The sequence below is a fragment of the Eulemur rufifrons genome, chromosome 8, assembly GCF_041146395.1.
Source record: "Eulemur rufifrons isolate Redbay chromosome 8, OSU_ERuf_1, whole genome shotgun sequence".
Classification (NCBI taxonomy): Eukaryota; Metazoa; Chordata; class Mammalia; order Primates; family Lemuridae; genus Eulemur; species Eulemur rufifrons.
The window spans coordinates 31807236-31871437 of record NC_090990.1 but is presented as its reverse complement, the minus strand read 5'-3'; the positions used below and the strand labels follow the sequence as shown (position 1 = coordinate 31871437).

Sequence of the window (64202 nt, the reverse complement as noted above, 5' to 3'; positions counted from 1 at the left end):
AACATTATTTCTTGCTGTATATTTTTAAATCAAAACTGGCATATCTAAACATCAATATTTTCAAGGAGGTGGCTATAGCCTAGTGTTTGGGAACGCATGTCTTTAAGTCAGGCTGCCTCAGATTAAATTCTAGGTTTGCTATTTGCTAGTTGCGTGGACTTGGGCAAGTTACTTAACCTCTGCACATCAGTTTCCTTAGCTGTTAAAATGAGGAAAGTAATAGTATCTACTTCATAGAGTTCTTGTGAAGATTAGATGAGTTAATATAGAAAGTGCTTAGAACTGACTTGGTCCTAGTAAGCACCCAATAAATGTTGCCTATTATTATTAGCATTATCCATTATCATCTTTTGCCAAACCTTGTGGAAAATTCCTCATACACAGGCTGACACCTGTTTTATTTTCCTTATATGCCAAGGTAACCTCATCCTAAATAGAATATTAAGAAATATTCTACATGCACCAAGACTGGGTGACAATGCATTATCTGAGGAGTGTCTGGATGGCACAAATCTGTGCCACTTTAGCTAGTGATGACAGTGCTTAGAGAGCATGGGGTTGGAAGTGACAGGGGGAGACACACAGTCTAGAAGAAAATGGGCTCAGGGTTACTCTGGGGTTAAATAGTTTGGCATAACACTGGGTTGTGTGTGAAAGTGAGTTGAGAAAGAATTTGAGTGAAATAGGGTTGTGGGTAAGACAAGGTCTGGATAAAACCAAGTTTTTTGTGACAATGATGTTGGGCTGTGATGTGCTGGTAACTGTTTATTGTCTCTTTGAGAAAAAAATTAAAAAAGAAACTCTGATTCGTAGTATTTGCAAATCCTGTGATGTAAATACTCCCATCGTGGTGATTTTGAGCTACCACCATGGTATGTCACGATGAGCCACTTGGGAAGGTTCGGAGGAAAAGAAGAGAGTTTGGGGTTGAGCTTTGAGCACCCCAGCATTTCCAGGCTTGGTAGAAGAGGAGAAGTCAGTGAAGGAGGCAGAAGTTGCTGCCAGAGGAGAAGGAGGAAAATTGGGAGACTGTGTTGCCAAAAAACTAGAGAAGAGAGTGTCATGAGGAGAAGGGAGTGGTCCAGAGAGATGAATATTTCTGGGAGGTTGACAGATTAGCTCACAGAGCCTCCTGCAACACGGTGTCACCTGTAACCCTTACGGATCAGATGCTGTGCCAACCCAGGGCCACCCACAACCCCTGCGTAGGGACATCCATCATCCTTGCCGCGCAGCTGCCTTTGTCCTTCTGGCAACAGCGCCCCCCCCCCCCCCCCAGCCAGGTGGCTCTGATCTCTATCCTGAACCTTGAGAAGCTCTGGATGATCACATGACCCCAGCCCAGCCAAGCCTGTCCTCTGGGATTTATAAACACGGTACTGTACCAAAGCAGAGAAGAAGCTTCTCTCCTTTCCTCTGATATCACTAAACCGATATGATATAAGACTGGAGCTGCCTTTGGCAATGGAAAAAGCCTGTCTGAAGTAGAAGGCGGAAGGAGAAGAGGAGAGAATGTTTGAGCCCCCGCATCCACGTCCACTCTTGTTCTTTCCAGGTACGAGTCAATGAACAGCACTGATTCTACACCAGGCACTACTGTAAACACCTTGCAAGTATTGGCTCAGTAATCCCAGTCTCCTCAGACGGGTACTACGTGGGCAGCTCCGGTGAGAGATGCACAAATGCGCCCGCGGCTACAGATGCAGGAGTTGGCGTCAGGTCTACATTCAGGCCCGACAGTTCTTTGTGGTGGGGGCTGTCCTGTGTACTGTAGGATGTTGAGCGGCACTCCTGGCCTCCACCCACTAAATGCTAGTAGCAGCCCCTCCCTTCAGGCGTTACAACCAGAAATGTCTCCAGACAAAGCCAAATGTCCCAGCATGGGGCGGGGGCCCGAATTGCCCCAGTGGAGAACAACCTTTGCCACTGTGCTGCCTCCCAGTTCCTTCCGAATTGCTGTCATTTGAGTCGCCCAGATGCTCCTATATTAGCCACAACTTAGGGTCACCTAATCTGTGTGTCAAATACAAATAACCCAATGTCCCTCGAACCCTAGGGGTCACCCACAACTCATTGCCACCTAGACCCTGTTTTGTCTAAAACTCCACATCACCTACAAGTCTGTGTCCCCAAGACTTTCTGTCAACCACAATCTTCTCCTTGAGACTCGTGTGACCCATCACCCAATGGTGTCCATGCCTTCTGTCACCAACAACAGCTTCCCAGAGTCAAGGTCACAGAGCTGTCCGCAGGGACAGAAGGCATGGAGTGCACAGGGAGACAGAAGGAAACACAGATGCACATACTCGAGGAGAGGCAGAGAAACCCACAAGGGCGAGACACGGAGACAAAGAAACTGAAAGGCTCAACTCCCCCAGGGCCACAGCTGGTTCTGCTAAATGGCTTGCTGGGACCCACCGAGGCCCCTAAGCCCTGCCTGGTGCCTTCAGGCCTCTCCCCCCACCTCTGGATTAGACCTGGGGGTAGGGAAGCTAGATTCTGAGGGTAAGGAGCTTAGACCCAGCGTGACAGCTAATCACCCACACAAGGCCTCCCTCTAGGTCACAAAGCCCCGAGCAGCCTCCACTCCCTGCCCCCAGTCACTCCTCCCATCAGGCACTCAGTTGATAGGATCCTGTCACCAAGCCCACAGCCTGGGTGGGCAGAGGAAAGACTCCCCTCGAGCTCTTCTACCTGAGCCAGGAGGAGGCCAGAGACACCCACCCGCGTCTAGGGTGTCGGTAGCAGCTGGGGGTCCCACCAGTTTGACACAGGATATGGCTGAGACCAGAGAAACATTTTTCCCTGTGTTGAGAGACATAGTAGGGACATGGCAGGGAGCGTGTCCTTCTCTTCTGGACACTCCACTCTACAGGGCCCCTGAAGGTTACCAAGGTGGGTGAATCAGCCTATGTGTGGGGGTAATAAAAGATTTTAAAGGTGCCCCACCCCGCTCCCAAGCTGGCATGGCATGGTTGCCATGGGGATGCCCCAGTTGCTCCGGAGGCGGCTGCTGGTCCTTGAAGTGGGGGTGGCGGAGGCAGTTGATCCTTACGCTGAGGCGGGTTGGGGTGAGAGGTCAGTGCTGTCTGGGAACATTCCTGACCATGGCTGGGGGCCGGGAGCCTCCTGTTCTTCCCCACTCCTGCTTCTGTCTCGCAGCTCACACCCCGACTCCAGCACTCCCTCTCCCTCCAGCCCCTGCTCCCTCTGCTGCTCCCTCGGGAGGGGTAGTCTCAGAGCCTGAGCCCCCCTCCCACCCCCCCCAGGCCAGCAGCTGAAGTGCGGGGTCCTGGTGTGAGGGCTGATAGTCGGGTTCAGGTATGCAGGCTCAGGTGAGGAGCTTCACATGCTGCCTCAAGTAAGAGCTCAGGGAGGTTCCAGTGAGGAGGATGGGTGTGAAGGCTCGGTAGGAAGGTCCTGGAAAAAAATCAGGCAGAACATCGGCATAAGCATTCAGGTTTGAGGCAGACATGCCCTAAACATGACACGGGGCTTCAGGGGTACTCCGGAGTAAGGACCCAAGTGTGAGGGCTCAGTTATAAAGGCTCTGGTGGGGCTCGGGTGAGGATTTGGGGTCTGTACTGGTGTCTCCCTTTAGTGGTAACTTGTTACTAAGAGCAGTTGTTAAAGAACTAAACTTCAGATGAATGTGTTCTTTAATGTACAGATTTAGAGGGATTTAAGGTTACCTTTAATATTTATTTATAAATTAGAGAGGATTTAAGCTTAGTTACATTCCTACAAGTTTCCCCTAATCTCTCTAAGGTTTAGTTTTCTTATCTTTAAAATGGGAATAATAACAGTATCCAGCTCATGAAGTTATTATGAGGATTAAATGAGAAAATGAACATAAAGCTCTTAACACAGGAAGTGCTCAACAGCTTTTTTAAAAGTGTGCTTAGAAACCGAAGAGAGGGAATTAAGCTAGATCACCAGGATTCGAGCAGGGCCTATGGCCAGCCAGCTGCTGCTATCTGTCCTGGAGGGAGTAGCCATGGAGGGATCGATTTTGCTTCCTCATTAAGGGAGAAAGTGAAAACGTGCACCTTCCCTGCAGGGGAGAGAATGCTGTCAACCACACTGGGGACACGCTAAAAGTCTATACCTCCTGTGCACTGTAATGCAAGCACTAAAATTAATTTATTCTTTAATAGTACATTAATATTAACAAAAGTCTAGGGCCAAAGAAATCAAGACTTTTTCTTTAAGTAAAACTCTAATTTAGTCGTTCTCAGACTTTTTGGACTCAGAACTCCCTCACAATTTTAAAAATAATTGAGGGCCCAGAGAGTTTTAAGTGAGTGTTATCTCTTGATACTGAAAGTATTCAAAATTAAAACTGAAAGTTAAAATATGTATTAATTCAAAATAACAATACTAATATCATGATATGTTAACCAAAAAATATATGTATCTATGAAAATAGCTATATATTTTCCAAAACAAAAATTTTAATGAGAATAGTGGCATTATTTACACCTTTGCAAATCTCTTTAATGTCTGGCTTGATAGAAGACAGCTGAATTCTCATAGCTGCTTCTGCATTCAATCTGTTGCAATATGTTGTTTTGGTTAAAATATGTGATGGAAACTCAGCTTCATAATGTATGCCATTGGGAAAGGGACAAGTATTTTAATATCCTTTTCAGTTAATTGTGGCTATTGTTTATGCTACACCAAAACTCGAGGTGGTAGTTTCTTAAAGGTTAGTTACAGTGTTGACTTTGCATACCCTGTTACATTAAAATCCACTGGTCTGCCTTGCACTTTGAATAGATCTTTTACTCATGCATGATTTTGCAACATCGGGTATTGGTCATTTGGAAAATACTGTTTCACCGAGTTATGCAGATCTTCTAAATGTTGACACATTACATTACACAATATCAAAAAGCCACCACACACGCACTCTCATTAATGTCACCACCGATCTCATTACAATTGGAAGCCTTCAAAATCACAGGAGTAGATATAAGTTTTCCAAATTCGAATTTTCTCTTGAAAGCTCTAATTTTGTTATTGGCAACAAATGCTAATAGTTTTTTTCCTTGAGCTGACAGGCTCACTTGATTGACTTTCGAGAAAATGTATGCCAAATACCCAAGTCTGAACAACTATGCTTTGTCATTTATTCTTTTATGTAAAATTGGTGTTTGGTGAATTCAGCTCATGATTCATTTGTGTAAGTGCTTTTCCTTGAGATGAAACATACTTCCCATTTTGTCACAAAAAAATATAAAAAAGGCATGTATTTAAGGATTAACAATTAATAAAGTTAATAATTTTACTGCTTCTTCTAAACAATATAAGAATAGCAATCACTACAGTGTGGTATTGGCATAAAGACAAACATAAAGATGAATGGAACAATGTAGAAAGTCCAAAATAGATTGCTATATATATATATGGTCCATTGATTTTTGACAAAGATCCCAAGGTAATTCAATGGAGAAAGGACAGTTATATTTTCAACAAATAATGCTGGAACCAATTGGAAATTTGTAATCAAAACAAAAAAAGTCCAGGTGTGGTGGGTCACAGCTACAATCCTAGCACTTTGGGAGCCCAGGGCAGGAGGATGGCTTGAGCCCAGGAGTTTGAGGTTGCTGTGACGTAGGCTGACGCCATGACACTCTAGCCTGGGCAACAGAGTGAGACTCTGCCTCAAAAAAAAAAAAAAAAAAAAAAAAAGATTTGAATGAACACTTCACTAGAGAAGATACACAAACGGCAAAAAGCCCATGAAAAGATGCTCAATATTATTAATCATCAGGGAATTGCATATTAAAACACAGTAAGATACCACCGCACACCTATTACTAAAATGGCTAAAATTTAAAAGGTAAACAATGCCAAATGCTGGTGAGGATTCAGAGCACCTGTAACTCTCATAATTGCTGATAAGAATGCCAAATAATATTGCCACTTTGGGAAACTGAAAATCTTTTATAAAGTGAAACAGTTATGTACGATATGATCCAGCAATCCCATTCCAAAGTATTTACTCAAGAGAAATGACAATATACACAAAGATATGTATGTGAATGTGCATAGCAACTTTATTTATAATAATAAAAGTGGAAAACAGCCCAAATGTCCATCGACATGTAAATGTTTACACAAATTGCATAATATCTGTACAATGAAATACGGCTCCATAATGAAAACAAAGTAACTACTGATACATAAGACCTCAAAAAAATAATAATTTTACTGCTTCATCAAGGACTTTTTAAGTGAAACTGATTTTTTCCTCTTGTTTTACTGTTCATGCACCGTAGTGGAGAAGAATGCTGCCAGCACAGTTGGGTGCCGAGCCTGGATGGCTGCTTAGGCGCCAGTAGTTTTAGCCACTGCTGCTCTTGCATCATGTGCAAATATCAATGACGTGAACATGGCAAATAACAACTCAGTATTGTTAGGAAAACAGCTTTTGCCCTGTGGATCCCCTGTAAGGATCTTAGAGATTCCCAGGGATCTGCGATCAACACCTTAAGAACTAATGTTTAAAGAATTAGAATAGCCACATTGACTTTTCTTTTTAAAATGACAGTTGTTTTTAGATATCACGCAAAGGCATGGAAAATGCTTTTACAAATATCCCACGGAAAAAAGGAAGACTAACTTCATCTGTGGTACTGTTTGCTTTACTTCCTCAAAAACTAAAAGGAGGAAATGAAATCCCGGGCAGGCCCATGGGAGTGTATCAGGCATGTGAAATCATCCATCATGTGTGTCATGGTGAGCAGACGCAGGCCTGGGACCGAAAAGGCAAGTGGCGCTGGGAACTCAGGGCCCTCCGTCACCTTTCCCCACACAATCCCACTAGCCACACACCCCTCTGCAACACAGCCTTACCATCTCTGACTCTCTCTGTGACACACACACACACACACACACACACACAGAGTCAGACTAGCCTCACACGGCCATGGCTGATCTCACACAAGCAACAAGCCTAACCATGGTTACACTCACACAATACAATCATACGCCCACACCAAAGCCACACAAAAAGTCCCAACAGCCAACACCCAACCTTATTGTGCTCAAAACCAATTGACACTATTTTATGGTCACAGCTAGAGACTCTCAATGACCATATACCCAATCCTAGTTGCACTCAAACTACCAGCATGGCTCATGTTTAAAACATCTACTGGATCGCGTGACCCTGTGTGCACACCCTCCTAGGTAGCCTGTACATACTGTGCAGGGGGTCAGACCATAGGTTTTGCAGACAGGCCAACCCGAATTCAAGTTCAAGTTCAGCCACTTACTAGTTCTGTAACCTTTAGCAAATTATTTAATCTGCCTGAGCCCTAGTTCTAGAAAATGGAGATAATTCCTACCTTGTCAACTTGATATGAGGATGACACAAAATAAGCAAACAAGGGACAGCATCTTCCCTGGCCCAGTGTGTCCTGGGGATCCAGCTGCCATGTATGGCCTTTGTCACCAGAGGGCACAAGGGCTACAAGGTGTCTGGGGGGATTGCCAGGAAGGCCAAGATTCCTGAGGAGTGTCGGGTGAGGACAGGCTAAGCAGGTGTTGGGGCTGTGCCTGAAGCCAGGCAGCTGGGCCCCAGGTGTACTGCTGGAGGTGGTGGGCCCCTCCTGGGGAAGGTCCTGGTCTAGGAAGATGAGTACTTGCTGTATACCAAGCCCTCTTCTGTGCCTCTTTCACACATACTAAATGCTTTAATCCTCATGACGATGCTGTGATTGGTAGTCACTACTAATAGAATTCCTGGCAAGGAGTATTGAGGAGACTGAGTTCCAAGTTTACATAGCTATTAAGTAGAAGACTTGGGCCACGAATGCAGACACCCTGGCTTCAGAATCCATGGCCGAAACTGCTGCTCTACACTTCCCTCACTGTGACCACTCACCTTGCCCTCCTGGGCTTCTGCTGGGACTCCCTGACCCCTGCGGTCTTCTCTGGAGCTTAACCAGCCCCAGCTGGCCCTTCCCCTCTTCCAGCCGCTTCCTACCTGGCGCCTGGGCCAGCCCATGGTAAGAGGCTTATCAGACATGTGTGGCGGCAGATAAGGCAGGGTCCCCAGCAGGGCTTATCCAGCCATGCCATCCCCAGCTACTGGGACTTGTGGGGAGCTGCCAGCAGATGGAGCCCCACCCACCCAGGCAGCAGGCCACCCACCCCCACTCCCTGTCTGGTGTCGCTCCTTGTGACGTCATAGCTTCCTATGATGTCATAATCTGTAGTGATGTTATTGCTCTCTTTCCCCTTCAAGTCCAAGGGGAGGCAGAGTCACACAGGAACCCCACCCAGGCTCCAGGTCAACGGGGCTGGGTTGGGTTGGACTGGAAGAGGGGGTGGCATCACAGGATCCTCCCCAAGGCAGATGGCTATTTTTGGCATCAGCTGCTCCACTTATAGCTACCCCTCTTCCTGTCATTCCAATCCAAAGAGGCTCTGGGTCCAGTCCAGGCGGGAGCAGTGGGAGAAATCTCCAGCCCCACTGCAGGGTGGCTCTGGGGTTGGCCGTCTCCTCCCCACAGGAGAGATCCTCAGTACCTGGGGATCTAAGGGGAAGGAGGACTTTACATCCTATCCTTGGAATAGCAGTGAGGCAGGGAGGGATTATTAGGATGGTCAGAGAGATGGACATAGCCAGACCTGCTCTGATAGTCACACACACCAACTTGTCGCCACAGTCTGCACTCAGCCTCAGCCAGCACCATCACACCAACAGCCATTCTCACAGCTGTGCCTGCAGGCTCAACTGGGCCACTGATGGCAACAGGCTGAACCACACCAACACACCAGGACAGACACGTTGTCACCCGTCCTCTCTGGGAGAGCAGAAACCCCTTCTCTCTCATGGCTGTACTCCTAGAGGGTAGCTCAATTCCCAGCACATAGCAGATGTGCCCTAATATCTGGTGAGTGAGCAAATGGACATTCAATTTCACAGGTCCTGTGACCAGGGTGGGGTGGGGTGGGAAGAAATACCACCCCTCCTGCAGCCCCTCTTGGCCGCTCCAGACCCAGGGTGGTAACATCAAGGAAGCAACTGCCGCTTCTGCCAGCACCACCCTAGCCCCAACTTCATAATGTTCGCTCCCCAGAGTGAAGGCAGAGGGAGGGACCTTGGTCATAGAGGGCCACCGCTCCTTCCTTTCAGGTTCTTTTCCAGTGACTAGGGCACTGGCGCACTGGCACTCTGAAGGTTGGATGTTATGAACATTGGGTGTTCTAGCTGTTGGGCACCACTGGCATTAGGCCCCCTGGGGGTTCGGCACTGGGAATTCTGGGGTTTGGGTCCTCTGCAGTGTTGGGCACTCTGGCACTCCTGGCCTTGGGAATTCCAAGTTATTTAGGAATCTGGGCATTGAATGCTCTGGATACTGGGCTGTCCCTTGGGCAGGGCCAAAGGCAACACTTCCTGTTGGTATGCCTGATCTTACCTGGTGCCTGTGGTCCAGCGGGGCACCTTGCTCAGCCCCAGGATTGGCTTATGCTCACCTGGTGCGGGGTGCAGAGAAAGCACAAAAGCATGGTCTGAGGGGCACATGGAGCCCCAGAGACAGCTTTTGAATCTGTCTAACCTGCCCCCCTGCATTGAGACAGGGCAGGGAAGGTGCCAGGCACTGACCACGGGGCTCCAAGTTCAAGAGAGGAAGAATCTTGAGAGCAGAGCCCAGGCAGGCCCCTCCCAATAATGCTTCCCCACTGCTGAGGCTCCACCGCCAGGCAATATCCACCCTCCCCAACTTCTCAGCAGGACGTTGAGCACCCCTCCATCAAGGGGCTAGTGTTGCCAGCTCCTACAGCAACTTCCAGGAGGGGCCCAAGTCTGGCATTATCTCTCTTCCCCCACCCAGACACACACCTAAGCTGACTGCATCCCAACACAGAGGCCTTGATCCTGCTGGTTGATGACGCCAAATGAGGAACCCAGCCAGCACCGGGGAATCTGAGCTGGGTGCAGCCATCCCAGGAACTAGCAGTGTAACTGGAGGCTCCTGAGACACACCTTGGTGGGTGGGGCCCGGTGCTGCCAGCCTCTTGCTGCCCTGCCCCAGGAAGAAGCAGGCCAGTCAGGATGTCTCACCCCATCGGTCCTCCTGTTGGTCCTCAGGCCTGATTCCTCTCTCTCCCTCAGTGGCCCAGGCTGGCTATGCCCTTCCCACCCTGTGGGCCAGCTGCCGCCCAGAGCCAGGGGCTCACAGCCAGGGAGGAAGGCCATCCAGCTCTGACCCGGGCTAGGCCCAAACTTGCCTTCTTTGGGGCCTCACTCTGATCTGAAAAAAACGGCCACTTTGGTCCCTGTCTCATGGAGACAGCTTTTCATACCAGAATCTGTCTCCTAAGGCAGCAGTCCCTGACCTTTTTGGCACCAGCGACCATTTTTTGTTGTTATTGTTGTTTTTGTTTTGTTTTGTTTAGTGAGACAGAGTCTCGTTCTGTTGCCCACTCTGGTCCCTGTTTCGTGGAGATGGCTTTTCATACCAGAATCTTTCTTACAAGTGTCTCCTAAGGCAGCGGTCCCCAACGTTTTTGGCACCAGGGACTTTTTTTTTTTTTTTTTCCTGAGACAGAGTCTCGCTCTGTTGCCCGGGCTAGAGTGCCATGGCATCAGCCTAGCTCATAGCAATGTCAAACTCCTGGGCTCAAGTGATTCTCCTGCCTCTGCCTCCCGAGTAGCTGGGACTACAGATGTGTGCCACTACACCTGGCTAATTTTTTCTATATTTTTAGTAGAGAAGGGGTCTCACCCTTGCTCAGGCTGGTCTCGAACTCCTGAGCTCAAGTGATCTTCCCGCCTTGGCCTCCCAGAGTGCTAGGTTTGCAGGTGTGAGCCACCACACCCAGCCACTAGGGATCGTTTTCATGGAAGACAATTTTTCCACTGATGGGGGTGGGGCATGGTTTCAGGATGATTCAAGCACATTAACATTTATTGTGTACTTTATTATATTTATTACTATTACACTGTAATATATAATGAAATAATTATACACCTCACCATAGGTTGGGGACCCCTGTCCTAAGGACTCAACTTACTACGTGGCTCCCCGAAGCTCTCTCTGGATCCAGATGGGTAAAATACGCACATCCATAGGCTTTGTGTTATGTCAGTGTTAGTCTAGCGAAACCCTCGAAGTCAACATCTCCAATTTCTCCAAACACCCTAAGGAAAATCTCTTTCCCCTACTCCCTGGGCTAAAGTGCTAGGCTGCCTCCCTGTCCACAGGTCAATCCCCAGCTCTTTTTCTTCCCCACAGAGCCTCAGAGGACTGAACCCTGAGCACCCTGACCCCTCTCTTCTTCCAACCCCTAGCCCCCAGCCCCTGGGCCAAGGGCATCTGGGCTTCAGCATCCCGCAGCTGCCTCCCTTCATATAGATTCCCTGATGTAGATGGGAACCCCCACTTTCCCTGGGCCATGGGAACTCTCAGAACTTTAGTTGAGTGTTGTCAGAAAGCTCTCAGGGCCCTCTCCCAGGCCTACCCCCACCCCAGCCTGCTGCTTCAAGGGGGAGGGAGGAGGGAGGCCTTTTCCCCCTCACACTCTTCCTGTCCCTCCTCTACTGCTTGGGGGCCTCTTCAACAGCCTCCATTCAGCCTTTCCTGGGTGGCAGCCCTTTTGACAAGCCCCAGAGAGGAGGCAGGGAAGAGGATCCTAGAAACAATTTACAAGGGAGTTGGGTCCTGGCAGGAGAGACAAGGAGTGCACGAATCCAATCTACCCAGGCCCAGGAGCTGGGCACGCACACAACTACACAGACCTGCTGCAGTGCACAGTCTGCACACATCTCTTTCACAGATGTACCTGCACAAACACACAGCATCGGGCACAGTCACAACAGGCTGCTCAGGTAGAGGTGCATGCACACACACACACACACACACACAAGAAAACACCTGTGATTGGTTCATAGGAGAAAATCCCAAACATGCTATATCTGCTAGGTTTGGGGACAAAGTAAATAATCTCGCTAAGGTGTCTTCCCGGATCTGACTGAGTCTCCAGTGTGAATAGTTTGTAAGTTCTGAGACGGTGGAGAGCTGTTTTTGTATGTACTTGGCCCTGGGGAAGGTTTGTGTGATGGACTGTGTGTGGCCTGAGAGAGCTCACATTGCAGGAAGAGTCTGCTTGGTACCTGTTATCTTGTTCAGTGCCTCCGATTACAAAATAATAAAGTGGAATCTCGCTCATCAATCGGTCTTATGCGAGTTTGACACGTGTGCATCAGCTTCTTGGAGGCTGACTGTCTCCAGGAAAAAAATAAAACCGGTTTCCCAGCCAGAAAATGGTGAAGAGTCGGGGTGCAGAGTGGAGACTGTCTCCAGGCTGGACCTTTTCCCTGAGCAGATGCCCCACTCAGGGTGGGGGCAAAAAATGGTTCCTCTGACGGTTAGTACTAATTGTCCCCTTTCCCTGGAAGCTGGTGGCTCTTGCAAGGTAAGCAAATGTGGGAGTCCCCTTCCAAATGCCAGGCACCGCTGCCAGAGGCGGCCTGGAGCAATGTGTTTTATATACACATATGTGCATTTCCGTAGCCCTTACTCTCCAATTCACAGGGGAGGAAACTGAGCCTCAGCAAAGCTCCTTTTGGCAAAGAGTCCCTTTAGCTAGGATTTGAACCCAGGTCTGTCTCCCCACAGAGGGAAGAGGGAGCCCAGGTTGGTGTCTGCAGCCTCTGTTATTCGACCACGAGAGTACGGCTGACCAAGCCAGTGGTCCAGGGAGGGTTTATGGAGAAAGAACTCCCCCCAGCCGGCCGGTTCCAAGGAGCAGGACCCAGGCCTTACCCAGCTGTGCCCACAGCCTCTAGCGGCTCAGCTCCAAAGGGAATGGAATTTGCTCTGACTTCTCTCTAGGGGTAACGCAGGCGCAGAAGGACAGGGGCCTGGCGGGCTAACTCCAGCCCCAGCCCCCCGAAGTGCTCCAGGCCTTATGGCTTCATTCCAACCTAGCCCGAAGGGGACGACATCTGCTTCCTCCAAGGGCCCCAGCTGCAGGGCAGCGAGGCAGGGGCGCAGAAGGGGGCTCCTTTGTGGAGCCCACTCCCTGGGGTTCGTGGGGATCAATCATCTGAAAGCTGGAGCGACTTGTAATTTTATTCCCTGGGAGGAGGAGCCTGAGAAGTCGGCACCGGGAGGGAGGGGATAAGATGGGGGGAGGACGGCCAGGGGAGCTGCTCAGGGAGGGGAGGGACTTGGCTAGGTCTCCCAAGCCTTCTCCACTCTTCAAACTTTCACCAAACTCTTAGCCCCCGCCTCGCCGAAACCAAAACACAACAAGCTCTGGAAGAGCTGCGAGCGGCGCGGCGGGGCGGGCGGACTCGCGGCGGCACAGTGCCTCGGGAGGCTGATGCAACTTTCCCTTTAAGAAAGCCACCTGGGCGCACCGCGGCGGACCCAGCATGCCCGGGCCGGGGGCTGCAGCATGGTAAGGGGGCTGGGGGAAGGGGGTACTGCGGCCCGCGCCCCGTCTGTCCTGCCGTCGGTATGTTTGGAGGCTCGGCGGGGCTGAGCCCCGGGACCAGAGTGTGCGCGCGCGCGCGCGCGCGTGTGTGTGAGAGAGTGAGTGATCGCGCATGCATGCGGGCATCTGTGGGTAAGAGTGTGGGTGCACGCACCGGGATGTCTGTCTCGCCGCAAAGGTCGGGGTAGGTGCGCGCGTCTTGGTGTCATCGCTGTCACCAAGGAGCTGAAGCGGGCGGGCACGGGGGGGGGGCGCTCCCCGAGCGGGGTGCTGCGTGCCGATGCCGGCTTGGTCGGGGGCGGCGGCGGCGGCGCGGGCTGTGCGGGCAGTGGCGGAACCAGAGCGTGTCACGGTCCGTCTGGGGCGCCAGCGGTTCTGCGCGCCAGGGGCCTGCAGGAGCCGAGACTCGACCGGCGGCGTCTGCGCCCGCGTGCGGGCTCCCGCTCCATCTTCTCCCACCGCTGGCCAGCCCGGCTGCCTATCTGGCAGCCCCAGCCGGCCTGCCTCCCTATCTGCCCGCCCACCCGCCCGCCGGGCGCCGGTGCCCGCGTGCCCGCGTGTCCCGGGAAGCCGCGCGGGAGACTCCTGGCGCTCCCGGGTTCCCTTTGTCCACAGCTCCCGGGGCTGGGGCTTTGGGAAGGGACTGCGAGCGGGGAGCTCTTTGGGGGCTGCCACCCGGGAAGAATCCGCGCCTTCCCTACCGCGCCCCGCAGGACGGGCGCGCCTAGGGCAGGCCGGGCAGCCGCAGGTGAGGGCAGGGGCCTAGCAGCCCCGGGGCGCCCACCTCCCGCCAGCGCCCGGCACTCAGCAGCCACCGCCCGGCGGGAGACGGCGGCGGCCCGGGCGGGACTGGAGGGGGCTTGCCCGCAGGGCCGGGAGGGGCCAAGCCGCCCGGGGGCGGGGCAAGGGGGCGGGGCCCTCGGCGCCCCGGTACTTTTCCACGGCAGGGCCGGGGGCGGGGCCGCCGCCTCCACGCCAGCTGAGCGGCCCACACGTGGTGGCTGATGTAACGCCCACCCCCACCCTAGCACCCCGATTAAAGCGCTCACGCCCCTCTTCGAGGAACCCGGGCGCTGCCGCAGCTCCGAGAGCGACCGCGCCCCTGCCCGCCGGCCCGGGGCCTCCTCGGCGGGGGCTGGCCGCTACTTAAAAGAGCCGCACCCCCTTTTGGGCCTGCTCGCCACAGGCCACGCCCCTCGCTGATCGCTCTTAAAGGAGCCGCGTCCCCGGCCCGCTGACAGCTCCCGCACAAAGCTGGGTCTATTTCTTTGCTGAAACCAGCCTGAGGCTGCGGCCCCTGGGAGATAAAGGCTGGGGACAAGGAGTAGAGGAGGAGAGAAGAACCTGAGAGATTAAAGATCCCAAAGTGAGGGGGCTTCAGGAGGTTGGAGAGTAGTGGATGAGGGGACTGGTTCTAGGGACTAATGGGCAACATTGAGCATGCCCATGTGTTTCCAAGGACCATAGAGAAAACGCCCCCTTATTCGGCCTATGCAGCGACTGTGGTGGTGCCCGCTCAGTTCCTGGGTTTGGGGGCATGGAAGAATCACACCTCTGCCCTGGAAGAGCTCTCCAGCTAGTGGGGGAGCCAGACTTGGACACAAGTGAGCGTGCTGCAATGCTCCGTGTGACGAGCGTGCTAATCAGACGCACACGGCGTGCTTTGGGGGTACAGTAGGAACGTTGACGGCAACCTGGAGGACTGAGGAAGGCTCCATGAAGATAAGGGCACTGGGATAGGTTTTGAGGATGGAGAGGATATATACAGGTGGAAATGGGGACAACGGTGCTCGAAGAAGAGGGAGCTCCTCCCTGAGCAAAGGCATGGAGGCAGAAGCCCTCTAGGAATGCTGGGTAGTGCCGCATGGGGGCAGATGGCCGCAGGTAGCTGACCTGGGCTCCCAGGTAGACCTAAGGATCCTCCCCTTCTCCCACAGCCCCTTCACTCCCTCTGTCACAGCAAGAGGAAATTGTGCTTCCTCCTCTATCTTCCTACTAAGGGAAAGAGCCTGTCACCTTTCCATCCCCAGTGAGGACTCCAGGGCTTGGTCCTTAACATCTGTTGACCTGACGATCCTGTTTGGGGGAGAGGAAAGACACCAAGTCCTGTGACTGCCCTCTCAGCATCTGCCCTTGGTCTCAGCTCACAAGCAGCTCAGACTGGCTTGTCCCACCTCACTCATCAACTCCCCCTGCAAAGCTGCAGCATCACCAGCCTTCTTGTCTCTGAGACTGGCACCCGCAGAAACCAGAGACCCCTCCTTACCCTTCAGTAGCCACTGCTCCCCGTCCATTTCATCCCTGAGTCCCACTGTGCTACCTTCTGTATTTCTCTCAAATCTGTGCGCTTCTCATCCCCTCATCACCTGCTCAATCCAAGCCCCCTCCTCATTTCTGCTGGGCCCATCCCTAGTAGATTTCCACTCTTCCACTCTCACCTGCCTCCCGTCCTTTCTCCACACTACATCTAGAATGATGTTTTCAAAATGCACATTCCACTAGCTGCTCCTCCAAGTTGATCCTCTGCTTAAAAGCTATTAGCAGCCACCAGTGCCCTCGGGAGGATGACCAAAGCCCAGACCCAAAGGCTTCTCTGCCCTTCTTCATCTCCGGCCACTTTCTCCCTGGCTGGCTAAGTTCCAGCCTCAGAGCTTTTCCATGTGTTGTTTCATTTGCCGGACTCTCTCTTCCCTTTTCCTCACGATTGCCACTTTGCCTAATTAATCCCTTTAAACCCTTAAACATCACTTCCTCAGGGACACCCTCTCTGACTCAGACTGGGCCAGGCCCCCCTGCTGTAGAGTCTCATAACAGGATCTTTTCCTTTCATATCCCTTATCTCAATCTGTAATTATTTAAATTTGAGTCATCAGTTTCACTCTTGCTCACTAACCTGTAAGATGCAGGAGGGCAGAGACCTTTCAGATCTTGGTGCCTAGCACAGGTCTGGCCCAGAGCAGATCTACAGTCAACATTCGTGGAATAAATGGGTCTAATTGTGGACAGCCTTACTTCAGGGCCTGCTGAGCAATTTAGGCCATGCCCTGTTGGCTGTGCGGAATGATTGGCAGGAATCAGGGCTTTAGGGCTTTGGGAAGATTAACGGACTGGAGGGAAGGAAAATGTGGAGGACTTGAGGTAGAGACAAAAATGAGGAAGAAACTTTAGAACTTACAAGGGAATTATTATTGGCCCCATGTTCCAGATTGAGAAAACTGAGACTCAGAGAGGTTAAGTGACTTGCTCAAAGTTACATTCCTAGTGAATGGCAGAGCCAGAAATGCTGCCCAGGCCTACCAGCCCCGAGCACCCGAGCTCTCCACCACATGCTAAACTGACTGACCCGCTGCCGCGTGACAGTGGTAGCCCGTAGAATGCGTTAGGTAGGGGCAGGTCTGGGGCCTGGGTGTTGTGGATCTCCAGCACCGAGGAGAGGGCTGGCGCACCGTGGGTGTTGAATTGGGATTTTCTGAGTGGATGGATGGGGCTGTTTGACAGAAATGGCAGGGGCAGGGGGAGCAGCAAAGCTTTATGCCCACCTCATTCTCCCAGGAGCAGCCACTCAGCAGTCTTTCCCCACTGACCTGTACGCTACCTGAGGGTGCTCAGGACCTGGCCTGGAACAGGCTTTAGTGACCACCTGGGTGTGGATGGGTTCGAGTCCACACTCGGGCACTTACACAGGCATCTGGCCTCTCCCAGTCCAGAGGTGCACACTGCACACTGCAAGAGCAACCCTGGGATGACCTGGCCAAGAACACTCTGCAGCCTGGGTTCCAGGACAGTGTCCTCAGTTCACTCACCAGACCAGAGGTACAATAAATAATGTCCAGCCCATGAGGTGGCTCTCAAAAATGCCATCTGTTGTTATTACTATCACCACGGTCATTATCATTCCCTGGTTGAAGACAGACAGCTTTAAGGAAGTCAAATCTAGAGTTTACTTGTGGGGGGAGGTGAGAAAGGGGGACAGGGCGTGACCTCCTTCTGAGGGAACACCCCCTTATCCCCCTACTTGCCCCCAGAAGACCAAAGCCATGAGTCAGGACCTCTTTAGAAGGACATGGTGAGAGGCAGGCAGGCCTGGGTTACAGGGTTACAGTCACCTCCCTCCCCACCCGTGCCCTGAGGAGAAGGCTGTGCAGGAGCCCAAGCCCCAGGCAAAGGGCCTAAAGAAGCCAGGGGTCCATTTGCATAGGCAAAGAGCTTCCTCCTGTCTCCTGTGGCCTTCCTGACTTCCTGGGCTTGTGGGTGAGAGGTGGCCCTTGACAGGTGGCTGTGGGTGGGGCACCATGGCCCAGAACAACCTTTGGAGTAGAGCCTCTTTCCCGGAAAAGGTAGGGAAGGTTCCAGAGGCAAAGCCAAATCCTTCCTGGGCCCGGGCCCTATGGAGGTTGAATGCCCTCCTCCATCTGACACGGAGTTTTCCTCCCGTCTCCCATCGAGAGAGCTCTTTAAGGCTCTCTGAAGACTGATTCCTCTTTCGAGGACTGTCAAAAGCTACCCACTCTTCCGTGCTGTCTGCATTGAACCAGTCTCCACCTTCCATTGTCTGGCGCTCCCTCCGGGCACCAGCCCCACCTTGCCTCTCAGGTGCTGCCTGCTGGGTCCCAGTTGACCTTGAGCCCTCGTTCCTGGCCTCTGCCTCACTCATGCCCCTTCAGTTCAATTCAATCAACGCTCTTGCCAGCCGAGCAGGGTTAGGCGCTGGGCACAGAGGTTAAAGGAAGCACAGTCCCAAGCCCTCGGGGAACTCACTGACTCATGGTTGACAAACTTATAAGCAAATAAGTATAATATGAGATAAGGATGCTAGAATTCTGTGTAAAACAGAAAGGAGGAAGCAATTTGTTGATTCTGGTGGGTGACAGTGTCAGGAAAGGCCACAGAGAAGAGGTGACATTGAAGCCTGGTCCTAAAGGATTTGTAGACTTTCACCTGGTGAGCGGGAGGGAAGGGTTGTAGGAGAGGGGACAGCCTGTGCACAGGCAAAGAGGTGTGACGAACTACACAGGGGCGTTTGGCCTGCCCAGAGCTTACGGTCCAAACGAGTGACATAGCAACAAGCCAGCTGCCCTAGAGCCTATGCTGAGTGGCACCAGGATAGGGCAGGACCGTCCTGGCTGCCTGGCCGGGGTGAGGTTGGGGAGCGGAGCATGTGCTCATCCAAGCTGACTCCCCTCCTGGGGACAGGCTGAAGCCATTCACACAGACGATGAGGGATTGGACTCCATCCCAGCTTTGTGTTCGTTTTTCATCTTTTATAGGACTGGGCATCTGGAGACTCAAAAATAGGCCTTTGCCCATGGGGACAGGAAGCCTGGAGATCGAGAGATCCAGGGGAAAGGTTGGGAGAACTGGGAAGCAGTTGGATCCGAGGGCCGTCCAGAAAGGAGCAGGATGCGGAAGAGGCCTGGCAGAGGGGCTGGGCTGGGTGGGGGACAGTAGGGGCTGCGAGCTGGCGGTGGTGCACAGCTCTGCGCCACCTGTCTGGCCTGCCCTGCCTTCCCGGGCCAGGTCCTCACCTTCCCCTATGCTCTCTCCACAGCTCTTGAGGTCCGTGTCCTGACAGGTGCTGGAAGCAGAACCAGTCTGGGTCTGCAGAGCCCCCTACCCCCACCCATGGCCACCCTGGTAGGAAAAGGTGCCAAAGGGATGCTGGTGAGTACAGGGGCCAGACTACAGGGAGGAGGGGAATCACAACACTGCCCCCCCAGGACCTCCCTCCAGCAGCTTGCCACGACAGAAGGGCCTGGGGGCTCCGTGCATGGGCCCAGGTTTGGCATTGCCGGGGCTCCTGAGTGCCAAGCTGTCGCAGGCCCAGGCAGGCAGCCCCTTGCCCAGCAGGTTAGACAGCACCAAGCTCCGGGCTCATAGCTAGGCAGATTCTGCCACAGACCCTCACGTGAAGGCCCACCGGAAGGCAGGAGGCGCTCTCCCCATCTTTGTCACAAGAGGTGCTGGGGAGGAAAGGACACAGTTCATCTGCTGAGAGAACAGTAGGACACCCGTCACAAGTTCAGTCTGTGCTGACCAAGGGGTGCTCAGGCCCTGCCTGGGTTTTCTCTTCTTCTTTGGTTCTTCTCATTCTGAAATGTAACATTTCATTTTGAATCCTCTCCCGAGGGCTCTCAGAAAATTTCCCTCTTCCCCTTCCCCAAGTCATGGCCCTTCCTTTGCCCTCAGCCTTGGAGCACAGCAGAGGTGGTGGGGAGGCCCCGTGGGAAACCTGGGGCTGGGGCAGCTCCCTGAAGGAGCAAGACTAGTTGGTGGACGGAGCGGCGGCACCCGAGGCAGGAACCGGGAAAAGATGCCAGATCCTATCCCGAGGGCAGTGGTTGTGTCTCTGGATCTTGCTTTAGGGACAGGCTAGACTGGTCAGCCGTCAGGCGACAAAGCCAGTGACTGAGCAAAGCCCCTCCTTCAGCAGCTCCCTTCCCATCATTTCCTTCCATGGCTTTTCTCATTCAGTGAAAGATTGGCCTGGGGTCCTGCTGAGCCCTCCCCCAAAGAATCCTATCTCTCTCCAAAGATTTCTGGATTCAAAGCACCTGGCCCAGGCCGGGCGCGGTGGCTCACGCCTGTAATCCTAGCTCTCTGGGAGGCCGAGGTGGGCGGATCGTTTGAGCTCAGGAGTTCGAGACCAGCCTGAGCAAGAGCGAGACCCCATCTCTACTAAAAATAGAAAGAAATTATATGGACAGCTAAAAATATATATAGAAAAAAAATTAGCCGGGCATGGTGGTGCATGCCTGTAGTCCCAGCTACTCGGGAGGCTGAGACAGGAGGATCACTTGAGCTCAGGAGTTTGAGGTTGCTGTGAGCTAGGCTGACGCCACGGCACTCACTCTAGCCTGGGCAACAGAGTGAGACTCTGTCTCAAAAAAAAAAAAAAAAAAAGCACCTGGCCCAAAGGAGTGGTTTGGGGGAGGAAGCGGGTGGTTCTGCTCAGAGATTCAGGATCTTCCAGCTCACACTGTTCTGAGCCTCAGCGCCCCTCCCCTCCCCCAGTTCCTCAGGCCTGCTCTGGTCTGGCCCCTCCCAGTGGGAACAAGTCTGAACGCACCATGGGTGCTCAGAAATGGGCACAGATGGAGATCTTAGGACCTGAACACTTGGTAGGGGTGGATCCTGGGTTGGAACCCAAACATGGCCCCACCTTTCCCAGAGAAGTCTTGGAATTTCCATAGGCCCCTTGTTAGGAAGTGGGGGTGTGGCTGTGTCCCTTCCCACTGTGGAGAATCTGAGTCCCAGGAAATCTAAGAAACCCTCTGAGTCCTCCCTGGCTGCTCTTCTTTCTCTGGAATGACCTGGAAGGACTGGGGCAGGCAGGCAGGAGCGATGTGAGACCCATTGTCCCAGAGTCCCTGCCTGAGCTGGGCTTCCCAGACCCTGCGGCCAGCCCGGCCAGCCAGTCTGTGGAGGGGAATGCTGCCTTGGGACTCCCGTTCCCAGCACCAGGATGTGCCTAAAGATAGCTGGGGCTCGCTTCCCTCCCTGCTCTCTGCCCTTTGGCTTCTGCCCGCTGTTGCTGCCTTTGAGACTCACAGCGTCTGTCCCATGGGCACCCCCAGTGGTTGCTCGGAGATTCTATTCCTGCCTCTTTCAGTTCTGCTGATGACCTTGGGCTACGCTATTCTTGGGTCCCAGTTTGGAACTGAAGTTACCTCCATTCAGTGCTTGTCTCTAGGATACAGCCTCAGAGGTGCCCTGGCAGGGGGCCCCTGCGAGCCCTATCTCTCCTAGCACAGGCAGCTAAGTCAGCTCTTGGCCAGGTGTTGTGTCTTCCTAAGGGCAAGTGGCCAAGGAAGTTCCTTTCCAACGCCGCTTCTTTGGATGCCGTGGTAGGTCAGAAGAGAGGATGCTGAGGGGTGTGCATATAAGCCGATGGCACCTGGACCTTCCCAAGTTGCCCTGTTTGTGCCCTAGCATGTAGGGGCTGGGAAGCTGGCCCCTGCCATGGAGTCCTCACTTCCATCCCTTCTTACCCCAGGTTTGGTGTGAGGACATTGACCCTCCAGCCCTCTTCAGTGTCCACAGATGCCCTGTGTCATCCTTGGAGCCTGTGCAGGGCTCTGGAGCAGGTGCCCCACGGAGGAGCGAGCTACTTCCCGGCACGTGCCCAGGCCCACATGCCTGCTGCACGTGTCCCTCCCCCCACTCCCAGCCCAGATGGTCTCTGCCAGGCCAGCTCAGCTGCCTCCCTCACGCCTCAGCAGCTCCTAGGACAGGGTCGTGCAAGAACCCAGCTGGCCAGGGTGCCTCCGAGCCTGGGAGCAGCTGGGATGCTTGGGGGCACTAGGGGGTGGGTGGGATGGTCTTTCCATGGAGACCTAGGGCCTCTACACGTGCAGGGCAGGGCTCCAAGGACAAGGGGCTGGAGGAGAAGAGCCCAGGACAGGAGGCAGGAGAGCCCCCACTGGCTCAGCTTTAACCCCACCATGTCACAACAGTTCCCGGGCTGGCCACCTCTGTCCCCTCCCCTGTGCTGCTCCCCACTCGTGCAGAGTCTTGGGAAGTTGAGGCCTTGGTGAGCCTTGTTGACCTCTTCCCATGTCTTTGAGCATGCTGCTTGCTTCTGCCGCCAGGAAGCCTGGTGATGAATAAGAGCAGAGTCACTCAGACTAGAGCTTTGGGCACCAGAGCATCTACATCCCAGAAGGCTTTGCAAGCACCACCAGCCGCCTGGGGCTGCCCCGCCCTGACCTATTCTCTTATGCTTTGACATGAGGGTTTGGACACCTCTTGTCTGCAGCATCCATCACAGGGCCTGGCACACAGTGGGTGCTTACCCAGCCCGAGTCTTGACATGTAGCAAGTGCTCAACTAGTACAGGCTTGGCACATACTGGGAAGTGCCCAGACACAGGGCTTGGCACACGTTGGGCACTCCCTTCGTAGAGGGCCTGTCATTCCCTGGGGCACTCACCTTGCCTAAGCCTCGGCATGTGCCAAATTGCTCAACTAGTACAGACTTGGCACACATTGGACACTCCCTTAGTAGAGAGCCTGCCACCAGTGCCGGGCACACAGTGGGTGCTCACCCAGCTCAGGGCTGGGCACACACTGGGTCCTCACCTGGCACAGAATTTGGCATGCCCAGGGTTCTCACCTAGTGCAATACCTAGCACACCACAGGGACGATGAGTGCTCCCTCAGCATTGGACTTGGCACACAGTGTGAGTTCTTCCAGCATTAGACTTGGCACACAGTGGGCACTCTGCTCATGCAGGTCCTGGCACACAGTAGCTGCTTTCCTAGCATAAGGTTTGACACACAGTAGGTGCTCTCCTAGCTCAGGGACTGGCACACAGTGGGCACCTCCTTATGTAAGGCCCAGCACAGCAGAGGTGCTCTACCAGCCAGGACAGCCTGAGCAATGACCTTGCGCTGGTCCTAGATGTGCAACTACCCCTCCTCAGGGAAATGGATAGTACCTAGATCCAGAGGCAAAGGCCCAGCCTTCCTCAGGCTTCCTCTCTGTCCCAGGGCCCTGGCCCCCACCCTCTTCCCCTCCCCACCTTCCCTCTAGCCCACCTCCTCAGCCCTGGCCCGGCCCCACTCACACAGCTTCTCTACAGCCCTCCCCCTCCCCCAGCATAGCTCAGTTCTAGCTCAGCAGGACTGTCCCTCCAGAGTCACAGGGGGCAGCAAAGCCCCTAGATGCCTTGCCCCTCTGGAGGCGTGCCCACTCTTATTAAGAAAAGTCAGAGGCGGGGGCCGGGAGTCGGCCTCCCTAAGTGGGGCTGGAGCAGCTGGATCCCGCTAATGAGGCCTCATTACGGCCAGGGCCCAGCGGGGCTGCCGCCGCCTCCTGTCCCCATGGCCAGAGCCAGGGAAAGCCATCCAGTCAGGGCTGCCTGTTCCGGGCACCCGGCCCAGGCCAGGGCAGCCAGAGCCCAGAGCCCACCCTGGGTGGAAGTGAGCATTTGGGCATCATGGGTGACTGGGCCTTCCTGGAGCCAGTGGCCCCGCCAGCGCCTTGGCCCTCAGTCTGTGCCTGCAGGAAGTCAGCGGAGTGTGTCTGGGGACCCGGCTGCATGAGGCTGGCTCAGCAAGCAGCTGAGTCAGTGGGGTCTGAGGCCATCCTTAGGAGACTTGCTGGAGCCAAGGCCCGTCCCCATCTTCCCCCCAAAATGGAGATAAATAATGTCGCTCTCTCATGGGATGGTTGGGAGGACTAAATGAGATAACATATGCAAAGTGTTTAGGACAGCGCCTGGCTCATAGAAAGCACTTAATACGTCTGATCTATTACTACTATTACTAACGCTCACTAGGTTCAGTGATTAGTGGATATTATCCCCATTTTACAGATGAAGAAACTGAGGCCAGATACGCTAAGTCACTTGCCTAAGGTTATATGTGGTGAGACAGTGACAGAGCTGGGGTTTGAGCCAGGTCTGTATGAATCTAAAGCCTGTGCCTTTGTTTTTTTTAATGTCATCCTGCCCTAGACAATATTCCTCTATTCCCTTTGGGGTCACCACTTAGCAAACTCGCAGGAAAGCAGTCCTTACACCAGAACTCACGCATGCCTCCCTTGGTCTACCGTCTGTCAGGCCTTCTGCCGCCATAGAAATTTCCAGAGGGACTTTCACCTTCCCAGCACAGGAACACTTGCTGCCACCTTCCTAGCCACTGGTTTGTGGTATCTTGGCGTCAGCTGGAGTTTGGCTGGTGAGTGCGGCCTCAGAGAAGAGGGCCTGGATAGGTGTGAGTGACATCCCACCACAGTCGTGGTGGCAGCGCTGGACTTACGCAGCCCGTGCAGCACACACTATAGAACACACCTCAGGTTCCAGGCAACGCAGTACAAACCCTCGCCGGTGCTTATTCTGAGACCCCCACTTTGTCAGACTCTGTCAGCCACCCTGTTGGCTGATGCCATCTTTCTCTGGACAGGTGAAGGTGCAGTTCACTAGGCCAGAGCTTTCCTGCACCGTCAGTCACATTCTCCTATGAGGACACCCCTCATCATCTTGGCTGGCTGGGGGTCCCCAACTCCACAGGGCAGATGCTTCCAGCCTATGCCCCTCTAAGAAGTCTGAGGTGCTCTGGTGGGGCCCCATGGACACACCTTCCGTCTTCCTGCCTGTCCCCTCTGGTGCCCAATGGGGCAGAGCCCATCACTCACCTGGCCTACCAGGAGCCCACCCAGAGCCAGGCCTGTGGGCTCAGGCGGCATCTGGGCCCTGAGGCCGGCTCCGGGAGGGGAGTGAGCCATCCTCTCACTCTCTCCCTCGCTCGCTCTGCCCCACTCTGTGGTTGCAAGTGTGTATGTGTGTTTTGTTCCAGTAACTTGCTGGGAACAAGGGAAAAACACAACAAACCCCACGCCTCACTCCCAGCTCTGGATCACCCGCGCTGGGCTGCATGGGGACTGGCCGGAGGGGGAGGGCAGGGAGGGGGAGGCAGAGCTTCGGGAGGAGATGAGGTGAAAGTAATTGACGCTGCCCAGCCCGGCAGTGGGAGAGGCAGGGGATGCGTCAGTGTCGCACTGGAGCTGGCAGAGGTGTGAATGAGCGGCCAACACGCGGGCTCTGAGTGCTCGCCCCGGGATGGCCGCGGCTCATGGACCTGTGGCCCCCTCTTCCCCAGAACAGGTCAGTCACCTTCCAGAAGGTCGAGCCCCCTCCCTGGTGCCAGGCAGGCTTGGAGACTGGGCTGGGAGTGGGGAGAGGGGCTGAGTGGTCTGTGCCAGGGAGGGGCAGGCACAGTCAGTGAGCGAGACAGACACCAGCAAAAGTGACCCAGAAAGTTGCAACTGTGCAAAGGAGTGCAGGAAGAGCTAGCTGTTGGGGGGGGCAAGGGGGAGGAGAGTGGGGGTGTGAGGGCTCCCCCAGCCCAAGGACCTGCTGAGAATCTGCTCTGTGTATCAAAGCTGCATTGTCCTCGCTCCCGGGGAGACGGGCCGGAGGTGCCCAGGAATTGTACTAATCAATACAGCCTCATTGTCTGTGCCACGGCAGTTACTCCTATGGGGAGAGTGAGTGAGGGGGCAGGGGAACGTGTACATGGGCTCAGTGGTGGGGGTGGGGGTAGGGGACGGGGCAAGAGTCTCAGCTGGGAGGAGAGAGACCCCACGGAATGTTCCCCAGTGTCTAGGGCAAGTGCCCGTGTGGGGTGGGAGCCAGTGTGTCCTCATCCCTGGAAGCTGGGGATGGGCAGGGGTACCAGGCACATGCGGCAGATGGCAGCGAGGGCGAGGAGACGGGAAAGCTACCTTCTCTCCTGTAGGACATCCTGACTTGACCTTCAGAAGGCTAGAGAGGGAGTGTCCTCCAAGGCCACGGGGTGGGTTTGGGAGAAGCATTACTCAGGGCTGCCCTCAAACCTCAGGTCTGCTGGGGTCAAGAACCAAAGCCACTTCCCAGAGTGCCAGCCTGCTGCCAACCTCGAGGGTAGAGGCTGCCCACAGCTGCTGCAGCACAGGCAGACTATTGCCGCTGGTCTCTGGGGCTGCTGGGCTTCTCTGGGGTGGGAGGCGAAGGGATGGGCAGGGCCCACCGGTGTCCTCCATCACTCTCCCTGGGGCCTGGAGTGGAGCCCAGCATGCCTGGGGGTGCCAGGATATTGGCAGGTCCCTTTCTGCCAATCAGCTCCGTGACGAAACAGCAGCCTTGCCTCTCCCACCTGCTCTATGAAGGCCTGGACTGTGCGGGCACCTGGAGTCCTGAGAAGGGTCCAGAGCTGCTCTGAGGTTCTCCTTGAGGCAGGAGGCACTAGTAGCCCCTGGGGACTGCTCGGGCTTGGGGCAGATTTCCCGTGGTTCTATTCCTCCACCCCCAGCCCCAGCCTCTTTCCCATGTCCAGGTAGCTGAGGCCAGAGGTTGGAGCCATGGCTGGGTCCAGTCAGTGCCCAGGCGGAGGAAGGACAGAAGATTCTGTCGTTGCAGAGCCAACACTGGCTGTGGGCCTGCCCAGCCCCTGACTGAGGGGAAGAACTTGGGGAGCAAGAGCAGGGGGACCAAGGGGTGGTCATGGGGTCTTCTGAGGCAGCCACATTTACTGTAATGGCTGTTCCGCCCGTATCCCCACAGGGGCTCGGAGAAAGCTGCCAGTGATCTGATTTGGCTCCAAGTCAGTCTGGGATGTGAGGTCTTGCCTGTTCTCTATAAAGTTTGTCTTGGATGGGACTTCATCCCACGAGCAAACAACTGGGGCTGGACAGTCCTAAACGAGAAGCCTGCTGGGTCCCAGCGGGGCACGTCCAGCCAGGGCAGCTCCGGGGTTCCTCGGTGCCACCAAGAGCAGGGGGTGGGGGGCTGCAATTCACAGAAACATCCACGGGACGCTGGTCTGGGAGGGCGGGAGTCACAGCCAGAGCAGAGCCGCAGTCCAGGGCAGAAATCGGGGCTCTCGGAGTCTGCACGGAAGAACGGAGGGAGTACCTCCTCGCGTTGGTCGTGGTTACTCTGGGAGTGAGCTTCGCCGCAGCTTTGTTTCGTCTTTGTGCTTTTCTGTATTTAAAAAAAAAAAAAATTTCTTTTTGCAATAAGCTGACTATACTTTTATAATCAGAAAAGCAGCACAAAACGTTTTTTGAAAGTAATCTAGAAAGCTAGTGGGAACTAATGGAAAATACTGGGGAACGTCAGAAATAGCAGAATACCTCTGCCCGGTGAGGCAGAGCTACAGAATACCAGCAGACCTGCTGCGGCTGTCCAGTCTGCGACTCTAGTAGCCCCACTGAGGTTGTCTGGCGCATCTCCTGGTTTCACAGGTAGGGGTGCTGAGACACCAGGAGAGGAAGTGACCTGCCCAGGGTTACTGGAGGAGCAGGCTCTGGAACACCAGGGTTCTCACCCCCACGTGGTATCCTGCCTCTGCCAAGCCCAGGGCAGAGTGGGAGATCCAGGTTCCGTCCTCGGAGCTGAACAGCTTTAATTCCAGGAGCTCATCCAGGGCAGTAAATAAGCCAGGCGGAGGGCTATGTAAAGCACTTACGTAAGAGACTTTGCTCAGTGGGTTCACTCGGCTAGTCAGGGACGGGGCTGGGGGTTGCTAACCCAAGAAAGATCACAGGTCTTTGTGCAGTGGGGGGACGCTGGGGCTGCAATGACTGGTTCTAAGGGTAAGGGAACATCTGAGGGGCGTGTGTGTGTGGGGGGGTGTGCCGGCCAGCTCACCCTACCCAGCTGTGGAAGGAAAGCTCCAAAGCCTCCATTCTGCCCAACCTGGGACAGGGCAGGGCAGGCTTGTCCCGGAAGCCACCCACCAGGCCCATGGCAGTGGCCTTTCAGAGCTGCTGGGAGGGGTGGCAGGGCACAGACAGGGGACTCAGAGGTGAGGGTAGGGGCTGTCCAGGCAGCCTTTGGAGGAGGGGGCCAGCCCAGAGGAAATCATGCACTATGGTTTAATTCCACGCTGAGATGTGAGACATGGGTGAGGGAGAGCAGAGGGACAGAGGTGGGTGACAGCGGGGGCAGGAGAGGCTTGGAGCACAGCCCATTAGCGGGGCTGAGCTGGCTGAGGCAGACGGGCAGCCAGTCTGGGTCAAACCGTGAGCACAAAGGGTTTTCTCACGGGCACCTCACAGCCAATGACCACTGCAGGGACAGTTAATATCAGTGACACAGCCATCTACCTGGCAGATCAAGAAAAACAAGAGGCTTAGAACAGGCAAGATTATGCAAGGAGGAAAAAAAGTTATGCGGCATTGAAAAAAGCTTAGCTGCTTGGGAGGGAAGTTGGGGGAGAGGGCTGTCCCCAGAGGAGAGCTGGGCAAGGAAGGCGACTAGAGCACCAGGAAAGCGCCTGCAGAAAGGGAGCATGTTGGAGAGCCTCTCCTCCGCCCGCTTGGAGAAAGGTAGGCTTGCTCTGTCCTCCACTGAGAGCTCGGCCCTCCCCAGCCAAGCTACCTGAGTGCAGCTCGCACTAGAATGGAAGTCAGAGGCCCAGCCCTGGGTGAGGTTCCCGCGGTCAGGGCACCACGGTGCTGAGACGTAGACCCGGGCCAGAGGAGACGGCCGCTGCTTCTGCGAGGAGCCTCTGCCCATGGCAGACCTCTAGTGTTGTCAGGGACTTCCTGCCACAGCCTGATCGCCAACCCCAAGCTCCAGTCCTGTCCTGGGGACTGCGGCCTCCCTGGGCTGCACCCCGCACGGCTGGACTGGAGCTCGCATGGCTCATTAACAGAGCAGCACCTGGCTCTTGAGGCTCAGGAAGGCAGCTGCTGTGGCACGTGGCTGGGGGCACCCTCCCTGTCCCCCCCATATGCCAGGGAAGGAGCAGACCTCTGAGATCCAAGTGTGGTCCCGCTGCACTTGGTTGGGAGGATGGGGTGTCTGTCCGTCATGCTGCTGGGGCCAGGAGGGAGGCCTCGAACTTCAAGCCTTGGGGACCTTGATCTTTGCAAGGGGCCTTGCTTTTGCCCTGCTCATGGGCCATCCTGGACCCTCAGTTGTCCCTCTTACAGCTGTAACTGCAGCTCTGTGATCCCACCCACGTACTCTGTAGCTGCCACAATCCAGCATTGTGCCCCTAAGTAAACAAGCCTGGGACAGAACAAAACCATTATTGTAGGGTCAACATATAGGAGCCCTATTTGGCTGGTGTTTGTTCAGGAACGGATAAACCTCCCCAGGCAGGACTCACACCCTCCAAAAAATGGCCCCCTGACCCTGTGGAATTGCTACATCTGCCCCAAAGAAGGCTCTAGGAGGAGGTGACATGCTCAGGCAGGATTCTGCAGGGGCATGTCACAGAGGGCACACTCAGGCTGGCGGTCACCCCCTCTCAGGGCCCAGTGTGCCCTTTCATCAGCGAGGCCTGTCTTGGCGTCAGCTTGCCGTCCCTCCTTGTCCTCCTTCCATGCTCTCGTGGCTTTGAGAAATTCTCCTCTGCGGTCACGCTGAAGTCGCACCTAAAGATGATGGGTGTTTAATTTGTCCATGGGCCGCTCCCCTGCTAGACTCCCGGCTCTGAGTGGGTGGGAGCTCTCTGCTGTGTGCACTGCTGAAGTCCCACCGCCTGGCACGGGGCCTGGCACACAGCAGGTGTCGATAAATCTGTCAGTGCAGGAATGAGTGAGTGAGTGAGTGAATGCAGGCTTGTTCGGCCGCCGATTTGCTCTGGGTGCTCCTTGAAGGGGACCCACGGTCCCTGGCGCTGTGTCCCCAACCTCTGCAGAGGGTGTGCGGGTCAGCACCCTGTGGCGTTGATGCGGGCTTGCAGGGTGCTCCAGGCCTCGGTGCCTGCTGTGCCCGCTTTCCCCGTCGGGCTGCACGAGGGTGCCTGGGGCCCAGTGAGGCCACTCGTCCCCTCCGTGTTTGTCTGTCAGCATTTCCACACACCAGGCTGCCTTGCTTGTTGGCCAGCGCGATTGTTGTCCTTGAATATGTCTCTTTGAAGCTGGGGGTCCGTGTCACGTCACCATCATCTCTCCAAGGCCATGGTGCTCCGTCTCTGATCCTGGCGTCCTGAGACTCCTGTCTGTTTCTTTCAGGGCAGTAGCTCATCTCTGGGAGGCTGTCTCTGGCACTCAGGGACTCTCCATGTTTCTCTGTTGGTGACTCTCAGGGTCCCTATATCTCCTTAGTGACACCCCCAGGCCCCTCAGGCTCTGGTTCAGGGCGGCTTGATTTCCTGCTCTGCGTGGCGAGGATGGAAGGGGCGTAGTGCACTTACTAGCGGGTCCTCGGTGGGGCCCCGGGCCCCGGCCCAGCTCCCAAGCTCCCCCTGGCAGCCTGCCTTCCCCCCTGGGGCAAATGCCCTCATCAGCCCCTCCTGACTTCGCCCCCTCCCCTGCAGACGACCCTCTCTTGTTTCTGAGAGACCCTTTTCCCTGCCTCCCTTTTCTGGAACCGCTCCCTCTGTTTCCCTAGCAGAGTCTGTCCTCAAAGTCTGGCATGATGCCTACAACTCTGGTCTCCTCCCCCAACTCACGGCCCAGCACTCCCCAGCCATGGCCCAGGTCAGCTTCCCCAGGGCCCCTCCCCAGCCGTGGGCAATATAGACGGCTCCCCTGGGCCCCCCTACCCTGAGTCCCACAGCACCCTACCCAGGTCTGGCCCAGCTCAGCTGCTCCCCCACCTCCCCCCCAGCCCTGCCCACCTCGTGCCCCCAGGAAGAAGCCTTCAGCTGGGGGAGAGGGTCTAGCATCCCCACCCCCGCAGTCGCCTGCCCGGGGGCAGCGTGCTCAGCCTGGCGATGTGGTAGGCGACGGCTGGGGGGGCTGTCTGGACACAGGCCCCTTTGTGCCCAGCCTGACTTGGCTGCTTGGTGTGAGGCTCAGCTGCTCCCAGATCCTTACGCAGAGGGCGGGGGAGGTTGTGGAGGGGCCAGAGGCCCTAGGTCCTAGCTCCCTTCTCAGTGTCCCACCTCTCAGATGTTGGCAGCAGCTCCTCAGGTGGGCTGGTGCACCTGGCACAGGGCGCTGGGGGGCTGGTGAGGGAAGCTCTGCTCGATGCCCTCTGGCAGCTGCTCCCCTCTTCTCCCCTCCTCCGCCAGGCCTGACTGCAGCTCCTGCCAGCAGAGGGGAAGCCCAGGTGGGGAGGGGCTTGGGGGGGGCGTCCATGGTGTCCCTGCTTGGGGAGGCCCAGAGGGTCAGGCACAGAGCACAAATGCCTTGCTGATGGTGGCTTCTCTCCTGTCCCCACAGAATGGTGCTGTGCCCAGCGAGGCCACCAAGAGGGACCAGAACCTCAAACGGGGCAACTGGGGCAACCAGATCGAGTTTGTACTGACGAGCGTGGGCTATGCCGTGGGCCTGGGCAATGTCTGGCGCTTCCCATACCTCTGCTATCGCAACGGGGGAGGTACCCAGCGGGCACAGGGCAGGGACCACCCACTTGGGTAGAGCCCACCCATCAGGGCCTGGGCCACCCTCTCCCTGGCACAGACCCCACTGCAGATAAAGCCTGGCCTCCCGCCCTGGTCTCCTTCACCCCACCCCTGGCATAGGCACCCTTTGCCCAAGGCAGATCACCCCGAACCCTGGCAGTCTGTTGTTCGGGCCTGGCCCTGCCAGCCTGCTCCCTTGAGGTGAGGAGAGGTGAGAAAATCATCCCAATCTCCTGGGCTCCCTGTTCTATTTCCTGGGTTTCAACACCCCGCCAATGGTTCAGGGATATTTAAGGATCCCAGCAACTTACGTTTGTGAAATCACTTGGTTAAACCATCAAATCCCACCCAAACATGGTGGCTTTGGGGCCTGGATTCTGCCCACAGCAGACTTCCTGGGAGCCTCTGTCAAGTTCAAAGACAGGCTGGGGGGCGTGTGCCTCAGACCTAGGCTCCTGCTCAGTGCCTGGCACGCTCCTCCTCAGGTCCCGCCCGATGGCAAAGGTTTTGCTGTTGGGTTCTGAGCAGGAAGCCCAGGGTGGGATCCCCCAAGCCCGCCCTGAGCCAGACCTCTCCCCGCTGCCAGGTGCCTTCATGTTCCCCTACTTCATCATGCTGATATTCTGCGGGATCCCACTCTTCTTCATGGAGCTCTCCTTCGGCCAGTTTGCAAGCCAGGGCTGCCTGGGGGTCTGGAGAGTCTGCCCCCTGTTCAAAGGTGAGGCCGGGGCAGGGCCCTTGCTCACATGCACAGGCCTCAGGGGCCGGGCCGACTCGCCCACCTGCACAAACACCACTGACCCCCATGGGGCCACATCAGTGGCCAGAGCCACAGGCACACGCTGGGATCCATGTTTATTTGGCCTCCACCCTCCCCTCCTACCACGTGGATACACAGAACTCCTTTGCCCCCCACTTGCCCTACCAAGGCCTTGACCTGTCCCTCCTGTGGCCTCCATCAAAGCCTGCCCCTTGGGCCCATAGGAACTGTTAACCTCGCCTCCTTCCCCTAGATGAGCAAGGCTCCTCCCCGCCCACTCCCACCCCAGCAGCACTGACCGTGCCCCTCCCCTACCCCAGGCGTGGGCTATGGCATGATGGTGGTGTCCACGTACATCGGCATCTACTACAACGTGGTCATCTGCATCGCCTTCTACTACTTCTTCTCATCCATGACGCACGTGCTGCCCTGGGCCTACTGCAATAACCCCTGGAACACGCCCGACTGTGCCAGCGTGCTGGACGCCACCAACCTCACCAATGGCTCCCGGCCCGCCGCCCGGCCCAGCAACCTCTCCCACCTGCTCAACCACACCCTGCAGAGGACCAGCCCCAGCGAGGAGTACTGGAGGTGAGGCCCCCGCCGCCCTCCCTCTCGCCATCGCGCAGCCGTCTCAGACTAGGCGGCGTGCCTGCTGCACGCAGCCCTCTGCGGGGCTGGGAGGGGTCAAGGTGGCTGAAGAGGGTTAGGAGAAGAGACTGACTTACAGAGAGCAACGGGAGCTGGGATGTGGAATTGGGGAGTCCTGACAGGGCAGCAGTGAGGGGCCTCCAGAAACCTGGCAAGTCTTCAGAGGAGAACGGGGGCTGCGGGGAAGGGATGGTGTCCCGATGAGAAGAGCGTGAGCAAAGGCCCCAGATCCAGGATGAGCAGAGGCTGGTCCTAAGGCTGAGGAGAGCCTGCTCTGAAGAGGGACAGGTAGGGGAATTCATGGGCCACGGAGTGATCTAGGAGGCGGCACCACCTTCACCGAGAGCCACAAGAATTAGGCCTATGCTTCACGCTGCAGAACACAAGGAGCCACGCAAGTTCCCTGAGCCAGGAGTGCTGTGATCAAGACATCCTGGCACACTTTGTTCAGACGTGACAAAGAGACCAGAGTCCCAGGGCCAGCTGAAGGGAAGCTGCTGCTAGAAGTGTCCTGGAACCCTTTGTCCCTACCGGTGGGTGGAGGGACAGCAGGACATCCCGGAGGAAATTCCCCATGTCCTGTTGGGGAACCCATGGGCAGAGGGCTTTAGGGGTGGCTAGGCCTCGTTCATTCATCCCACAAACATTCGTGGCGCCTGCACTGCCAGGCCCTGTGTGCCCATGGCGGGCGTGAGCAGCCCAGAGCCCTCACAAGGAGCCCCGAGGAGCTCACAAGCCAGTGGGGAGACAGATAGCTGGTCACTGTAGGGGCAGGAGCCTCGGCGAATGGTGTGGACTGGGCAAAAGGGGTAGTGTGTAGTGCCAAGGGGACAAGGCAAGCAGAAGTGGCCAGGGCGTCCCAGGAAAGGGAGAGCAGGAGGCCGGGCATTGGGAGTGCCATGAGCAGGCGAGCAGAGGCCAGGAGGCGGCAAACTGGAGCTGGGGCAGGGGGAACGCGGCAATGACACAGAAGAGGCCAGCAGGCACCATACAGCACAGGCTTCCTGTGCCAGGCTAAGGGTTGGGGCTTTCTCTGCCATGTGACAGAGACCCACAGGGGATATGGATGAGGCCCCGGGGATACTTGAAGTCACAGCAGGTCCTCTAAGCCCAGTCCCGAGTGCTCAAACCCCAAAGGACCCAGCTTCCCTGTGCCAGCCTCTGTGCTGGGCTCCAGACTCTGAGAGACAGGTAAGCCGTGGCCACGGCCCTCGGGACTCAGTGTGGAGAACAGAGCTGCTGCCCCAGTGAGGGACAGGCCAACTGTCACTCAGGCACTGGACAGATCATTTCTTGAGCACCTCCTAGATTCCAGGAGCTGCTCCCAGAGAGCAGACAGAGCCGGGAGTAAGACACACACGGACGCTGCCCCCAGGGAGCTCACGCCCAAGTAGGTGTTGTACTACGTCTGAGGCATGGTGTGGACTGGGCAACTGGATCTAGACTGGGGATGATGACACTTCCTGGAAGCTCCCAGAAACAAAACCCCACCCACCCCTCAGCCGCTCCCCCTCCCAGATGCCCCAGTGGTCCCGGGGCCTGTCTGCCAGATTCCCAGCCCCGGAGCCACCCAGGGCAACACTCTGGAGATTTGATCCAGTAAAGTCGGAAGTTTGGCTGGGGGGCTCGCTGAACTCCACTCCGCAGCGGGGGCTGGAGCCGGGCCTGCCTCACTGGCTGCTGTCCCGGGTGGGACTCTTTCCCCGCAGAGTGGCTCCCTGCTGCCCCCTCCTGGGGAGCCTGGGAAATGCCCCTTAAGACAGCTTCCCAGGCAGGCTTCAAGGAAGGGAGCAGAGCAAGCACCCCCGTTTCCTGAGCACCTACTATGTGCCAGGCATATTATCTCAGTAGATATTATTATCCCTGTTTTCAGATCCAGAGGCTGCTGTTTAGAGGCTCAGGAGCTGGGCAGCATTCGCTGCGGCAGGATCTGTGTGCTCTGCCGCTCTGGCTCTGCTGTGGCTTGGTGTGCCTGGTGTGAATTAGGCCGATGGGGCTCTCTGTGCGGGTGTCCTTCATCCTTACTCTCCAATGTCCCTTTGAAGAGCTGTGGGGAGGGCCCACAACAACTCTGTTAGTTAGTGGCATTATTTTAAAAACCACCATTTTACAAGTGAGGGCAGCGAGTCAAAAGAAAGATTAAGAGACTCCTCTTGAGTGGGAGAAGCACAAAAGGCAGATTTCTGAGCCCATGTCTGCCTCTTGCTCACTCACCATCCTCCCCTGCCTCACCACCGTGTCACAATCTGGCTTTACAGTCCTCTGCGCTGGTCCGGTTCCTGCGACTGGCCCGGTTCCCGCGACTGGCCCTACACTCGTCACCAGGCTTTCTCACCTCCACAGCCCGGTGCTGCCCTGCTCCTGGCACCCGGCTCCCCTCCCCCAGCGTCTTCATGGCAGCTCTGGAGTCACACGGCCCTCGCTCAAATCCTGGCTCTGCCACTTACTCGCTGTGTGGCCTTGGGAGGTCACCAAACCTCTCCAAGTCTCACTTGTTCCTCTGTTAAATCGGGGTTGTTACAGTGCCTGCCTGGTCATAAAGATGAAGTGACATAGTGCTGCATGATTCACTAAGAACAGTGACAGGCGCTCACAGTCACTGCCACCGCTGGAGATGCAAAGACAGAGCTCAGGGCGTCCTGTTCTCAAGGCGTTTACCGTCTGCTGGGGAGATAAGATGTGTACATGTATGTGGAGAAATACGAAAAATAACACAGAATGATCCCAGAAATGTTCCATATGAAAAGACTTATAAATATGTTAGGTTCCAAAAGTTCTTAGGTTAATTGTTTGATCTCAAAGGCACATGGTCTCAAACCAAAACGAAACAAAAAGACTAAATATGGTGCCATAAAAATAAAGCTAGAATTCATTATTTGGTTTCCAGGCTAGCCTTCTAAACTCTTATATCCCTAGTATTGTAATGCTGTACTCTTGCAATAAAAAATATAACATAGGCCAGGTGTGGTGGCTCATGCCTGTAATCCTAGCATTTTGGGAGGCTGAGGCAGGAGGATTGCTTGATGCCAGAAGTTCGAGACCAGCCTGGGCAACACAGCAAGCCCCTATCTCTACAAAAAAATTTTTAAATGAACTAGGCATTGGTGGTGGGCACCTGTAGTCCCAGCTACTTGAAAGCCTGAGGCAGAAGACTCACTTGAGCCCAGGAGTTCAAGAACAGACAAAAACTCCTGCTCTTATAGAGGACAGGTGACAAAATAACTAGGCCAAACAGTCTGACAGAGGCACCAAGTGCTATGGAGGGAAATACAGCAGAGGAGGGAAGGGGTGCTGGGCTGTAACGCGGGCTGCAATTTCCAGCAGTGTAGCCGGAGAAGGCCCCTTGGAGAGGAGCACACCTGAAGAAAGACTTGAAGGAGTTGAGGAGGGAGGGAGCCATTCGGACAAGCCCAGCTATATAGCGTGTGGGGCCCAGCACGAAGTGAAGGTACAGGACCCTTATTCACAGGTGTTAAGAATTTGGAGATGGCAATGGCAGGGCATTATCCCAAGCACAGGCCCTATGTGACTGCATGGGTCGCACACCCATGTGTGCATGTGGATATTTGGGGAGAAAGCACCCCAGACTGAGGAGACAGCATGTGCAAAGGTCCTGGGGTAGGGGCATGCCTGGCATGCTTAAAGAACAAGGAGGCCAGTGCTGCTGGAGAGGTGAGCAAGAGTAGGAGAGGCGATCAAAGAGATGGCAGGGCAGGGGACGATGGGTCGAGTAGGGCCTTGTTGCCACTGTAAGGGGCTATGGCTTTTCCACAGTGAGAGACAGGAGCCACTGCAAGGTTTGGCGCTGAGGAGGGACTATCAGAGTGCCCCTACAAAACCCTCAGAGGCTTCCCATCGCCCTCATGGCTTCTTACACTCGGTTCCCTTCCTACCCCTCACCTTCTCTCTGCCCTTCCCCGCTGTTCCAGCCTAACTGAGCTGCCCCCGAGTGCCCCGAGCTGAGCTATACCATTTCGTGACCCCCTGTCCTGCTGCTGCTGCTCCCTCAGCCTGGCACACTCTTCCACCCCTCTTCACCCACCTCCTCCCCGTTCCTCAAACCACAGCTCCAGCCTCGCCTCTTCTGGGACGCCTCCCCCCATGCCTCTCCCCAGGGGACTGAGATGCCATTCTTGGTGTGCCTGCAGCACCCTGTACTTATCTCTGCCCCGGACCTTCCCATCCAGAGCAGTCCTGCTTGTCTCTTGCACCCTCTTCCCCGAGGGCCAGGACGATGCCCTGCAGGTCTGCATGCCCAGCACCCAACACAGGGCCTGGCTGGTTGCGGGGGCACAGCTGGTGTGGCGTAGGGTGCTGGATGGAGCCACCCAGAGGGGAGGAATTGGGTCCAGTCATTGCTCGGCACTCCACTGCCTCCCTCAGTTCACTGGAGATGGGACAGATTGGTGTAGGTGACATGCTCACAGAAGGCTTCCTGAGCTGACACCTAATAGGACAAAGAGAGGGCGTTCCTGAAGGGAGAAAGGCCCAAGCAAGGGCTTGGGATGGGCCTGACCAGGGACAAGGAGACCGCCCAGGCCCGGGATGTGGCCTCCAGGAGCCCTTGCGGGTTCTGGGGGAGGCTACGGAAGTGGGACTTGTGTCCTGCTCCCCAGGGGCTGCAGCAGGCAGAGGATGCTGCGCCCACAGGGGCCCCCATCTCACACAAACTGGCCACTGGGACCTTATGACAAAGCAGGGAGCTGAAAGGCTGGGCCCTGGGTCTTGGGAGTCTGTTGCTGGCAGCAGGGGCTGGCCCTCAAGGATAATCTCCTCTCCCCAGGCTCTACGTGCTGAAGCTGTCAGATGACATCGGGAACTTTGGGGAGGTGCGGCTGCCCCTCCTCGGCTGCCTCGGTGTCTCCTGGGTGGTCGTCTTCCTCTGCCTCATCCGGGGGGTCAAGTCTTCAGGGAAAGCAAGTATCCTTCCGCAGCAGGATCTGTGCCCACCCGGAAGACCCTGCCTGCCCCACCTGGGTTGTGCACGTGTTGGGGGGAGGCTGGGAAGGGACACGGACGGGGAGAGGGACCAGAGGGCCGGTGGTGGTCGGGGGCCAGGGCGTGGTGCCCGGGGTGGGGAAAGCCCAGAGGAGCCCACGGAGCCGGTCTTGCACCCAGGTGGTGTACTTCACGGCCACGTTCCCCTATGTGGTGCTGACCATCCTGTTTGTCCGTGGAGTGACCCTGGAAGGAGCCTTCACGGGCATCATGTACTACCTAACTCCACAGTGGGACAAGATCCTGGAGGCCAAGGTGGGTTGTGGAGGGGAGCCCGAAAGGTGACAGGGAGGGCCTGCCTCTGCCCACAGCTCCTCACCTGCCATGGCTCCCTGCAGGTGTGGGGGGACGCCGCCTCCCAGATCTTCTACTCGCTGGGCTGCGCGTGGGGCGGGCTCATCACCATGGCTTCCTACAACAAGTTCCACAACAACTGCTACCGGTGAGCTGCCCCTGCCACCTGGAGGCTGCCCGTTCCCCGCCGTTCTCTGCAGCCTGACCCCGGCTCTAGTGCAGCCCCCTGGCCTGCTGGGACCCTCTTCCACTCATGGCCTTGATGTCCTGGGAACACTGGGTCTGGACCGAGTCACTGGAGAATAGGGAGAGATACTTTGGCCGGAGAGAGAAGAAGGATGGGGATAATGATGTCCCAGGGGCCCATGAGTACTCAAAAGCCTCGGGCCCACTTAAAAAGGCCCAGAGCACACTTTGGGAGGCCGAGGCAGGAGGATCGCTTGAGGCCTGGAGTTCAAGACCAGCCTTGGCAATAGCGAGACCCCGTCTCTACAAAAAATAGAAAAATTAGCTGGATGTGGTGTGTGCCTGTAGTCCCAGCTACTTGGGAGGCTAAGGCAGGAGGATCGCTTGAGCCCTGGAGTTCGAGGTTGCAGTAAGCTATGATGATGCCACTGCACTCTAGCTCAGGTGACAGAGTGAGACCCTATCTCAAAAAAAGGCCCAGAGCAGACCAGAAAAGGAGCTGGGGCACCTTTGCTCCTGGAGCTTGCCCTGTATCCATGTCTCCTCTTGGCCCCAGTCGGGGAGAGAGAAGCCAACAGATCTGCTGAACTCGGCCTCCGCTCTCCTCCCATCAGGGACAGTGTTATCATCAGCATCACCAACTGTGCCACCAGTGTCTATGCTGGCTTTGTCATCTTCTCCATCCTCGGCTTCATGGCCAATCATCTGGGCGTGGATGTGTCCCGCGTGGCAGACCACGGCCCGGGCCTGGCCTTTGTGGCTTACCCCGAGGCCCTCACACTGCTGCCTATCTCCCCGCTGTGGTCCCTGCTCTTCTTCTTCATGCTCATCCTGCTGGGGCTGGGCACTCAGGTATGAGCTCAGGGCGGGGCTGCTGGCTTGGGGAGGGCGGGGGCGGGGCAGGCTCTGATGGTGGCGTCCTGCAGTTCTGCCTCTTGGAGACACTCGTCACGGCCATCGTGGATGAGGTGGGGAATGAGTGGATCCTGCAGAAAAAGACCTACGTGACCCTGGGCGTGGCTGTGGCTGGCTTCCTGCTGGGCATCCCCCTCACCAGCCAGGTAAGGACCCAGTGACAGGAAGGCTGGGCGCGAGTTGCCAGGGTATATGGGGAACGGGTGGGGGCACCGAGGCCACGGGCACCCCAGCTCAGCTGCCGCCTGGCCCACAGGCAGGTATCTACTGGCTGTTGCTGATGGACAACTATGCGGCCAGCTTCTCCTTGGTGATCATCTCCTGCATCATGTGCGTGTCCATCATGTACATCTACGGTAAGTGCCCAAGCTCCTGGCGACTCCCGTGTCCCAGCCCTGGTGCGCCCACCGTCCTGCCGGCCTGCTGACTCCCCATCTCTCCAGGGCACCGGAGCTACTTCCAGGACATCCAGATGATGCTGGGATTCCCACCACCCCTCTTCTTTCAGATCTGCTGGCGCTTCGTCTCCCCGGCTATCATCTTTGTGAGTTCCCTGGCTGGCCCTCCCTTCCCCTGCTGCCTCTTGGCCAGGTGTCCTTCTCTTGGGAACCAGCGAAGGGAGAGCAGGTGCTCCGCACCCACAACTGTGGCCACTGGGAGGCTGAGGGAGGCTGGATGGGTGTGTGAGACTCAGAGCCCCCCAGGCCTGGCCGGGTTAGGAAGGGAAAGCTGAGCCCTGTGTTTGACCGAGGACACTGCCCAGGCTTAGAGAGGGAAATCGGCTGGCAGCAAGTCGAGTGAGTCAGCCCTGCCTCCCTGGCGTTCCTGCCCGGAGTCCCTAGAGGGGCCTCAGGAGTCACATTATTAATGGTGCAGCCTCTGCCTCGCTGATCTCACCTCCCAGCGCTCGCAGAGGAGGTGCTGAGGAGCGTGGCTGTGTGGTGTGGACGTGTGAGTGTCCCAGAAGCAGCCCCCGGACCTGTAGCGGCAGGTTGTAGGAGGCTGATGTCGGCTCTGCATTGGGGGCGACTACGTGAGCCTCCCAGCAGTGAAGGGGCTCGTTCGGGAGGGGGAGTTCCTGCTGCTGTGAATATCCAACAGCTGGGAAACTCCACAGGGGAGCTGAATTGGTGGGAGGAACACACCACGGCAAGGAGCCCGGCACTTTCTGCACACTTCATATATTAACTCCTAACACCACTCTCCAGAGTATAATTGTTAACCCCATTTTACAGATGAGGAAACTGAGGCACGGGGATGTTGAGTAATTGGCCCATGGTTACACAGCCAATTACAGGCAGAGCCGTGAGTCAGATCAGGTTGTCCAGTTCAGAGGCCGTGGGCCGGGCCAGTGCTGCGCTAGAGGCACCTCTACGGGAGGGAGGACAGCCCAGGCCTAAATCCACACGATTCGACTCCTTTCTGGGTGGGAGGCAGGGGAGAGGGGGTGATGGTCACTCCACAGAGAAGAGGCAGGGCTACCTCTGAGTGACAGTCAGAGCGTTGGCCCGGCAGCAAGAGCAGTGTCCAGAGTCACGCTCTTGTCATGTTTCTCAGTGCCACAGGGGGCTCGGCAACACACTTCCACTGTGGCTTATGTTTCTGAATGAATGGCCCGCAGAGGGCTGAGTGTGGGATGTTCCCAAGCCTGGCACAGGCACGGGCTCTGGCCACTGTCCCAGCCTTGAAACAGGAGGAGCGGAAGTCTCCTGCCAGTGGGGAGGCTGGGGAGGGCAGGCACCGCCGAGCAGCACTGTGCCGTGCCCTGCGGGCTGTGGCCTGAGGGCAGCTCGGCGGGCGAGGGTGCTCCCCACACTCAGAACACAGTGCCATCCTGGGGACAAGCTTGGGGCACCTGCTAGGGGCAGGAGGCAGCTAGGGGGCAGGCACAAGAAGGCTCTGCAGGTGCAGCCTCGGCCTGGGTCTGGCGTCTCCACAAGGTTGCAGCGAAGTGGGCAGTGCCCTTTCTGCCCAGGAAGCCAGGCTGGAGTCACCTTTACAGGGGGCTCTGGGCTCCGTGGGCACATCTGTTTCTGTGCTGTTGTGGTTCCTTTGGGGGCTTTGCTTCTTTATATTTCTGAAAAGCTCTTTTTGACAAACTCCCTCTTTCTGTCAACTCAAATAAGAGGTTTGTCCACACGTGGATCAGAATCTAGTTCCATTCAGGGACACTTGTTGCATGCAGCGTCCCAGGAGGGGTCCCCCGTTTGGATGTGGGTCTTGCACTCTAGAATTTGGTCACAAGGAAGGCCAGAGGAGCCCGAGCTCCAGGATGTGTCTGAAGGCCCAGGAGGAGGACACTGAGCCCTCCTGGCACACCAAGGCACCCCCGAGGCCCTCTGGGTGGCTGGTGAGCCACAGCCCTGTCCCTCTGCCTCCTTTCACTTTTTTGTTGCTGCGGCCACAGGTTTTATTTCCCATCACACTCATCTCTCTCCAGAGAGGCTCCTGGAGCATCCATAGCATAACACTCACCACTTTCAGGCTTTGGAGCCTCCCCGGGCTGAATGTCACAGTCTCCACAGCCATAGACAGGCAGGGCTTCACCCTGCCCTCTCCCCCATCCCCTTCTGCCTTCTGCACAACTCCGTTCACATCAACAAATGAGACTGTGCCAGGCACCGTACTGGGCACTGGAGACCCTGAGCTGATGCAATCCCAGGAGCTCTCAGGTCTGCGGGAAACATTAAACAAAGTAACTCTAAGGGACGCAGATGGCAAATGCCACTGAGAGGCCCTTCAGAAGGAGACGGAGGAACCTGGGGAAGCTTCTTGAAGGAGGTGGCACTGGCTTAGGGTTTGACGGAGGCAGGTGCAGAGGGTGATTGCCCAGTAAACGAAGAGAAGGTGGGAAGTGCTGGGTGTACGGGAAACGCCGGAACAATGTGGGAGCAAGAGAAGCCGAGGAGGGTGCTTTGCAAGGTGAAAGCCTAAAGCCGGGGATTTGGCCTCCTTGCCTCTCTAGGCAATAGGGAGCCACAGCGAGTCTTTGAGCAGAACTGACTGGCTCCCAGAGGCAACAGCAGCTTCACTGTTGTCTGGCCAGTTGAAGACTATGGCGAAGAAAGACCTCTCCCCTCCCACGGTGCCTTCCTGCCCACCGTGCCCCGGATCCTGGCTCTGCCTGCTTCTTCCCCTGCCCGGATGTTGACAGTCACCCCTGCCCTGCCCGAAATGCCTCTTTCTAGCTTGGGGAGCTGGAGAGGAAGGGGTGCTGATAGGAGGGATGCCTGGGGTCTGGGCGGGGCTCTGGACGGGCCTCACGCCCACTCCCACCCGCCCCTTGCAGTTCATTCTCGTCTTCACGGTGATCCAGTACCGGCCCATCACCTACAACCACTACCAGTACCCGGGCTGGGCCGTGGCCATCGGCTTCCTCATGGCTCTGTCCTCCGTCCTGTGCATCCCACTCTATGCCCTGTTCCAGCTTTGCCGCACAGATGGGGGCACTCTCTTCCAGGTGAGGGCTGGGCAGCCCGGTGAGGGGGGATGGATGGGGCTTAAAGGCTCCCTCTGACTCACCCCTAACCCGTGTCCCATGCCTACCTCTCACGCAGCGTTTGAAAAATGCCACAAAGCCAAGCAGAGACTGGGGCCCTGCCCTCCTGGAACACCGGACTGGGCGCTATGCCCCCACCATAGCCCCCTCTCCTGAAGATGGGTTCGAGGTCCAGCCGCTGCACCCGGACAAGGCCCAGATCCCCATGGTGGGCAGTAATGGCTCCGGCCGTCTCCAGGACTCCCGGATATGAGCACAGCTGCCAGGGGAGTGGCCCCACCACCACCCTGTGCTCCCACCACAGAGACTGGGGAGGCAGTGGACAGGTGTCACCACCTGCCCCCTGCCATACCCTGGCCAGGATGGCTGCTGTCACCATGGCCACCACTGCTAGTGTGGTCATTTGTGCTCGTGTCCCCGTGTTTACACGTCCTTTGGATGCCAAGATGGCAGCTGGGGGTGGGGGTCACGAGGGGAGGGTTGCCGGGGAGCCCAAAGCACTTTGGAGAGGTCTCGGGCCAGGTCCTCCGTGGCCTGCCTGGCTTTACATGGCCTCTGATGCCCTCGCACTCTGCCCTGAGCTGAGGTTCTGGGTAGGTCCCCGCCTGTCCCCTCCTTGGGCCTCCAGCCCCATGACCAGTGTTCCTGCCCTCTGAGCAGACTCCAACCTCTGCCCAGGCAAATTGGATCTTCCTACCTGAGGGCACGGGGAGGGGTTGGGGGCTGTGCAGTGTTACTTGTCAGGCTGTACTTCCCAGCCCTGTTTATCTGTGTAGTTATTTTTGTAAAAATTGTATTATCTGTGGTTGCCACCCCTCGCCCCCAGCCTCGGGTCCAATCCGTCTTCCAGGCCTGCTTGCACCTCACTCGGCTGCTCTGGGGTCTCTGCACCTCGTCCCAGCCCTGGCTGTCAGGCCCAGCCAGCAGAGGCCGTGACCCAGCAGCCTGCCCAAAGCACTTGTTTCTGGGGGACCGGGGTGGGGGCTGCTCAACAGGAGGCTCAAGTCCAGAACCTTGGGGAAGGGGACCCTGCACGACACCCTCTTCCCCCAGACCAGGCTAAAGGCCCCGTCTTCCCAAACATGCTGCCCTTGTTCACGTGCCAAATGGCCCCAGCCCATGTCCCCCCATCGCCTCTCTGGAGCCAGAGCTCCTTCTCCCAACACTGCAGTGTCTGTTTGTCCGTCCTCTGTACCCTCTGTGCAGTGACAGCCCCCGCCAAGCCACCTCTAATCCTTTGTAGCAATAACGGTGCGCCGCCCACCCCCACCCATCATGCACCACTAGGATTTTAAAGTCCATAGATTTTAATGAAATTTCTATTCCTGTCTCTGAGCTGCTGCTGTGCTTTGTCTGGGTCCCCCAGGGAATGAGAGTCAGGGCTGGGATGGGACCTCTGTCTGCAGGAGAAAGGCCAAAGGCTTTGAGCACTGGGACAGATGCCCAGCCGCACAGCCCCAGATACAGGGATCTGGCAAGGGGGTGGGGCAAGGGCCAGACAGATGGACAGCCCTGGGGTCCTGGCGAGAGCTCATCCAGACTTCAGCTGAAGCTGGCTGGGCCATGATAGCTGAGAGGCAGCAGCAGATAGGGTGCATTCCAGCAGGAACAGAAACCCACTTTGTGACCAGCCCTTCAGGCTGGCGCCTGGGGCACTGCACTGGACAGTGGGGTGGAAGTTGGCCCTTCCCTGGGTCTGCACTGAAGCTGCCGTCCCCAACGGCAGCTGGCAGCCTGGCCTCCAGGTCGGGGACAGCGCTCCAAAGGAGGTGCAGGCAGGTGGCATTGGAGAGGCGCAGCCCAAACTCCAGCAGCCCCACGGAAGCAAGGAAGGGGTCTGAGGCCCTGAGTGGAGGACCCCAAGGGCCACTGCCTGGACAGGAAGGAGGAACTGTAAGGAGGTGGTGGCCTGACCCTTCAGCCCACCCTGCCTGGCCATCTACCTGCTTTGGTTTACCTGTGGTTGGGAGAGACACAAGAAGGCCCCAGAGATGCCTGCAGCTCCTGTTCCATGGCACTCCTCTGTTCCTTTAGCTCTGGAGGACAGATACAGCTGAGTCACAGTGCCCAGCTCTTCCAGGGTGTGTGCAGGTGCAGGGCAGAGAGCAAAAGGCTGAGTGCTTTGGGCCTGCTCAGGGTCCTCACCTGCCAGGGTGGGCTCCAGGGTTGCCTCAGAGGGGTGGCAAGCCTGCAAGGACTCCTCTTCCAGGCAGCGCTGCAGGGAGAGCTGGGTCAGTGCCCAGCCTTAAGGGAGGGGTGGGACAAGGGAGGACACAGAGGCCAACACCCCTAGGGCAGGGCCCAGGAATGTGCCTGTGCAGCCCCCTTAGCCCAACCGCCATGAGGGCAGCCCCCGAGGGAATTCCAGCCCTGGGAGAAAGCCAAGTTTAGTGAGATGGTGGTGGGGCCTGTACCCAGACTTAGGTGAAGGAACGAGGCGGAAGACCTGAGGCAAATGCAGCAGGTTAGTCTCAATCTGCTGGACTTAAGGGTTCAACCAGAATCCTGGGCTTCTAGGATTTCACACAAACACACAATGTGCACACGCAAGAAATGGATACAGGAGTCATACAACCTTTATGTGCACATATGTACGAAGACACACGAATACACCCAGGCGAGAAGCGTGTGTTTACCCTCAGCAGTGAGGCTCTGGGGGAAGGCCCAGGGCTGCAGCTCACCTGCAGGATGGGGATCTCCCTCTCCAAGGTGCGACACTCCTCTTCCAGGAGGTCCCTGGGACATGAGGAGCATAGCAGCCAGATCCAATGTCGCAGGACCAAGTCTCAGCCAAGCCCACCACATGGCCCCAACCTTCAGCCTCACGGAGAGCCCCTCCAGTCCTTACTTTCTCAACCCCTGTTGCTCTCTGCTGCCTGGCAGCTGCCCCAGCATAAACTTCCAGCCCCCATCAGTCTCCTTCTGGAGAGGCTGTGTTTCCTCCTTGCCCATCTCACAGTTTCCACCCTGGCAGCCACCATCCTCTCTCTTCTGCACTATTGCCCTGGCTTGTGACTTTTCTTGCCTCCATCACAGCCCTTCCCCTGCTTAAAACCCTTTCGCCTTTCGTGGCTACCCTCCACTGCTACCCCATGTCAGGATAAAATTCCTAGGGCCCTGGCCCCTCTGACATCTGTCCTTGGCTACCTCCTGGTAACAACCTCATTAGCTCTGCAGCAACTGGCTGTCCTTCTACTCAGCCTGATACCAGGTAGCTGCCCCAGCACCTCAGGACCCGTCCCTGTCTCCTGTCCTGTCTCCACCCCCACCTACACACACTCAGGTGCCCCTGGGCCTCACCTCAGGTGTCTGGCAACCTGATCAATGTTGGACACGTTCAGTTGGTCCTTGAAAACGCTGAGGTCCCTGTGACTGCTGCTGGCAGATGAAATCAACATCACTCTCCCCGTATTGCCCCCCAGGACTTCAGGACACAAATACCACTTCTCCTAGACAATTCTGTGTGTTTTCTCACAAAGGCAATGTGGTACAGTGCAATGAGTAAGAGTTTGGGAGCCTGGGTTTGCAACTGCCAACCTTCACTGTGTGCAACCTCAGGCAAATCACTTATTCTTTCTGAACTTTAGTTTCCTCGTGTGTAAAATGGGGATGTCGCCCACCTCCTAGGGCTGTATGAGGATTAGAATAAGAAGCTGTTACCATTCACTTCTTATGAGCACATATCTCATTCAGTCCCAGCTGTAAATACCACTTGCCGCCCTCCCCCTCAGCTGTCCCTACCACTCTAGCCCCGCCCTCGATGCTGTTCTCTAGGCCTGAGGAACAACTGCCCACTGGACATGGCCTCCTTTCCTCCCTCTTCCTGCAAAGCTCTTCTCTCTTTCATCTGCTAGAAAACCGCTTTTCATACTACAACTAGATCAAACCAGTCGTTTTCTCCAGGAAGCCTTGCCCATGCCCAGGCTGGTTAGGTGTTAGGTTAGGAAACCTCTGGGTTTCCATAGCCCTCATGTGCTGATCTCTACCACAAGTGGCCGTAAAAGTGTCCAACTCCTCCATGGAGCCAGGTGGAACCCACCAGCTGGCTGGGGCCCACGGCCAAGTGGGGACAGATCCCTCCTCTCCTACCAGCACTTTACCTGGGTTCACCAGCTCTCATCTGGAATATCTTTCGTTCTGGCAAATCACACCTGGGCTCCTCCAAGGCAAAGCGCAGGACCCGGGGGCTATACTGGACCCAAGCCTGGTCCTGGTCCCTGCAGAAGGTGCACATGAAGGAAGCTGAGGGGCTTCATTCAGGAAACCACAGGAAAGGCGACCCTGGCTCCTTGCCAGGAGCAGGGCCAGCCCACCTGACGTCTAGGGAAGGGGCCCAGGTCTGAGGCTCCCACCTGCCCTCGCAGATGGCCTTGTGGCGGAGACCCTGGAGCAGCTGCCGGAGTTCCTGGCGCATGAGGTCCCTTAGGTGGGGCGGCGGTGCCAGAAGAGAGGAGGGGTCAGAGATGGGGCGAGAGCTGGGGGCTTCCGAGGATCGAGCCTCTTGGAGCAGGGCCCGTAACATCGCCACCTGCAAGGAGAGCTGGAACGCCTTGCAACTGGGGAGGGAGGTGACAGGAGTGGGGTGGGGGGCTGGGGGAGTGAGGGGTAGGGCGGACAGTAAGATCTGACAAGACCTGGGGAGTTACTAGGCAGAGCCAGGGACCGGAGGAGGAGGGAAATTGGCTGAGTGTTGGGGCAGGCCAGGGGCGTGGCCCCCCTTCCCACTCCCCACCTCCGCCCACAGCTCCAGGCTCAGGTCCACCGCCGCCTCCCCCAGAATTCTCTTCACTTCGGGCCGCTCCGGGAGCGGAACGTGCTCCTCCACCAGCTCCCACAGCGACGGGGAGTCCCGGGGCATGGCCCGCCAGCGCCACAGTGCCCTGCTCACACCTACGGGGCAGTTCAGAGCGCTGCACTCACCGCGAGCCCGCTGGTCGCCCGGGCCCCGCCCACCCACGCCCGCCCGACTCCAGGCCCCGCCCCCCAGCCCCACCCAAGTCCTGCCGCCGGCCCCCGCCGCAGGAATTACCCCGTCCAGAGCCGCCAGTCCCTGGCGCTGTCTCTTCTGCCCCTCTCTGGCAGACTCTCGGGGGCCGCGGTTCCAGGCCACGGCGCCCCGGAGCCGACAAGAGGGAACCCGGGTCCTACCCCGCCTCTTCCGCGCGGCCGTCACCCGGGAAACCGCGCGGCCACCCCCCCCAGGCCCCGCCCCTCGGAGGCGCCGGCCCCTCCCCTGCCAGGCAGGGCGCGCGGCGAGCCGGCTGCGAGTCCCACCTTGGCGGGAGAGGTGCTGGGGCGTGAGAGCCACCCAGAGCCCTGACCCCAAGCACTTCGGGCTCATCCTCGGGCACTTCCGGCCTCAGGGAATGTGTAAGAACTGAGAAACCTGAGCTCACTCGGGTTTATTACTTCGTTGTCTCGACTGGCCCGGAGGCAGCGGCAGCGTGAACTTTTCCCCCTAGGGCCATAGGAGAATCAGGACAGCCCCGGACCAGGTGTCCTTCCACCGCAACACATTCGGGGAAACTAGGTCCAGGGACCCGGATCCCCATCCCCAAACAGACAAGGGGTCTGTTTCATTCACGTTTTTTACTAAAGCACCCACACAAGTTTCTGTGCAATGTACAAACACGAGCCGGCCCTGGGGCTACTGCCTCCTTTCTTGAGACAGGGAGGCGGGAACCAGACTGACTGATCCAAGCCCCACCCGCCACCCATGCAAAGGCCAATCAACCCCAAGACCCCACGCAGTGACACAGCACCCTCTCTGGTCCCCTCCTGGGGCTGCTCCTCAGCAGGCGGCACACCAAAGCTTGCCCCCTACCAGTTGAATGAAAAAGGTTTCCCCTCCCCTGGAGTAAGGGGTTCCTCAGATTTGAGAATTCCCCCTGGAAGAGACACTGCCCTCTAGTCACAACTCCCACCCTTCCAGGCCCTAGGGGACTCAAGGGGGGGAAACTGAGGCACAGAGAGGTGGAGTGACCTAGCCCAGGCCACTCCGCGAGGCAGTGCAGGGGCTGGCCCGACCCTGACAGTGACCTGGGCTGGGCTGGGGGGAGTGGGGCAGGAAGGAGGGTTGACCCTGGAGAGGGCCACAATTGAGGGGCCTGCCCAGGCAGGAAGCCCCCCAAAGTGGGTTCTGAAACTTCCAGGTGCAGCTGAGCGGGGAGGCCTAATGAAGACCCTCAGAAAACAGAGCCCAGTCTCAGTCCTGGGGGTGCCCCCCAGGGCAGCCACACCAGCCAGGCTGTAGGTCAGTCCTCTGGCAGGCAATCCTCAGCACTGAGAGCCTGTGTCCATTAGCATCAGCCCCGAGGGGGCCATGATGGGGGCCGCCCAATGTCCACTGTGATGTTGGTGAAGAGCGGTTGCCGAGACACCTCCAAGACCTGGTACCGCACTGACCCGATGCCATCTCGCTTCATGGTCAGCTTCGTGTTTTGAATCTTGGTAAACCTAAACAGGACGAAATGCTCTTGATCAGGACTAAACACCAAATCCAACAAGGGATCTCTGGGTCAAAGGCTTACGACATCCTGGCTCCTTCCAGTGCTGACTGGGCAGGAGCCCTTCTGCTCTTGCATCTGCCCTCAAAACAGATCTCACCCCCTTAGGTCATAAAACAGAATTGTGACACCCTCACAAACCTCTCAGCTCAGACCTTCCTTCTCAGCACGAGACCCAGACATGAGGCATCTCACAGGCACCTCAAATGCAATGTGTTCTACATCAGATGTGTCATTTTTACTCCCAAGCCTGTGCCATCTTCTGTTCCTCATCCTTGAGTCACCCATTCACCAGCTACTTATTGAGCAGCCCCATGTGCCAAGCTGTGCTCTAGCACCAGGGCTACAGTCAAAGCCAGGACAGACGGGTCCTTCCTCAGGCATGTCTGCTTCTCTAGGGTAGTCAGATAACAGTCAACGAAGAGGTCAGAGTGCCAAGGGAGATAAGAGGGCTGCCTTGGAAGGGGTGAGTATGTGACACTGAGCTGAGGGTGGGGGGAAGAACGTGCCAGGCAGAGGTCAGAGCACATGCTGACCCTAAACTGGGAGTAAGATTTTGCACAGCTGAGTGGCTAAACCTTAATGGGCCTGGAAAAACAGAATAATACCAGCTTGGATTGGAGTATACTGCACATGGGCAGGGCTCTGTAAGTCAGAGTAACCAGTTCATATTTTATTCTGTGAGTGAGAGGGCACTGAGGGGTTTTAACACAGTTTGTGGGGCAGGCCATGAACTACAAAGGGACAACGGGGAAGCAGGGAAACCAGTTAGAAGCCATCGTGGTGGCCCAAGCGAGATCAGAGGTTGGACTAGGGTTAAGGTAGTAAAGGGGGACCGGGCGCGGTGGCTCACGCCTGTAATCCTAATGCTCTGGGAGGCCGAGGTGGGAGGATTGCTTGAGGCCAGGAGTTTGAGACCAGCCTGAGCAATGGCGAGACCCTGCCTCTACAATAAAAATTAAAAAACTAGCCGGGCGTGGTGGCGCGTGTCTGTAGTGCCAGCTACTAGGGAGGCTGAGGCAGGAGGATCGCTTGAGCCCAGGAGTTGGAGGTTGCAGTGAGCTGTGAGGATGCCACTGCACTTCGGACTGGGCGACAGAGCAAGACCCTGGGGGGAAAAAAAGGAAGGAAAGAAAGAAGTAGTAAAGTGGGAAGGTGGGTGGGCTCACTGGTGTTAGGACTTGCTGATGGTTTGGATACATAGAGTGACAAAAAAGAATCCAGGAGAACTCCTGGATTTGAGGCAAAGGCAACTAGGTAGACAGAACCACCATCTACAGAGTTCCTTAAGCCGGCAGTTTCTGGCTGTCTTTCCATTTCCACACCCAAGGCAGACATCACTAATTGATGACAGCACCCAGACAAGCTATTCCCGAAACAGAACCAAGGCTCCTCGCATGTACTTGTAGAGCTCCACTCCCACCTTCATCTCAAGTGTTTTGATCCTCCCAGTCCTGAGTTCAGTTCAGATCCCTCTCCTGAGCCACCCAGTATTAAGCATGCTCCCTCAGCTGCCCTGAAGGCCCTCTTCTTCCAGGCTGTCTTCTCTTCCCTGCGGCCCATGGTTTTTATCTGAACCAATTTTTCATCAGCTCCCCGACCCCTCCAGTGCCTCAGGCTTCTGCCAAACATCAACCCTGCGTCAGTGCTACAACCCACCTCCCCCATTCCTACACCCTGGGTTCAGAGCAGAAAACCCTACTGTCCAAGCTGGGGGCACAGCACACCCCCCACCCCAGTCCATACCCCAGCATGCCCCTTCGGGCCCCAGTGATTCTTGTGGCCCAGTCCACTTCCTCTCCTGCTGTACCCAGCAGCCAGGCCAGCTCTTCACCTTCCTCAAACTCAAAAGAGTATGCCACCCAAACACAAATGTGATCCTGCCTCTCTCTGCTCCCTTCCCTGACTCCCCAATTCCTCTGCGACAAAAGTTAAATTCCCAACCTGTTGGTATTCAAGACCCCCAATACCCAGCACTGACCTCCCTCCTGTCACTACCAGCCTTCAGAGATCTTACAGCCAAACAGTCTCAGACTCTCAGTATATATCGTGCATGTTCACATTCCAAACTCTTGCAAATATGATTCCCTTTATCCACACGGGGCTCCTCCATCAGCCTGGTGAATATAGCACTGTGCCCAAGGTAGGCACGAGACAAACATCTGCTGAATGAATAACTCTTTTCAAATTCCAATTTGCTGTCACCTCCTCCAGGAAGTCTCCCACATCACTCCCCCTTCTGCCAGGACAGCACTTTGCCCTGATCTCCTTGTGCTGTAACTGTCTCCCTGCCTAGAATGAACTTTGTGAGGGAGCGCAGGGATTGGGGATGACTGCTCTGGGTCTCCTGTCCCCATAAGGTTTGGTACCAGACAGTCACAGAGTAGCATGAAGAAGCCCAGAAAGCCCTTGTCTATGTTCACACACCCTTTAGGCCCTTCTCCCCGCCAGCCCCAGGCACCAAATGCGGCCACCTCCTAAGAAATGGAGCTGCCTCCTCCAACTTCAGGGGTGTTGGCACTATCAGGGGTGTCCCACACTGCTCGGGCCACCTTTGTCAGGTCCCCAGGAGCTGTGCCCAGTGCCTGCTATCTTTCATCCTATCTGTTCTGGCAGGGACTGTATAAGCAGAGGTCATGTAAGGTACACAAGTGAGGACTGTGAAGGCACTAATAGGATCGCAATCTACTCAATGAGCCCTGACCTTCATTTCTAGTCACCTCTAGGCATCAGGCCAGGGGTGGGCAATATCTGGGGCTGAAGCTGAGCTGGGGGTGGGCGATAAGGATCGGGTGCCAGCTGTCACCTCTAGGAGTCAGGGGTCTAGGACCTTGGGATCACCTCTGAGGATCAGTGGCACTGGGAGTACCTCTCAGGGATCAAGGATACTTGGAGGCCACCTCAAGGGTGTCAGGGATTGGGGGCACTTGGGGTCAGGGGTGCTGGAGGGGGTCACCTTTGAGGGTTGGGCTCGTTATGCTTGTCCCGGTCATGCTTGATCATGCGGTAACGGCCTATCCGGATGTCTGGGCGTGAGATCTTCATCCCAGTCAGGGAGATCCTGAGGATGGGGACAGACTGACTGGAGCAGGCCCCGGGAAGGGCAAGGAGCCCCACCCAGCCTGCAGCTCACACCCTCACCCAGCCAGTCTACTCCCCATCCCATCCCTACTCACCGGTTGAAGATGTCGTCATCCTCACCGCCCCAGCCCCAGTACTCGTTGGGGAAGCCATTGATTCTCAGAAACTGGGCCTTACTCAGGCCTGACACACCTCCAAAGTAGCCAGCATAGGGCAGCCTACGGCACGGGATGGCAGGTGTCAGTAAGGGTCCCAAGGGGATTCAAGATGAAGGACAGAGAGGGAGTGGCAGGAATGTGCAGCTGGGGCCAGGGAGGATCCAGCCCAGCCAGAGGGGTCTGGGCCAGGGCCAGGGGCCAGGAGCAAGCATGGCACTGGGCCTGGGAGTGCGGGGGCAGGGCGGTCTGGGTGTAGCTGAGAAGACAGCCCTCACCGGAAGCCGAACTTGTCCATGGCAATGGCAAAGTGGCGGGGCTGGTCGCCGCAGCGGTACAGGTTGCGGTCATCCATGGGGACCAGGTCCACGTCGCTGAAGATGAAGCAGTCATAGGTGGCGTCCTCCTTCAACGCTTCTAGGAAGCCCACGTTGAGCAGCTTGGCCCGGTTGAAGGTGTCCTCACCATGCTGGGGTGGGGGAAGGGCAGGTCAGCTCTGAGCCTGTGACCAGCAGCACCTGCCACTTTACCACTCTCCAGAGCAGTCGCTGGGGACCTACTCCCCGCCATGCCTCCTCCAGACTCTCAGGATCAAGTCCAGCTTCTATTCCAGATCTGGCTCCGGTCTCTTCCCTGGCCACTGCCCTCAGATCCTAAGGCCCCACCACACCGCACTCCTCGCCAGCCCCAGAACTCCCAGCCTGGCCTCCCTCTAGGCCTTGGGGTCAGCAGTGTCCCCACCCGGAATGCTCTCCTTCACTTTCAAACTCACGTCTGGAAAGTCTCCTCTGATCGAACCTCCCTCCCCAGTATGCTTCCTCCTTCCCTCTGTGCTTCGTTTATACCAACATCGGCTTAACTAGTTATGGTTATGTAGAGCTCTCATCCCATTCGCTCACTCAAAGATACCCTGCGGCCTTGGTGCCAGGGGAGATTCTGGAGATGAGCGGCCCCGGTCCCTATCCCTGCTGAGCTTACAGTCATGAAGTGAGATGAACAATGAATGCCCAGACGCCCCGTGTCAGTCCACCGGGACTGAGCCATCGAGCCTTAGGCACCTGCACCCTGCCGGCTCGTTTGGATCTGCATCCAACTCCCTGGGCAGCCTCTGAGACCAGGATAGGACCGAGCTAGATGCACTTGTCCCCCCAACGAAATGACAAGGAGAGGGTCTACAGGCAGTCACAGCCCAGTGAGCCTGGGGTCCACTGAGAATGGGGCTGCAGGGATCCAGGCCATGGAGGCTTAAGCACCAAATTCCGGGCAAAGCAGGGAGCATTCAATGGGAGGGACTGACCCCTGAGCCCCCGCCCCAACCCACGACCTCCAGGCCTGGAGAGGAGGTCTGGCCTGGGCCTGGTGGGGTGGGCGCTGCTCCCCTGGACTGCCCAGCCCCCTGCTCCCTGCCTTCCCTCTCCTGCACCTTCTCTTCCACCAGCCCCGGAGGGGCTGTCCTCGTCCTCTCGGCCCATCAGCACTCCCTCTGACCTCCCTCACCAGCCAGGAGCCCTAGGTTTCCCCCACTCAGCTCATAAACATGCTCAATTCTCTCCCATCTAGAAAAACACAAACCTCCCTCCAGCTACCACCCTACCTTTTGCCTCCCTTCTCAGCAGAGATTTTTTAGAAAGAGTTGTCTCCAATTGGTTATCTCCATTTCGTCAAATCCAATTCCTTCTTCAGCCCACTGCAATCTGCTTCCGCCCCCACCATGCCCCTGAAATGGCTCTCGCTGGGCCCACCTTGTTGCTAAATCCACTGGACGCTTCTTGTCCACGTCCCTCCTCACTCCCCCACAGCGCTCACGCAGCTGCCACGCTTCCTTCCTGACAATGACTGCCGGGCTTCCGGGACACCGCACTCTCCTGGGCTCCGCCGGCCGATCCTCTGAGCCTCTGGAGCAGCCTCTCTTTCTCCACCCATCCCTTAAGTGCTGCCTTTCTCCTCGCATGTCCCTTGCTCCCTGAGCAGCTCAGACATTGTTGGTTTAGGGACCATCCATGCACCAGTGCTCCCAGATCCCTCTCCCCATGGCAGACCTCCCTCCTTGGTCCAGACTCATTTGTCTACCTGCCTGCTACACATTCCTATACTTCCCACAGGCACTCAAACTCGTCACATGCAAGAAGAATTCAGAGTCACACTTCCCCAGACCTGGCCCAGCTCCTGTGTCCCCATCTCACTCACAGGCATGGCCACCCCCACAGCAAACAGCTAAGACAGAAACCCTCACACTATCTTGACATCACTCTCTCCTCACTCTCCATAACATCTTCCCTTTCATCCCCACAACTACTGCCCTCCTCACAGGCACTGTTCTCTCTTACTAAGTGGTCACCCTGCCTCTGGTCTCCCCCTTCCACCCACTTGCCACATGCAACCAGAGCAATCTTTTTAAAAAGCAAACATACATGTCACTCCCTCCTTACAACCTCACAATGGTGTCCCACCACCTTTAGGCTAGAATCCAACCGCTTAACATGCCTCCCAAGACCCTTTTTGGTTTGGTCTCCACTAACCCCTCCAGCCTCATCTTTGCCACTCAGCCTACATGTTGGACTCCACCCTTCGGCCCATAGTTCCCAAACACATGAGACCAGCTCTCTGGTTGGGCCCTGTGTCCTCCAGGTCCTTCTGCCTAGGACGCTGGCCTCCTCCAGTCCCTGACACCTGTTCATCCCTGGGGACCCGTCTCAGCAACTGCTTCCCAACACCAGGGTGGACCAGGCCCCTCTGTGCTCCCATAGCCCAACTCCACTCACACACCATCCACCCGCAGTCTGCGGGAACCCAAGTCTGGTAGGTCTCTGTGGGCAGGGAGGGCCTGTGGCAGATCCTCTCTGGGACCAAGTGGCCAGCCCTACCAGGCCCACCAAAGGGCTGCGGCACTTAGCTGAGTTCCCTGGGTCTAACTTTCCCTTTCCTTGGGGCCTGCGACACCTCCTCCTCATCAGCATACCCTAGTCCTCCACCACCACGGAGCAGGGCTTTCCCGCTTCTGAGGCTATGCACACTCCCGCCAGTGTGCATGCCAACATTCACATGCACACAGACGCCTTCACACACACCCAAATCTTCCTGTGTACACTGACAAACACGTAGACATCCATGCCCATGTACATTCCAATATCCACACTACCGTAGGCAGACGAGGACCACAAATGCCCCCAACCCACATACGCACCAACATGCACATGGGCTCCACACCCCTGTGGGCAGGCACACCTACAGGTGCACGTGGGTTCCTTGGTAGCTAGTGTCCAGCCAGGGACCACAGATAGCGCACCTGGTTGATGACATAGACGCCATATCGCAGCCGTTGCCGCCTCAAGATGGGGTGCAGATAGTGGAGCCAGTAGCGTAGGTGGTGCTCTCGGTGTCTAAAGGGGATGATGACCGCCACTGTCTGGGCTGGGGTGCAGTCAGGCGGAGTATAGCGGCCGCCCAGAAGTACGCCTGGGTTCTCCCTCTGTACCCGCTCCAGTGGCATGGGGGAGGTGAACTCGATCAGCAGTCGACCCACTGCATGCAGGACAGTGTCAGGAATCAGGGCCTTGGCCAGAATCCAGGGACATCAGCCCCCTCCCACCCCCAGCCTGGGCTTGGGCAAGGGAACCCCAAGAATAGCCCTCTTACAGCAGATCTGGACCCTTGGCACCCCTATGGGTCCAGACTCCATTTCCCCAATCAAACTCTAAGACCCTCTTCCCCACCTCCAGGCAGACCCTACCCTCTAGGCTTACCCAGACCAGGCGGGGAGTCAGGACAGGGTGGCAGCACGGGAGCCGTGGGGCCAGGCCGGGCACTGGGGACCTCAGGGAGCCCGGAGCTGGGGGCAGTGGTGTTGGGCCGAGAGCAGTTGCTGTTGCTGCTGGCAGCCGGGTGGAGGGCACGGGCAGGGCCATGGGCACTGAAGCGAGTGAAGAAGGCCAGGTGCTGGGCATAGACGTCAAAGTAGAGGATGACGGCCACGAGAAAGTGCAGCAGGCAGAGAAGGAGCACAGCCTTGCAGACGCGCTCCAGCGTCCCCCCCAGCAGTCTGCTCATCCCGCAGGTGGCCACCGGCCCGTCCAGTGGGCCCGGGCATCCGGCTGCCGGCCTGAGCGGGGCGTGAGGGAAAACAGACCCACCAGGTCAGGGTAGGGCGAGCAAGGCCTCCTCCTGCCCACCCTCCTCCTGCCCAGCTGCTCACAGTCACGGACCCACACATCACGCCTACTTGCTCACACCCTTTGACACTCACGGACTCACATTCTACCTGCAAACAGACACCCAGACACAGTCCCTGGCAACTCAGTACTCACACATCCTCAGGCACACCCCACGAAGCCACATACACTTACCTTCCTCGACTTCACTGACACACACACTCAGGTACTAACCCTTATTGCTCAACTCTACACACATACCCATATATTCCCAAGAACACACACATGTGAACTCTTATGCTGGTTGATACCTAAGCATGGAAACATGTTTACCTACAGACCCACATGTATACCTGTGCCCCAGAAAACAGATATCCCACAGGGCAGCATCCTCAACATGACTCATGGCTTGGGGAAGGGGGAAGGGAGACCACTTATGAGTACTGAGTACCTACCATGCAGAAGCACTTTATACTCATGACTTCATTTAGTCCTTCCAGGAGCCATGGTGGGAAGTGGTTTGGTCATTCAGGTCCCAGCAGAAAGCAGGCTGGGTCAACTGGGACCAGGCTGGGAAGGGGCCCTCAGCATCCAGAGGACCCAAATATGGATCCCTACCCACCGGAGCACAAGGCCAAAATACAGGGTGGGGCAGAGGACACCCCTCACCTAAGACTTCAAGGCCAGCCCCCTTGAGACTGGGACAAAGGCTCTGGGGCCTGCCTAGCACAGCTGGTTCTAATTCCCAAAACAGGGATGCTTGGGCCCTGGAGACAGGGGCACAGCACAGGGCATGGCAAGAAGGGGTCTTGCCTGGGCCATGGCTCCAGCTATGGTTCCAACAGAGCAGCAACCACTTCTGGCAGTGCTTCAGGGAGCAGGGTAAGTCTCACTCACAGACACACAGAACCACATGGACATCCTGGTCCCAGCTATAGTCACCCACATCCAGACACACAGACAACTACATATAGAGTCACAGACACACCCGGGTGACAGTAACACAAGGAGTCACACACTCACAAACAAAGCCGCTGCTCCTGGACGTATACAGCCATCCATCCAGACTCCCAGGCAGCTCACACCCAGACCCACGTGCAAACATTCCCACCCCTCCCTCTGGGGCAGGGGTTCTGGGTCAGGCTGGCGGCCAGGCTGAGGGGTGCGTTTGGGCGGGGCTGGGAGGCTGAACACGTGGCACCCCAGGACGGGGGAGGCAGCAGAAACCGGTGGGTGTGGAGCCTGGGGGTGAGGGGTGTGGATTGCGGGGAGTGGATGTAGGGCGGGGGCCGAGGCGAAGGGGAACCGTGAATGGAGCGCCTCCCGCACCACGAGGCCGGGGCGAGCGAGGACAATGAGGGAGGCCGGCTGGGGGCGGCGGAGGAGCCCAGGAGGGGAGCTGGGGATGGGATGAGGGTGGGGTAGGGGAAGCCAGGCCGGGGTCTGGCCGCCAGTGTCTCTCTCACCCGGTCCTGGGTTGGGGTCTCGGGGCCGCGCTCGGGGTGCCCCTCGCGGGGCCGGGTCTGGAATCTCGGGGCCCTGGGTGGGGGGCCGCGCGCGCCCTCCTCTCACCCGGCGCTCGGGCTCAGCAGGGGACGCCGCTCCGGCTCGGGCAGGGTTCCCGGCTCCGGCGGCTGCGGACAGCTCCGTCCCCCATGGCCCGGCCCCGCCGCCTCCCGCCGCCCGGTCAGCGGCCCCCGCGGCCCCCGGGCCGCCTCCCGCCGCCGCCGCCGCCGCCGCGGGCCATGGAGCCGAGCCGCCCCGGGGGGCAGGGCGGGGCCGGGCGGCCGGGCAGACCCACGGACCGGCGGACCGACGGACCACAGCACCGCCGCCTCCCTCCCGCGCTACGGCGCCTCGGAGGGGCAGGCCCGGCCGGCGCGCCCGTGCGCGCGCCCCCGCGGCCCCCGCCTCCAGCGCGCCCGCACCCGCCGCGCGCCGCTCCGACGTCGGTCCTGGCCAGCGGCCGAGCCAGGAGACAGAGGAGGCTCTGAACCCGGCAGGGGCGTAGGAAATTGGCCAGGCCCATCCAGCGGGTTGGCATAGAGGTCGCGTCGGAGAGAGGGTATTGGATTGGTCAAGCCCCTGAGTTGGGAGGGGACTGGAGCCCCTGGGTTGGAGCGTGAACTCAGCCTAGAAAGAGGACCTGGAGGTTGAGCCCACAAATTGCAGGAGTCTAGCAATTTGTCAGCTCTCTAATGGGGGCGTGATTAAGGCTGGCCAGCAGAGAGGGGGCTGCCGGTTGGACAGGACCCTTAAATACGTGGACCGGAGGTGGCCGGGGTTTCCAGGGTAACAACAAGTTGGGTAAGAGGAAAAAATTAGAGATTGGACAAGACTAGGAGCAGCTGGACAGGGCCCTGGGAACAAGGATCAGAGTAGAGGTTGCGGGGAGGGGATGGGTGCTGGGACAGTATTATCACTAGAGAGGCAGAGGCCGGGAAATAGGCTGCTGAGCCTCACAGAGATGCGGGGTGATGACGCCTGAGGGTAGAGCCAGGTAAGTAGATGTGGTCTGACAATTCGGGCCTAGTGGGCAGAGTGCTGAAGACGGGGGCTAGGAGGACCCCAGGCACAAACATACCCAGGGGCCCATATCCTCGGACTGCCTTGTCCCCTCTTCAACGAAGAGGTTTAGGGGCTACAGAGCCCTCCCCAGCACCCTTACCTCCCCACCCAAGAGCCAGCTCTGTCCAGAGCAGAGAAGGTATGTACAGAGTCAGAAAATTAGCAAGAGATTAGCATGAAGTTGAGGAGCACAGGCTCAATTACCCTTCCTCTGTGAAAGGTGGCGCAAGCAGGCAACAAGATGCGCTGACCCGGACAAATACCACGTTTATTTCACAAACACTGGGAAGATGGGTTGGGGGTAGAGGTGGGGGACAGACGTGCACAGTTGCACACATAGTCGCCATCAGCGGCCCTCTCCCCACACTGAAGATTCAGCCTGGACTGCAGTGCCTCCAAGTCAGCAGGCAGCGAGTGGTGAGCGCAGGAAGGGCCCCGAACACCAAGCCCCTGAAAGGCTAAGTGGCACAGCTCCAGCTGTCTCAGGAAAACCAGCAATAAATAAGAGTGAGGCACGGCCTCACCCACACAGACCATCTAGTCACCCATCTTCACTCTGGAGGTCTGCAAAAAAAAAAAAAAAAGAACAGGAGAAATCAGGCAGGGACAAAGGAATGGACAAGATAGTGACAAATAACAAGAGATCAGACCTAGCAAACCCATAGGTGGATGGACAGATCATAACAGATGGATGACTGACTAGGATGGACACACGGTGATAGATACACACAGATGAACAGGGACAGTCAGACAACCACAGAGTTAGGCTGTGGGACAAATGGAGAGAAGTGGCATCTGGACAGAGCCATTCACCAAGAGTCACGCTCAGGCTTCAGGCTGATCCTCAGTCACAAACCCACATGCTGTAAGACAGACACGAAACACACATTTCAGATATGCTTTCCTACTAGCAGGACCATCACAGATAGAGATACACACAGGCTCTGACAGACAATGGTTAAACACACTGAGACAGACTGAAACAGACACACACAAAATCGCAACACGGTCTAGACCACAAACAAATACAAAGACAGGAGACAGGAAGAGGATGACAGATAAACAAAATGACAGAAGAGACTAAATGAGAACTACACAGATACAAGGCATTAGAGAAAAGAACAGGACTGTTGTCAGTGACACTAGCTCAGAGACAAAAACAAATTGAAAGCCTCAAAAGGAGAAAACGAGAAGATGGGAATGAGGAGGTGGAAGCTGTTTGGGGGGTCCTACAGTTATAGGTAGAGATGAGGAGCACTTCAGCTTCTCCAGAAAGAGGGTAAGGCTAGGTTGGGGACAAGGATACAGAGGCCCCGGAGCCGGATTTGGCACCTGAAGGATTGCGACGATGACCCCAAAAAGGCCAATGGCGCTGCCAAAGATCTCCACGATGAGAATCTTTACGAAGAGGCTGGGGTTCTGAGCATCGGCCAGGGCGGCCCCGCTGCCCACGATGCCCACGCAGACTCCACAGAAGAGGTTGGACAGGCCCACTGTGAGGCCAGCCCCAAACATGGAGTAGCCTGGAAGGACAGAGAGGGGGTACCTTGAGGCCCAGCTAGGCACAGGGGCAGATGAAGACAAGGCCCAATGTGGGCTAATGGGGCTAACGTCCACCCCAACTCTACAAAGCAGGCCAAAGTATGTGAAAGCACATCAAAATGCAGAATTCAAGCTGGGAGACAGGAGGGCTTTTCACCTTCACACATACTCATCCACCTACCTGCATGGTAGTTCCGATGGCCAATGGCCTGGGGGTCAGTGGCACTGAAAGGCTGAGAGAGGCAGAAAAGTAATCAGAAATGATCCCTTATGCACCTCTAAAGCAATTTGTAGAACACACTAGAATGGATGGGCTCCCCAACCCTAGTCTTCCGTACCTCAGCCATGTTGCTAATGACAATTGCCATGATGATGCCGTAGATGGCCACAGCCTCACAGAAGATGATGCTGGTAGTAGTAGAGGTGGGAGTAGAGGGTGGAGAGGAGAAAGAGATGAGAAAGAAACCAACCTTTCCACCACTAACATCCCGCCCCACCACGAGGCTTGGCAGAAGCAGTATGTCATGTCAAACACACAAGCAGCTCCCAACATAGTTGGTTCTAACAACCTTCCAAGGACCCTTACGCCTACCTGACCAGGTTCTTGGTCTTGATCCTGGGGGCCTTCACCCCTCCCCCAATGATGGAGGAGCCAGTAATATAGATGCCCCTGGTGGAAGGGTAAAAAACTGATGATGAGCAGAGCCCAAGCTGTCACTGCCTCCAGGGTGACTAAGAACCCAGTGACACCACCTGCCATGACTCAGCCCCTCCCCCAAGTCCCACCACACCAACACTCACCAGGCTGCCCCAACCACAGACAGAGAGATAGCTAGGCCAATGCCCAAGTTCGACCACATGAAGGGTGAAGTCTCAGTTAGGAACCTAATGTGGAGACAGGAAAGAAAGCAACTCAGCCTGGGTAGGGAAAACGGGCACAAAATTTTTAGCCTCCCAACTACCCTCTAACCCCACCAGTCCTGGGTGCTGCAACAATAAACTTTGTATCTCCCAAAGGTCCATGTCCTAGGTAACTCAGAGTGGTGTAGGGGAGGGCTTCGGATCAGAGAAGAGGGAAGGCTGCAGAGAAGCAGCTCCTGGGGGAATTCTTCCTTCCCATCCCTTACCATGCCACATCAAAGCGGAAGCCCAAGTCAAAAATGGTGTAGCAGATTCCTGCAGCAGTGAGAAAAAAAAGGGATTAGGTGCTGCTCTCTAGAGAGAAGCTCCCCAACCTGGAGAAGAAGTAGCCCAGGTGAAGGGCCACCTCCCCAAACGTCTGCGTACATCCGAGGCAAGGGAGTAGCTAGACCCCAGGTGAAAGTACAGCTGTCCATACAGATTCCTCTGCTCAGGTCTCCATTTTCGGCCACTCCCTCAGTAACGTATCTCTCTCAGTAATACCACCTCCCAGACCAAGATCCCCCACAGGCACGCCACCGGCAGGCCTCCATAGCGTGAAGGAAGGGAAAGAGCAAACGCCCTACCCTGGCCCCACCAGATCCCGCCGGCCCGGCTCGGGCCGCTGTTTACCCAACATGCCGTGGGTGGGGGAGGGCAAAACCACCGGGAAAAGAGGAACTGGAGAAGCCGGCTTGTGACCCAAGCAAGGCGGTCAGCAGCAAGAAAGGGACGACAGCAGCGAGGAAAGGAGATGGCGGCAGTGACAGAAAGGGGCTGGTGCTGCCCCTATGGCCCCCAACCACCGCCGCCCGCGACCCTCCTCAAGCAGCTGGAGGCCTGGGTCTCGTCTGTCCGGAGTCAGAGGCCCCAGCAGGCGTGAGGCAAGTCTCGAAGCCCGGGGTACAGAGCCCGTGCTGGGGCTCAGAATTCCCAGCACTCCACTTCCCCCGCTGGGCTCCAGCCGGGCCCCATGCTGTCCCCCGCCAGCCAGGGCCCTGCCTCACCCACGACGACCATGCAAGCCCAGAAGGCCACGAAGACCCCGGAGTACAGCAGCGCTAGCCCCGTCATGGCGGCAAAGACAGCGGGGGTCGGAGCGGCGGGGCCAAAACTAAAACAGCGTCCCTGGATCCACCGTCCGCCCCGCAGTCTGTCGACCCGCCCCGCAGTGTCACCTGACTCGCCCACGTGATGCGCCGGCACCGCGTGACCCACGCCGGGCCCTGCGCAGCGCAGCCGTCCGTGTAGATTAAACATGGCGACGCCGGAACTGCAGGCGCTGAGGATTGTGGTAGTTGTAGTCGCGCATCCAGGCGGAGGCTCGGGCTCCCCCCTTACTAAGTACCTCAACTTTTGGCCAGTCTTTCTCCAGTCTCTCCATCCCACCCCGCCTCGCCCCGCCAGCCCAGCTTTATTCCCGAGCTTGCTCGCGGGCCTCCCTGCTTTAGCCTCCAATCACTGCTACTGCCTCCGGCCTCATGTTCACCCAGTTCTGGGCGGGTGCTATGCGTGCTCTCTTCCACACCCTGCTCTAGCTGTTTCCTTTGCCCTCTCTTCGAGCTCGATAGATCCGTTGCCTGGCTAACACCTACTGATCCTCAGAAGGCATTCTTCCAGGAAGCCTTCCCTAGCCTAGTGGCAGGGCCTGCTTTGGGTTCTCACGATGCCCTGGTGATCCTTATAAAACTTCAGTAAGATCATGACACTCCCGTTTGAATGCCCCACTGGCTCCCATTCCATTCAGAATAAAAACCAAAGTCTTTACAATGGCCTACTAGGCCTCAATCTATGCAGCTCCCCATGCCCCTTACCTGACTTAATCTTTTTTTTTTTTTTTTTTTTTTTTTTTTTTGAGACAGAGTCTCACTTTGTTGCCCGGGCTAGAGTGAGTGCCGTGGCGTCAGTCTAGCTCACAGCAACCTCAAACTCCTGGGCTTAAGCGATCCTACTGCCTCAGCCTCCCGAGTAGCTGGGACTACAGGCATGCGCCACCATGCCCAGCTAATTTTTTGTATATATATATTTTAGTTGTCCATATAATTTATTTCTATTTTTAGTAGAGACGGGGTCTCGCTCTTGCTCAGGCTGGATACATTTTAGTTGGCTGACTTAATCTTTTTAACTCCCCCACTAACTCTCTTCTCTGGCTGCATTGCCCTCCTTGCTATTCCTTGAATGTGCCAGCCATATCCCACCTCACTGCCCTTGCACTTGTTCTCTCTGGTTCTCCTAATTATGCATGTGGCTCATTCTGTAACTTCCTTTCAGTCTTTGCTCCCCTTCTTCAAAAGGCCTTCCCTGACCATTCTGTTTAATATTGCAATCTCCTACCCCCCAAAACTCCTTATCTCCTTCCCGGCTTTATATTAATATTTCTCCATGGTACATACTTATCATCATTTGGCATACTATTTTGTTTGTCCATCTCCCCCCAGAAGAGTGTAAGCACCATGATTTTTGTTATGCTCACTGCTGTATTTCCAGTGCCTGGGTCCACAGAATGGGTCTTCAGTACCTATTTGTAGAATACATGATTGGTGCCCTCTCTGTCCAGGTTAGCATAGTCAGTTGACAGTCTGCCTTTACCACTAGTCTGGGCATTCCCTGAGGGCAGGGACCACATCTTCTTTGTTCCACTCCATCTTCAACACTTTGGACAATGCCACTATGACAAGATTCTCAGCAAATGTGGGGAATGAAGAGGTTAGTCTTTGCACTTCATGCCTCTCAACCTGTAGGGTCCAGCAGC

General features: G+C 56.6%; 4 protein-coding genes across 16 annotated transcripts; 1 reads left to right on the top strand and 3 right to left on the bottom strand.

The window, feature by feature from the left end:
- Positions 1-13270: 13270 nt before the first annotated feature.
- Positions 13271-43885, top strand: SLC6A9 (solute carrier family 6 member 9). Of its 6 annotated transcripts, none has more exons than XM_069477845.1 (14): positions 13271-13425; positions 19010-19122; positions 31066-31222; positions 31834-31965; positions 32328-32598; positions 37442-37574; positions 37777-37911; positions 37995-38098; positions 38751-38988; positions 39063-39197; positions 39308-39407; positions 39495-39595; positions 42341-42511; positions 42609-43885. In XM_069477845.1, the coding sequence occupies exons 2-14, from the start codon at positions 19084-19086 to the stop codon at positions 42801-42803; spliced, it is 1911 nt and encodes a 636-aa protein (XP_069333946.1). In that variant the 5' UTR covers positions 13271-13425; positions 19010-19083; the 3' UTR covers positions 42804-43885. The 6 variants fall into 6 exon arrangements, with proteins under 6 accessions (XP_069333946.1, XP_069333949.1, XP_069333950.1 ...); XM_069477844.1 differs by lacking the exon at positions 13271-13425 and adding an exon at positions 13610-13645; XM_069477846.1 differs by lacking the exons at positions 13271-13425; positions 19010-19122 and adding an exon at positions 24952-25066 and having other exon boundaries at positions 31066-31177.
- Positions 43840-47440, bottom strand: CCDC24 (coiled-coil domain containing 24). 4 transcript variants are annotated; one of them, XM_069477852.1, is made up of 8 exons: positions 47283-47440; positions 46903-47078; positions 46651-46767; positions 45851-45928; positions 45232-45286; positions 44696-44765; positions 44508-44586; positions 43840-44423 (listed from the first exon to the last, which is right to left on the bottom strand). In XM_069477852.1, the coding sequence occupies exons 1-8, from the start codon at positions 47406-47408 to the stop codon at positions 44186-44188; spliced, it is 939 nt and encodes a 312-aa protein (XP_069333953.1). In that variant the 5' UTR covers positions 47409-47440; the 3' UTR covers positions 43840-44185. The 4 variants fall into 4 exon arrangements, with proteins under 4 accessions (XP_069333953.1, XP_069333951.1, XP_069333952.1 ...); XM_069477850.1 differs by having other exon boundaries at positions 43840-44419; XM_069477851.1 differs by having other exon boundaries at positions 45851-45925; positions 46864-47078; positions 47283-47436.
- Positions 47441-48127: 687 nt separating this feature from the next.
- Positions 48128-58307, bottom strand: B4GALT2 (beta-1,4-galactosyltransferase 2). Of its 3 annotated transcripts, none has more exons than XM_069477840.1 (7): positions 58013-58307; positions 56036-56391; positions 55579-55814; positions 52571-52761; positions 52233-52355; positions 52013-52117; positions 48128-49006 (listed from the first exon to the last, which is right to left on the bottom strand). In XM_069477840.1, exons 2-7 carry the CDS (start codon positions 56337-56339, stop codon positions 48856-48858), a joined length of 1110 nt encoding a protein of 369 aa, XP_069333941.1. In that variant the 5' UTR covers positions 56340-56391; positions 58013-58307; the 3' UTR covers positions 48128-48855. The 3 variants fall into 3 exon arrangements, with proteins under 3 accessions (XP_069333941.1, XP_069333940.1, XP_069333942.1); XM_069477839.1 differs by lacking the exon at positions 58013-58307 and adding an exon at positions 57464-57574; XM_069477841.1 differs by lacking the exon at positions 58013-58307 and adding an exon at positions 56896-57005.
- A 948-nt stretch (positions 58308-59255) lies between these two features.
- Positions 59256-62605, bottom strand: ATP6V0B (ATPase H+ transporting V0 subunit b). 3 transcript variants are annotated; one of them, XM_069477837.1, is made up of 8 exons: positions 62458-62605; positions 61678-61726; positions 61352-61435; positions 61143-61220; positions 60889-60958; positions 60732-60783; positions 60341-60531; positions 59256-59572 (listed from the first exon to the last, which is right to left on the bottom strand). In XM_069477837.1, the coding sequence occupies exons 1-8, from the start codon at positions 62522-62524 to the stop codon at positions 59546-59548; spliced, it is 618 nt and encodes a 205-aa protein (XP_069333938.1). In that variant the 5' UTR covers positions 62525-62605; the 3' UTR covers positions 59256-59545. The 3 variants fall into 3 exon arrangements, with proteins under 3 accessions (XP_069333938.1, XP_069333939.1, XP_069333937.1); XM_069477838.1 differs by lacking the exon at positions 61678-61726; XM_069477836.1 differs by lacking the exon at positions 59256-59572 and having other exon boundaries at positions 60037-60531; positions 62458-62603.
- Between the last annotated feature and the right edge of the window lie 1597 nt (positions 62606-64202).

Excerpts from the sequence above, each read along its gene's own strand:
- CCDC24 (XM_069477850.1), bottom strand. The coding sequence starts at position 47,408 with ATGCCCCGGGACTCCCCGTCGCTGTGGGAGCTGGTGGAGGAGCACGTT. Across the intron at positions 44,766-45,231 it reads GGGAGATCCCCATCCTGCAG|CGCTGCCTGGAAGAGGAGTC; the intron begins GTGAGCTGCAGC and ends CTCTCCCTGCAG. Across the intron at positions 44,420-44,507 it reads TGTGTCTCTCCCAACCACAG|TGGCCCTTGGGGTCCTCCAC; the intron begins GTAAACCAAAGC and ends CTGTCCAGGCAG.
- B4GALT2 (XM_069477839.1), bottom strand. The coding sequence starts at position 57,498 with ATGGCTGTATACGTCCAGGAGCAGCGGCTTTGTTT. Across the intron at positions 52,356-52,570 it reads ATGGACAAGTTCGGCTTCCG|GCTGCCCTATGCTGGCTACT; the intron begins GTGAGGGCTGTC and ends CCCGTGCCGTAG. Across the intron at positions 52,118-52,232 it reads GATGACGACATCTTCAACCG|GATCTCCCTGACTGGGATGA; the intron begins GTGAGTAGGGAT and ends CCCCATCCTCAG.
- ATP6V0B (XM_069477836.1), bottom strand. The coding sequence starts at position 62,524 with ATGACGGGGCTAGCGCTGCTGTACTCCGGGGTCTTCGTGGCCTTCTGG. Across the intron at positions 61,221-61,351 it reads TCTGTGGTTGGGGCAGCCTG|GGGCATCTATATTACTGGCT; the intron begins GTGAGTGTTGGT and ends CCCTTCCACCAG. Across the intron at positions 60,532-60,731 it reads CCATCGGAACTACCATGCAG|GCTACTCCATGTTTGGGGCT; the intron begins GTAGGTGGATGA and ends CTGTCCTTCCAG.
- SLC6A9 (XM_069477843.1), top strand. The coding sequence starts at position 25,022 with ATGGCCGCGGCTCATGGACCTGTGGCCCCCTCTTCCCCAGAACAG. Across the intron at positions 31,223-31,833 it reads CTGCTATCGCAACGGGGGAG|GTGCCTTCATGTTCCCCTAC; the intron begins GTACCCAGCGGG and ends CCCCGCTGCCAG. Across the intron at positions 32,599-37,441 it reads CCCAGCGAGGAGTACTGGAG|GCTCTACGTGCTGAAGCTGT; the intron begins GTGAGGCCCCCG and ends TCCTCTCCCCAG.